Here is a 55970-nt window from a genome sequence, read left to right on the forward strand (position 1 = left end):
AAGCCATAATGGGTGGTGGGTGTGGGTTGACTCGCCAGTGGGGATTGACAAGGAAGTTCTGCTGGCGAGAGGGTACACCCGGCCGGATGCAGCACCAGTCGTTGCCACCAGAATTTCAGCTTCCTCATAACTCCCTGCACCCGATTCGCGGCCCGTAATCTCATTTACTCCCGATCGGTCCTAAATTTTGAGTTCCGTGATTTGTACGTTCGACTTACGCCTCATCTCGTGGAAAAATTGAGCAGCTCCGATGGTGCCGGGTCGGTCGAAGGCGAACGTTTGGTTTAATTTAGATGATGCTAGAGTTGGATTAAGGTGTCTCTTGCTTGATGTAAGCTCAAGGGTTGAGCCGGCTATCTATGGATGAAACCTCGAGTCGTGTAGATGGATAAGGCGATTTTCATGTGTCTAAATGGATTAGTGAAATTTTTGAAATTTTTTTTGAAATTTTCTTTTCAGCTTCGAGGAAAGAAAGTTATAGGTAAGATGTATAGGGGAAAAGAAAGAAAAAGTAGTGCACTAGTAAGTTGGCAATGTTTGCCGAGCCTCTGGCTAGCTAGTAAATAAACTGATATATATTTGTAGTGAGCAAGATACAGATTCGATTCTCTTTGTCATCGAATACAAAAAAGCAATTTCGCATTTAAAATATTCATGAAATTTCAACTCATCCCGTCGCTTAATTTATGAAACTATCGAGCGTATTTAGTCGTTCAATATTGGCTTGTTTAAGTGAGCTTCCCCATGACGAAAGACATGAGGTCAAAGGTCAAATTTAAGAAGTTTTGGATGGTCAATTTAAGCTTGTAAATTGTAAATAGTTTCTGATGCGTCGAAGTCTTCTTTCTTTCTTTCTTTCCTTGATTTTTCCAAATGCATATTGATTTTTTCGTGAGTCAAAGGGTGGAAAGGCCAAGGCATAAATTGGTTAGAGATTCTTCCAAGACGTAATTGGAATTTGAAATTTTATAGAAGATAATTTGACCTACGAAACGAATCTATTTATTTTTAATTTTGTATCTTTATGAGCAAAGTGGCTTTTTTTTTTTTTAACTCTGATGCGAATATAATCTCCAATTCCTTTTCTGGACTTACTTTGCTTTTTCCTCGAAAAGCCTCGTTAAAGAATCAAAGCCTAATATAGGCGACTCCTCTACAATGTGAATAAACAAAATTTATTTGGTGAATTTAGTGGGGGCTTCAAGATATCCAAACACGTAGAAGAAAGAAAATCTTTAGAGGAAAGACGCGTAGATTATTCTTAATAAATTTCATGCCTTTTTTCCAATACTGTCAAGGGATTCTTTAAAAAAAGTGCAATGAAAAAGAGAAATAATCCTAAACTTTGATCTAATATATAATGTAATCAATTTTTAATTTATTCAATATAGTCCATAACCTTTTTGATATATATTCAATTTGGTCTTTAAATTATATGAGCTTGAATTAATAAAAGAACGATGGTGGGTATTTTCATTTAATTTAAAGATTAAATTGAATATGTATCAAAAATCTAAAAGATCATTTTGAGTATATTAAAAATTTAGAGATAATATTGCACGTTGAGTTATAGTTCATGAACTATGTTACATATTTAATCAGATTTCACAAACAATTTGTGTCATCATCCCATAATTTCATGTTGATAGAACTTGAGGCATCTTGCCAAAAAGAGAATGGGAGAAATCATCGAGCTCATGACTCTCTAATACCAACCGTAAGATGAGATGTTTGGTATTCTTAAGTAAGAACTTAAACTATAGGGTGAGGAAGACAATTTGAATTTGATACGAAACATAATGAGAAATTATTCAAAAAGTTTTAAATCTATTACACTTTTATTAATTTAATCATGAATATTTTAATTACGTCAATCGAGTTCTAAATATTTTCATGTTTTACCAATTGAGTTTATTTGGTCAATTTTGATCATAAATCACTGAAGTGAACACTGGTGTCAAAGCTAACCTTAATGTGGAAAAAAATTAAAAAATTGATTCTTTTTATTTTCTCTATCATTTTCTCATTCTTTTATTTTTCTTTTCTTCTTCTTTTAGCCAATTGTTAGGCATCAATGATGGCTGATGACTAGTTAGAAAGGAGATCCAACAAGGTCGATCTCGCCGTCACTAGTGACCGGGCAAGTGATGAAGAGCTGGCAATCTCTTTGACCATTTCTTATCCATTTGTGACCTATCTTTAAAAAAATAGCACATCATCTTTAATACTTGGTAAAAAAGAGCAAACCCAAGATTTGCCAACAACTTGCACCTCCTCCTTGTCACTAGTGGCCGAGCGAGGCTCCCACAAGGTCATCAAGGTCGACTCTAGTCGATTGTTGATCATTGTCAAGACTGAGCGATTGGACGGAGGAAGAAGAAACAAAAAGGGAAAAGAAATGAAAAAACAATTTTCTAGCTCGCATTATATGCATCACGTGTTATAGAGTTTATCGGGCATTAATAGAACAAATTTACACATAAAAACCATCTTATCCAAGTTTTTTACGGTGTCGGTCGTGTCACTTAACGATACTTTCTCTATTCATATGTAATTCAATTCATTATTGAACTGATTATTAGGGCGGGTTATATATATCAATTATTTAAGGATCTCTTCTATTTGGTACGAGACTTTTACGATGCACAATGTCCGTAATCATGTTAAGATCCGATTGTTTTTGAATGTTGTGTCTGTGTGCTTCCATGGAGCTTGATGGGAAATTTCCTATCTCTGTTGTTTTTTAAGGAAAAGTAGGTCCATTGGGTGGGAAAAGGTTTCATTTTTCTAAAATAAATTATTTCGAAGGACAAAAGGAACTCGGTCGGGAACAATTTTCCGGGATGCGTGATTTGACAGTACCCGCTGCATGGGCCATGACATTTCCCTGCGATTTCTACACACCCACACCCGCACACAAAAATTAAAAAAAAAAAGAAAGAAATTCCACCAGAACCGCCACGTATTATCCACATCTAAACATGGATAAATTTGTATTCCATTTTAATAAACTCGATCCACTTGCGTCTACTGTTCACGCATCGCATTGGGATCGGAGAGGATGCCACGAAAGAAAAGCCCGTGGCACTTACGCCGATGCGGAGGAATATAGGCTCTCGATTTTCAAAAAGGGGAATTAGAAACTGAACTAATTGATTTTAAGACCGGATAAGACTAGGATCTAGATCACGGTTCAATCCAATGAAATTGATCACTATACATTTTCATGTTTCTATTCAAATATCTTAGGACTAGATAATACTGGGATCTAGATCATGATTCAATCAAATGAAATTAATATATATTTTTGTGATTCTATTAAGATATTTTATTGTCTAAAGTATGACCCGAAATAACGCTCAGGACAAATCTCATACTTCCATTCTAATATCTTATTGTTCAATTATAGTTCCTATTTCTCGAAAACAATAAACTAAACTTATTTATTTAAAAATAAAAATAAAAGTATATGTAATCAATTCCATCTAATTCTTCTTAAAATCGAGAACCAAATGGCCTAAACGCTAATTCCAATTTTAGGAATTAGAAATCGAATCGATACTTCTGGACACCGGACCAAACTGGCTAGTTCAGTCTGGTATGAGTGATTCTCGATTCAATCAATTCCCTAATATAGATCTTTGAGTACTCGTTGAAACTAATTATATAGCACTCTTTTCAATATGTTGCGAGTGCATAAGAAAGCCCATGGCACTTCCAAGCCTAGATCCCTGACTAAGTTGCGTCTTAAGAACCCATTGTTTCGTGAAGCAAATCGGGTGGTCGATTGGATAGCTAAGAAGCCCATGGCCCTAGCCCTAGATTGCCGACTAAAAGTCTTAGCAACCCATGGCATCTTCGATTGGATAGCCTAGCACTTCCAACCCGACTAAGCTTCGTCTTAGAACCCATTATCTTCGTGAAGCAAATCAAGTGGTCAATTGGATAGTTAAGGCACATTTTGCAAGGGCTCTCTCGTTTATTTGGTTATTTAAAACCCTCGATCTCAGATTCTCCATCAATCAATTATTCTACGTTCAGAAACCAGTCAACTATGCTCGAAACACGTGGGTTAACGAAATGAGCAAAAGACTCTCTTTCGACGCCCAAAAGAAAAAAAGGGGTTGCTTTATACGTGATTGAAGTACGAGGACTTGACCCAAAAACAAAAAAGAAAAGAAGTATGTGTGGATTTGATTTGGGTTTAGTTTTCTTCATTTTGGGTTTTTCTTTAAATCCAAAATTAAGTCCAAACTTTGCCGAAAATTACGACACTACCCAAAATACAGCAGGCCTCGAAAAGGTGGAAAGAAAAGCCGAATACGCCGGTCAACAGTCGTCGGGTCACGCCCGTAAATTTACCATCTTTTTCACTGGGGCCCGCCCAGCGGAAGAGGCCCTTTAACTTTTTTAACCTCTTCTACCAGAAAATCAGGGCCGTTGGATTTGGGCCCCTCGGCTCCCCGATCTTCGCTACTCCCCGCTCCAACCGGGGAAATCCCCATCCGGCCCCGTCGATTCCGCGCGTCGCCCGCCCGAGCGCCGAGGGCAATTCCGTCTTTTCACCGGAGGTGGTGGGGAGAGAGAGATTCAAGGAGAGAAAAAATATCCATCGGGTGTCTTCCTTTCCAAGAGCGGAAGCGCCCTTCCCTTCCCTTCCTGTCCACAGGGGCTTTTGGACTGTTTCCCAGGAACCCTAGTCCATCAGGGCCGTTGCTCCCCAGATCCAACGGCCTGGATCAGTCGGCGACTCTGCCGCGCTGCTTCGATCGCAGTTCCTCCTCCATAAACCTAGCCCGTAGATAGAGACACCTATACACATCATTCTCTCTCTCTCCACATCCCCACCCCTCTCTCTCTCTCTCTCGATCGATCGATCCCTCGACGAGATTTGGGTGAATCGTGCTCTGTTTCTGCCGATCTCCAACCCCCCTCTCTCTCTCTCTCTCTCTCTCTCTCCTTCTCTGTTTTCTGCGTCTGCGGTTGTTCATGTGGGTAGAGGAAGGGTGGGGGAAAAAGAGGAAAAAGATTGGATTTTTATTTGTCCGTTTCTCGGCGATCGTCGTGTTAATTCGTGGGTCGGGGTCGATCGGCTCGATTGGCGGTTCGGTCGATTGGTCGCACGTGTCCCCTTTCCTTGGAAACCGACCGGGGAGGGCAGAGTGAAGTCTTCAGTCTCGTCGCGCGGATCGACTCAGTGAGCTCCCCTCCCATGGCGTGTTCGGAGGACGCTCCTCGTACTCGACCGTAGTCGTTTTTTTTTCTCTTGGGGAAGGAAAGGGAAGGGGGGGGAGGTCTTTCTTTTTTGTCCGTACATGGTCCGGACCCGGTGTTGGTCAGAAGGGGGCACCGAGCGTCGCGTCCCGTGAAGTGGGTCGTCGCGGGAGGGATCGGCTGAGTGGGCGGCCGGGTGATTTGGCGAGCCGAGGGGGGCGGCGGGGTAGGAGATCGAGCGGTCGGGCGGCGTCCGGTTGTGGAGCGCGGCGGCGATGCCATCGGTCGGCATGCGACGGACGACGAGGGTTTCGGAGTGGTGAAGGGCGTCGACGGGGCGCGCGTGTTGCGCTCCGGCCGGCGCCTGTGGCCGGAGTCGGGCGAGGGCAAGCTCAGGAAGGGAGGCGGCGGCGAGAGGGATGAGTGGTTTAGCATCATGGATAGCAGAGGTGGGGGTGGTGGGAATGGAGTTGTTGGTGTTGGTCTCAAGTCCAAGCAAGTTGGGTTGGCTAAGAATGTGAGTCCGAAGCGTGAGGTTGCTGTAATTGAAATGGGGGACGATGAATTCGAGAATCCTGATGTCAAAACTGAGTCTTTGATCGGAAGGGACAATGAGGATAGGATGACTGGGATTGTCTATAGCAGGAAAAGGAAGAGAGAGGCGGTGCCTGGCTTCGAGATTGGTGATGGTAAGAAGTATGGGATTCACTTCTCTAGGAGGCAGAAGAGGAAGAGTGGTGATGCTCAGGGAGAGGATTTGCAGGGTCCTCGGGCACTGTCTGTGGTTTTGGAGCTGCCACATCGAGAAAATTCTGCAGTTGTTGGCCTTTTGCGTTCTATTCTGCAGTACATGAAGAGGGTCTGCATTAGATTGTCTGCACTGTCAAAGCTTGTCATGTCAGAGCCGCTTCGGGGTGTCTATGCATTGCATGGAATTCATTTTTCACGGGTAGGCTTGATTTTCTTTAGTCTGCTGAGCTCTTTCCTGAATTCTATCTTCCATTATGTATAGCAAATCGGGTAGATTGGATGTAAGCAGATAACTTCTTATTTAGATTGGTGTAGTTCCAATTATTATCTGGTGGAATTTTTCCATATAGTGGCCCTGTACACCTATTTTTATTTTATGATAAAATTAAGTTGTCAAGCTGTCGGTGTGTTTTGCAATTAGTGCAAAGGATTGGGTTGATGGTTTCTGCAAAGCATTCCTTTTTAACAAGTACAAGGTCATTTGCAATTTAGGTCGCACCTGCATGTTATCTATTTTGATTGGTGAGTTTTCCGGATGGATGGTTATTGTGTAACAGTATCTGCCCGGGTAGTTTCTTCTCTGCTAGTTATGTATCATCTAGTGTCGTGTGGGTGTGTTTTCACTGGATCCTCTTATCAACGGGCTTGCTTCATCCTAGTAGTGTTGCTTTTGTTGCTGTATTTGAATGGTTGTTCTTCCTTTTTCTCCTTTCAGGATTGTGCTTCCATTATCAGCTCGGGGACATGCAAGTTCTTTGGATCCAGGCAGTTTACACCTATTTTTTGTGTGGATTTTTCTGCAGTTCCCTTTTGTTTCATGTACATGCATCATCGTATGCTTCTCCGACATCAGCTTGTGCCATTGGCTCCTGTAAATAATTCAGCGTTGGTGCAAACAAATGATGGTTTGGTGACTGTGGAAGAGGAGGAACTCTCGGACGAAGATTATTCTTTTTTTGCCTTCAGAAAGCAAATCAGCCAGTAATGTTGAAGTTACAGGGAGTGAGTTGCGGCTGCACGTGTCTTCTAGAGGTGCTAAGGTTGACAATCGATCTCGCAACATAGATATGGATCGAATTCTCGTGGCATAAGAAAAAGGAGGAGTCAACTGAGGTCAAGGAGGAGAGTTAGAAATCCTTCACTAGCATGTGTGAGGAAATGTAATGGAGCATTAGCCTCAGACTTAGTCAGTGCTAAGAAGAATGGATTCCCATTTTCTTCAATAATTTCTGGTGACAAGAGAAGATCTGTTCGGACTAGGTCTGCTGGAAGTATTGATGAGATGAGCGCTACTGTGACCAGAGTTCAACAGGATACAGATATATTATCCTGTAATGCAAATTTATTAATTAGCGATTCAGACAAGTGTTCCAGGGAAGAAAGTGGAAATGTCATGTTGGAACTTTTGGGCTCTGGCGAGTGGTCTCTTGTTTTCAAAAGTGGGGGGGTGGTGAGATATGCTCACAAGGCACAAGAAGCTATGAAACCCTCTTTCTCCAACCGTTTCACCCATGCAATGGTCTGGACAGGGGATAATGGTTGGAAATTGGAATTTCCTGACCGAGATGATTGGTCGAAATTTAAGGATCTTTACAAAGAGTGTTTTGAACAGAAATAAGCATGTTGTATCTCCTAAGGCTCCTCCTGTTAAGATAATACCTGTTCCAGGGTATGTGAAGTAGTAGGCTATGGAGAAGAAAATTCTGTACCCTTTACAAGACCAGAAAATTATATTACCTTGAGTGCTGATGAGGTGTCAAGAGCTATGGCCAGTAAGACCGCAAGTTATGACATGGACTGTGAAGATGAGGACTGGCTTCATAAATTCAATGATGAGTTCTTTGCTGAAAATGATCTGGCTGAGCGTGTTTCAGAGGACACCTTTGAGCTTATGATTGATGCATTTGAGAAGGCTTTCTATTGCAATCCTCATGATTTCTTGAATGATAAACCAGACCCTAATCTTAGACTGGACATAGAGAGAAAGGATGTTGTGGAAGCTGTGTACCGTTATTGGATGAAGAAGCGGAAGCAGAGACGATTGGCATTGGTTAGATTATTTCAGGTAAATTAATGCTTGAAGAACTTTGTGCTGCCATATTTTCTTTGGAGTGATAACCAACGCACTGTTAACATGCTGGATGGGGTGGATTCGTATTTTCTGTTTTCTTTTCTTGAAAGGATATGCTTTCAATGAAAGTAAAATGTGTATTCTTTCTTTGCAGCAGAGCAGTTCTATTAGTCCCTTTTATTTGAGAGGTGGTCTTACAAAAAATATTACCAGATGACTGCTTTTCTTGCCATTAGTCTTTTTCTTCTTTATACTTCTTTTCAGAAAATGGTTACTATCATCTAATTTTATATTAGTACTCTCTTGTGTCTCTTAAGTGTTTTCTTTGAGATAAACAGCTTCCTATTCCTAGTGATTTTTGCTCTCTGGGTTTGGAATTCTTTTGAAGTATCATTTGGATGCAGAAGAGCTTTGCATCTTACGTTTAGCACCTTACTTGTGTTGTCATTTAAGAAAATTGTCTAGTGTGTATTTATGGGTAAATGAAAAGAGTGAAATCATATTATGTGCCGTGAGTGCAAGTTTGGTTTGGTTCGGTTCATTTCTTCTGCTTCAAACGTTTCTCCTAAACATAAACAAATGTTTTTACAGGGTCATCAATCGAGGAAAGCTCCCTTGGTTCCAAAGCCTGCCCTGCGTAAGCGGAGGTCATTTAAAAGGCAGGGAAGCCAGCATGGACGAGGCAAGCAACCGGGTCTCTTGCAAGGTGAATGTCACCCTCTTAACTGGATAATTGAATGATACATGTACAGTTGTAGGTAGATTATAGGTGTGAATACATGTTCCATCTGTGCAATGTGGAGTTTTTTGAAAATCGACTCTCGGTTTTGAAGTTCGGCTTATTATCCATATCTTTTCAGCAATGGCAGCGGAAAGAGATGCTATAGAGGAACAGAGCGCCTTGCGGAAAGTCGAGGAAGCTCGAGCATCAGCTAACAGGTCCATGGAACTCGCAATCGTGAAACGCCAGAGGGCTCAGTCCCTCATGGGAAACGCGGACTTGGCCGCCTACAGAGCCACCGTGGCTCTCAGGATTGCCGAAGCAGCTCAAGTCATGGAGTCCCCCGATGCAGCAGCCGCCCATTTTCTCGACTAACAGTGACAGGAGAAGCGGGTACAGTCGGTGTGCGAATCGGAACTGCCCATGTTCTTTTCTCCTCTAATTCAAGAAGGGTTTTGATCTTCTGGAGCTGTCGGAGGCAATTGTGAGCCGCGGTTTTTTCAAGAGGCTTTCGGGGAAATTGTAATTTTTGTACAGAATTGGTTGAATGTACATGCTGTATCACTATGACCTCACATCTGCAGCAGCAGATGGGTTACGCAGGAAATTTCTTTCGAGTTCGTTGGACGAACAAAAAGAGAGGAAAAAAAAAAAAAGAGGTGGAAAATACAAGAAATATTTAAGTCAATAATATATGGACTGCCATGTTTTTGTACAGTAGTCATACACCCGTGCATATAATCATTTCATCTACACCTTTTTAAAGATTAACAGTGATAATAGAAGCTATCTCTATACTAAACATTTGGAAAGGATAAAATTGTTGATGTATGATGCATTCCTATTACATTGTTTTTGTATGGAAAGTGCTCAATATTGCATCATTTACACGTGCTTTTTGTGTGTTGAGCTGTCTTATCTGATAACCTTGAAAATACAAGAAATATTCAAGTCAATAATATATGGATAGATTAGTTTGAAGGTTTTTGGCGGTTCTCTCGCTGTATGAGACTTTCGTTTATTTGCATCATGTTGGTGGCGATTTCTACACCAGGTGTTCCATCCCATGACTGCAAAACTTTGCAGTTTGCAGTTCTTTTTTTGAGTTTAATAACTGCAAAGTGAAACTGAGAGAGGTCGCGGTAGTCCTCGTCTCTTGGGCTTAAGCTCACGAGATGATACATTCAATTTGATGGTACTGGTATTCGATCAGATCAACAAGCCACATGATCTGTGCATCCCTTGCATACTCCCCTAGCAACTAGTAGCATTGTGACAAGTCGGATCGCGAGCTGAGGACGGCGATCGATGAGTCGGGTCGTTTTTTTGAATAGCTTCTTGTTCGGGTCTCGTGTTTTTGTCGGCGTAGTTAATCATATCTTTAAACTTGGCCAGACCTCAAGTTCCACATGGAGACTTGACTCAATTTGGGATGTCACAATTGGATGAAGAACTCCTCTGGATTATCAACAACTTGAATATGCCTTTTGGAATTCAATCTGCTAATGGAAAAACGGACGATTTTGGAAGTGTTTATCCGATGATTTAAAATGAATTCGTGTAATTCACCATCTTTTTAATCTGGGTTCTTCCTAGCAATGCCTCTGCTTTATTACTTTTTTTCTGTCGGTTAAGCCTGCAAAGTTTAGACGAGTACTGGAGTCTGAATTCAATCATTACAGCTTTTCAATCTGCTGTGGCTACTTGAGAAAGATTCGGTCAAGCTGAATCCGGTTCATGATCAGACGACGAGTTTCGAATTAATTCAACTCTTTTTTTTTGGCTGCAGTTTCTTTACGACGCACTGGCACTCCAATATTTGAGGACTCTGAACTAAACTTCCTATCGATTCAAAAGTCCAAGAGTCCGAATAAACATGTAATTTCATTTTACAGTTACAAGGCAAACGGTATTGTGATTGCCGATGGATGTCTGATGATGCTGATCTTTGTTTCTTGTGCTGTCTGACCATCCTTTATTTAGTACCTCGTAAAGAACGATCCCTCCTTGAATACTATTATTCTCCAACATGATCATGTAGTTGACAAAAATCAGAATCATCTGTTTTGTCCTTGCTACGACACCACCTCTGCAATTCTCATTCCTGTCTCTGCTCCCACACACTCTTCCTCAGTCACAAACCTTATTTATAAATAGCCAGCGATGCCACAATACATTCCACAAACATCTCACCAGAGAAGAAAATCTCTTCAGAAGTCTCTTAACGGTATGCACTAACATTAACCCTTCAAGACCACCGTTTTTTACTGAAGGAAGCAAAACGAGTACGTGTTAAGTGACAAGAGTTCACGTGGAAAATGGCGGCATCAGCCGGGACGACCTTGCCCGGTCGATAAGCCAGAGGTCATTCAGCAGCAGCCGTTCGATGAGCCAGAGGATGAGCCTCTCGGCGAGCGGCAAGAACTGGGCCTCGGCGAGCATTCGCGAGGTGTGGAGCACGCAGGGTGATGCGTTCCAGAAGAGCAGGAGGGAGGATGACGAGGAAGAGCTGAAGTGGGCGGCGATCGAGCGGCTCCCAACGTACGACCGGCTGAGGAAGGGGATGCTGAAGCAGGCGTTGGATGATGGGAGAGTCGGCTATGCAGAGGTCGATGTCACGAACCTCGGAACACATGACAAGCAGCATCTCATAGAGAGCATATTGAAGGTGGTTGAAGAGGACAATGAGAGGTTCCTGCTCAGGCTGAGGGAGAGAACTGACAGGTCAGTGGGCACAGCAACCTTACAATCTCTCCCTTTAATATCCTGATCTATATAAGCACAAAGCAAAGAACAGAATATTAGTAGACTCATCCTATGACTAACGTAGTAAAAAAAATGGTTCGCTGTGAAGGCATTTTCGGTATCATGGAACTGTGCCGAGCTGAATATTTTGAGTTGATATTCTTAGGTTGAATTTGATGTTTATAACAGGGTCGGGATTGAAACCCCCAAAATCGAAGTCCGCTTCGAGCATTTATCAGTGGAAGGAGACGCCTATGTCGGCACTCGGGCACTTCCTACTCTGCTGAATTCTTCCTTGAATGCTATAGAGGTATGCTCATATCATTTCTTTTTCCCATACCTTCACTTTTTAACTGATTGGGTAAGGATTAAGTCAGTCGTTTCTTTGTGTCACTCGATTCATGAATAAAATCCATTTATCCATCCTCTTTGCCTCCTCTTATTATTTTTTCCACATAATTCTCTGCAACTTTGGCCCCGCATTCTAAATTTATAGCAGTTATCGAACATGCAACAGCCACATTTTAGTGGAAACCTTGTGCTGATATGAAGCTGCACCTTGATGTGATGAACAGGGAGTTCTTAGCGTGGTTAAGCTATTCCCATCCAAGAAGAGAGTAGTTAAGATACTGCACGACGTGAGTGGGATTGTAAAACCATCAAGGTATATTTTCTCGCAATTTAGAAAACTTCTTTTAGGGTGGATGCCTTCTTTGCCTAAAGTAGAAAGTAGTATATATGTTTCTACATTCAATCTCCAGACGTGAAATTATGAATTTATTTTCTTATGCTCATTTAAAGGCACTTGACAATCGATGATTTTCATAATGTAAGTCAGGGCTTTTCTCTCAGTTTTTGACCTCTGAGAGTGCTTTCATTATTCAGGATGACATTGCTTCTGGGACCACCTGGATCGGGGAAAACCACCTTGCTGCAAGCACTTTCGGCGAAGCCCGACAAGGACCTAAGGGTGTGTTTATAATAGATTATCACTTTGGTTTTGTTAAATACCTAGCTCAAGAGAAGTAGAAACTCCAATTGAACTGATATCTGACAAATAACAAGCAGAATTTATACCCCTTTGGCTGTCATTTAACATTTACATTAGTCTAAGTTCTGTTAAGGGTACAGATTATGTCCAATCTCAATTTAACCTACAATTGCTTCCCCTCATGGAGTTTGTTCTTGTATTTGCAACCGTTCGAGAATGTTCCTGAATTCACTGTTGGAGATTTGGTTACATTTGTAGTCAAGCTCAGAGTCGAAAGTTACTTCATCATACTAACATGTTCAGATATCTGGAAAAGTCACGTACTGTGGTCATGAACTGTCGGAATTCGTTCCCCAAAGAACATGTGCTTACATTAGCCAACATGATCTTCACCATGGAGAGATGACGGTGAGAGAGACACTGGATTTCTCGGGCCGTTGCTTAGGAGTCGGAATGAGATACGAAATGCTTGCTGAGCTGTCGAGAAGAGAGAAGGAATCGGGAATTAAACCGGATCCCGAGATAGATGCCTTCATGAAAGCCAGTGCAGTGGCAGGCCAAGAAATGAATATCGTGACGGATTACATTCTCAAGGTTTGCACTTGATCTCCATAGCCGCTTTCTGACCTTTTTCGTTATTTAACGAATTCATACTCATATGTCAATAATATTAACAGATTCTGGGATTGGATATCTGCGCTGATATTATGGTGGGTGATGAAATGAGAAGAGGCATATCTGGGGGCCAGAAGAAGCGCGTCACCACCGGTATGTGAAACAGAAACCTAAGTGACTAAATCTTCTTTTGGGAAAACTTGGCTCTGGTTTGTTCTTGCCATTCTTAACTTAGCTGGGAATAATACATAAGCTTGTAATTGGCAGGGGAAATGCTTGTTGGACCAGCCAAAGCTCTCTTCATGGACGAAATATCAACCGGGCTGGACAGTTCTACTACCTTCCAAATTGTTAGATTCATGAGGCAGATGGTTCACATCATGGATGTCACCATGATAATCTCCCTTCTGCAACCGGCTCCTGAAACATTTGAACTTTTCGACGATATCATCTTACTGTCAGAAGGACAGATTGTTTACGAGGGCCCAAGAGAAAACGTGCTCGAGTTTTTCGAAAGCGTGGGCTTCAGATGCCCGGAGAGGAAAGGCGTAGCCGATTTCTTGCAAGAAGTGACTTCCAAGAAAGACCAAGGACAGTACTGGTGCAAAAAGAACGAGCCTTACAGATTCGTCAGCGTACCCGATTTCGTCAACCACTTCAGTAACTTCCACATTGGTCAGAAACTCCATCAAGAGCTTGCGGTTCCTTTTGATAGGACTAAGGCCCATCCGGCTGCCCTAGTGAAGGAGAAGTACGGACTCTCCAGTTGGGAACTCTTTAAGGCATGCTTTGCGAGAGAGTGGCTGCTAATGAAGCGCAGCGCTTTCTTGTATATATTCAAGACGGTCCAAATCACCATCATGTCGATAATTGCCATGACAGTGTTCATAAGATCGGAAATGAAGCCCGGTACGATTGAAGGTGGAGGGAAGTTCTACGGCGCACTATTCTTCAGTCTCATTAACGTTATGTTCAATGGGATGGCGGAGCTCGCAATGACCATCTTTAGGCTTCCGGTATTTTTCAAGCAAAGGGATTTCTTGTTTTATCCTGCATGGGCCTTCGGCTTACCGATTTGGCTTCTTCGGATCCCGATTTCATTGATGGAGTCCGCAATATGGATAATTCTGACGTACTACCCCATCGGTTTTGCCCCATCCCCCAGTAGGTGAGTTGAGTACTCTCTCCTAGTTTTTATAGGCAACGAGATGCTTGATTTCTGAAGTTTCTTGCATGAAGTTGGTTCAGATGAACTAATCATTTTACTACTAAACTCTTGATTCAAACCTGTTCACATCTTTTCAGGTTTTTCCGTCAACTGCTGGCATTCTTTGGTGTGCACCAGATGGCTCTTGCACTTTTTCGGTTTATTGCCGTGCTTGGAAGGACACAGGTGGTGGCAAATACACTTGGTACCTTCACATTGTTTCTTGTTTTTGTCCTTGGTGGATTCATCGTCGCCAAAGGTAAGAGATCCGATTTTACCGAAGACTTTATCATCAATAGCTCTATCACTTTATTTTTCTCCCTCGCAAGGAACATATTATGAGCTCTACCTGCTAAAAATGTAATAAAATTTCCCTCGTCCTGCAGATGACATACAGCCATTTATGATATGGGGCTATTATGTTTCTCCAATGATGTACGGACAGAATGCCATATGCATAAATGAATTCCTTGACAAGAGATGGAGCATCGTAAGATATTACTCGAATTTATCTATGTTGATCTTCTCATATATTACACAATAATGCTTCAATCCACTTCTCATATCACTTAAATTTGTTCTTTTTAGCCCAATAACGACTCGAGAGTTTCTGAACCAACGATCGGGAGAATTCTTCTGAAGTACAGAGGAATGTTTGTCGAGGACTACTGGTATTGGATTTGCATTGGGGCACTCCTTGGCTTTGCTCTTCTTTTCAACATTTGCTTCATCCTGGCTCTCACTTACTTGAATCGTAAGCTCCACTGCATCCCTAACATCGACTTCAACCATGCTACATGATTGTGAAACTACGAATTTTACTGTCAAACTGCAATCATGCAGCTCTGGGAGATTCCAAATCAATTACTTTGGATAAAGATGACAAGAGTGAGGATAAGAAGCAGTCCACTTCAAATGGAAAGAATAAGATTGTGTCTTCAGATATGGGTTCAGCATCTACAGCCCCCTTCTTTGAAGGTATGAGAACTCACCATACCGTGTCCTTACTAACAAGCTTAGACTTTTCCTCACTTAGCATCTATTTTATGCGAGTGTAGAATTGGCATGAAGTTATATATTAACGCAAGTGCGTGTTTTCTTGTGATGCGTAAACTGTATGTGCTCAAACTGTCAGTAAGCAGCACGAGATAAAGAGATCACTTTTTCTGCGCTGACCTCTTTAGCAATTTGCAGGCATAGATATGGCCGTGATGAACACTTCGGACAATGCTAAGTCTAGCGTTATTGCTCCAGTGCAACTGAATGCTAAAAGAGGAATGGTTTTGCCGTTTCAGCCCTTGTCACTGGCATTTAGTCATGTGAACTACTATGTGGATATGCCCACCGTAAGTCTCTTTCATGCGCAACTGTGATAATTTTTTTTGGCTTTTCTTCATGCAGAAGGATTATTGAAAGTTCAATATTTGTCCATAATCATGCATAGTTGCTAATTATTATTTGGACTAATCAGGAAATGAAGAGCCAAGGAATCGAAGAGAGCCGTCTTCAATTGTTAAGGGATGTGAGTGGTGCATTTAGGCCGGGCATTTTGACAGCACTAGTTGGTGTTAGCGGTGCAGGGAAGACCACTTTGATGGATGTTTTAGCAGGAAGGAAGACCGGCGGCTACATTGAAGGAAGTGTAAGTATTTCTGGCTACCCAAAGAATCAAGAAACTTTTGCTAGGGTCAGCGGCTACTGCGAGCAAAACGACATCCATTCACCGAATGTCACTGTTTATGAATCACTGGTGTGCTCAGCATGGTTACGTCTCTCTAAGGATGTGAAGATGGAAACTCAGCAGGCACGTTTTTCAGTCTTGCTTTCTGAATTCTTATTGCCTCCCTAAGTTCAGTCTATGCCCACATATTGTGAATCCTGTGAACCGCAACACTCCTGAAAGAATTTACATATATATCTATATCTATGTAGTATTCCAAAACCGTAATTTTCTCTTGTTAGAGTTGCATCAATTATTTTTCTTACTCCACGGATAAATTTCTTTCAACACGTACGCTAACATCCTGTAGTGCCTTTTTTTCACCCTTTCAGCAATTTGTTGAAGAAATCATGGAATTGGTTGAGCTACATACTCTTAGGAACTCGCTAGTTGGACTGCCAGGAGTAGATGGCCTCTCAACCGAGCAACGAAAGAGAGTCACAATCGCCGTGGAACTTGTGGCCAATCCCTCCATCATCTTCATGGATGAGCCAACATCTGGCCTTGATGCTAGAGCTGCTGCTATCGTCATGCGTACTGTCAGAAACACGGTCGATACAGGGAGAACTGTCGTTTGCACCATTCACCAACCAAGCATAGACATTTTTGAAGCTTTTGATGAGGTACCTCTTATATAACTTCAACAAGATTAATATGTTGACCTTTTTCTCCCTTTCCTTAGTGATCTAAGCTGGCTCGTGTTTTTCCTATTTGCAGTTGTTCTTGATGAAAAGAGGAGGACAAGTTATTTATGCCGGGCCCCTTGGTCAACATTCACACAAGCTCGTGGAGTACTTCGAGGTGGGTCTTGATCATACTTCAAGGATTGGATCGGAAGCTTCTGATCATTTTGATCTTGATGTACCATTGGTCTCAAAGTTGTACACTAATTGCTCAAATCTGAACATGGCTAAGATTTATATGATTTTTACAGGCTATCCCAGGGGTTCCCAGGATAAAAAATGGTTATAATCCAGCAACATGGATGCTCGACGTCTCTTCTACAGCTGCTGAAGCCCAACTTGGAGTAGATTTTGCAGAGATCTATGCCAACTCTGAACTTTACAAGTACGTCACTTCAAAGCAACTGCATAGTTCTTTCACGTGCCATTTTTTATTTCCTTAATAACTTTAAGACTGATATATTGGGACTATTCAGTAGGAATAATCAGCAACTCATCAAACAGTTGAGCACTCCGGAACCTGGATCCACAGACCTTTACTTCCCGACTAAGTATTCTCAAACCTTTGTGACGCAATGCAAGGCTTGCTTCTGGAAGCAGCACTGGTCCTACTGGAGGAACCCTCAGTATAATGCAATCCGATACTTCATGACGACAGTTGTCGGGGTCATGTTCGGACTAATCTTTTGGAATAAGGGCGGCCAAATGTAAGCTTGCGCCTTTCTCCTCTCCTTTTCTCTAACGCATTGTGCTATGATATGTTCAACACTCTTCCTGAAGCCAAGGGAATATGATTCATGAGCCAGTTTGAATTATTCAGATCACGAATTAAAGAAACTTTTTTTTCCTTTTGTCTCCTTTCCATTTACCTATGTTTTTCCTTTCGGTTAACAGACATAAAGAGCAAGACTTATTAAATCTTTTGGGAGCTATGTACTCGGCTGTTCTTTTCCTGGGTGCCACCAACACTTCATCAGTTCAGCCAGTCGTTGCCATAGAGAGAACAGTTTTTTACCGAGAAAGAGCAGCAGGAATGTACTCAGCTTTGCCTTATGCATTTGCACAGGTATAAGAACTACACATTTTTTTAACCGATGGATTGTTAACAAATAAACTATCGCTTAATTTATTTTCATTTGTGTAATATTGCTTGATTTTTCCAATGCATTGCAGGTAGCCATAGAGGCAATATACGTGGCAATCCAAACTTTGGTCTACAGTCTCCTCCTTTATTCCATGATCGGATTTCACTGGAGAGTCGACAAGTTCCTGTGGTTCTACTACTACATTCTAATGTGCTTCATCTATTTCACGTTGTATGGTATGATGACTGTTGCCCTCACCCCAAGTCACCAAATTGCGGCAATCGTCATGTCCTTCTTCCTCAGCTTCTGGAACCTGTTTTCTGGCTTCCTCATTCCCAGGATGGTATGTATACTCACAGATCGCAGAGGAATTACTCCTCATTTATATAATCTATATCTGAATATCAACCAAAAAAATTTACTAGTGTGAGATTTTGTGGGACTGTTCTAAAAGCTTAAGCTGCTAGATGAATGCGTGGTTTAGTAACTAAATTATACTAACACTTCCCTCACACTTAGTTTGGTCTTTTTTTTGCCTAGTACTAAGCGTGGACATATTTAATTAGCGAGATAAATAGGAGCCTATAAAAATTCAAACTTAAAACCTCTTACTATGATACCACGTGAGATTTTATGGGACCATTACCAACTGTTCTAAAAGATTAAACCATTAGATGAATGTGTGATTTAATATTTAAATTATTCTAACAACTAGCATGAGGAAATCAAGAAAAATTGTGGGTGTATAGCATGAGAAAATCAGCAGGAACGACTTAGAAATATGAATCTGAACAAAAACAAGAGTGAACATTTTCATCATTCTAAGATCACTCAAAAGGGTACATAATGTAGAATTTGACTTCACGCCAACCAAGTTCTTACTCAAAATACATTGAAGTACTTGAGTTTGCTCATTACTTTTGATAGTTGATGCCTGCTTCTTACTTGATTATTGCAGCTAATTCCAGTGTGGTGGAGGTGGTACTATTGGGCATCGCCAGTGGCCTGGACAATCTATGGACTCGTGACATCTCAAATAGGCGACAAAGAAAATGAAGTCTTTGTTCCTGAAGAAGGTTTTATAAAGGTGAAGGACTACCTCAAGCAGAAGAAAGGTTTTGACTATGATTTCCTCGGAGTTGTTGCGGTGGCTCACATTGGTTGGGTTCTGCTCTTCTTCTTTGTCTTCGCCTATGGCATCAGATACCTCAACTTCCAAAGGAGATGATGAGAACCTTACTGAAAACGAGACTGTGTCCTCTGCAAAGAAGAGACATCACAATAACTGTGAACTTGTGCGTTAAAAGTTTCTTTCATTCTTATTGAGATTATTGTATTAAAAACATGTATGCCTTTTTCTTAATTATGCAAAAGAAGTGAAATTTCCCAGCTGTGTAGAGTATACTCTACTTTCTTTTGGCAAACATGTTCTTGCAACTTCTTTGAAAAAAAGTGGTCTTAGCACCAAAATGAAATGCTTGAATTTGTTTCATTTGCTCAGAATTTTCACTAAGACATTTGAGGAGGGAAAGAAACAGTGTATGGTCGGAAAAAAGGAAAAAAAACATGGTCAGGTTAAAAGGCGTCTTCAATTTGCTTTAGTTTGATGGACGTTATTTAACTCCATGAGAAAAGTTTCAGACAATTAAGGAGAGATACGGGGAAAGCTGATGTATAGCCGTACATCATCCTTTCCAAGCTTGTCATAAAAAATTGGATACTGATTGCGAACGGATGAAAATTAAACCATGCTCAAAGGAACTTAGGTTGGATTGGTGGCCATAGATCGTTAAATATGGATCACATTGCTTATCCTTGGGGCCTCAAGCATTAAGCATCGGATTGCAGTTTTCCTTGAGAAGCTTACCATTGAGCATTGCATTGCTCGTGTGGTCGGAGAACCAAATGAGAGGCGAATCCAGGGAAAGGACATCAGAAGCAGCATGTGCACATTGAAGCATAGACCAAAAAACCCTTCTGGTTCCTCGACATGTCTACGTGCTTATGTTTTAGACTTCTAGTGTCTACTGCGCTGACCACTTTGGAATGACTACATGATTTCAAGTCTTTATTTCATGATATTACTGGCCATTTTATCACGTTTTATATGCTTAAGTTGCTTTGCTGGACAATTCTTGGTAAGCTCTTATTACTCCCTTCAGTTCTGCATCAACTATCAAAACTCACCATTGACAAAATGAATTAGCTTTTTTTTTCCTGGCCGCAAATCACTCCCTCGCTCAGTTACCTGCTCCTGTTTAAAACTGACCACTAACGCACTGAGCACTATCCTGCAGTATCTGGACAGGCATGCTTTGCATTACATTCAGCTGGTGGCATGCTGCAATGCTTTTAACTCCTCTTCAGTATCAGAGGTAACCAAAGCACATTAGAAAAAGTCTCTCAGTGCCAACCGCTTCTGCAAATTCCAACGTCAACATCTGATGAAGCCATTGCCGAGCACAATTTTGTTTTCGTCATCATCAACATAGTCCATCATTAGTAATCACACAGCAACCAATTCCAGTAGATTCCACCATATCGACCTCCTTTGCTTGACAATATGCAACCACTCGCCTCATCCACCGACCTATCCAAAAACCACTGCCTCAACTGGCACTGACACTTGATCAGTGCGTCGGAATGGTGCCTGCGATCGGATGATCTGGAGAAAGCTAAGCCAGAGGCTTCACCATCACCCCATATCTCTCCATTGCTCGAAGGAGAAGGCGAGAAGTCTCAAGTTACTTCATAGTCAGTGAAAAGGAAAGAAGAAATGAAACAGGTATTCCCAAAGCATTATTAAGGAACTGTAAGATAAGAAGATTTACTGAGCCAAATTCTGAGGCACTACAAGCATGCTCGACATAAAAAGGGATAGAAGAAGACTAAGACCAAAAAGTTGAATCTTACTTAAGCAGCCAGTATTTTTGGCTTTTTTCGGCCAGAAGTGGCTAGTGTTGGAAAATGTCGTCTGTACACAACTAATGAATTCATCTATAGGCAAGTTGTAGATCAGTATCAATCCCCTGTAGCTCACACATATTGACTATGCTAACTTTTTTCTTCACGATATGAAGATGGACAAACTCTTCGAAGAGCATGCTATTGAGAAATTTTGTCTCACGAAATCTGCAGATCATGTTCAGCCAGGTAGGAGTTTCCGGTACTCTGCCAGCAATTTTGGAATATCATCCATACGCAACTGAAGGCAACACAAACCATCAAAAAGAGAAATGTAATATGACAACATGGATGCTGAAAAGACTAATACTAAAAAATTATGTGACTTCTCAGAAATAAACAGTTCCACAAGTAAAAGCCCTATAGTAGACAGCTATGTACACAACAAAATCAGGAAACTAAGCCATATATAGCAACTGAAAATAGAACATGCATACATGGAACAAATCAAAAACTATTTCAAGTACATTTGAGGATACAAGTTTATACATCACCAACAGATGCTGAATGTAATTGCTATATACAAACCATGACCTTATTTATTGAATCTGAGAATTGATTGGCTAATGCTGACCTTTCATTGTCTATAAAAATCCATAAGAGTCGAAACTAGGCACTACTTGCTAACCTCTCGCATAAACCAGACCAACACTCCAACAAAAGAACATATCAAGTCTTTGAAACCTTCATGATTTGATTGGAAGAATAGAAAAATCAGAGCTGGAAGGCAAAGCCATGCATCATTAGTACCTGAGTTGCATTCCTCAAATGGTAAAATTGATATGCCTCCTTCCCCAGCAGTCCAGTCTCAATCGATTGAATATCAGATCCACCTTTTTCTCTGCAACAGAGAGCCAATTGCCAACAAGAAGACCATTAGATGGCAAATAAAGAGAACATGAGAAGATAACAAGAATAATTTGAGAACCCAAATGAAAAACACAATATCTTCACCATTTGGCCAGTAGTCCATTAACCACAATAATACTCAATCCGAAAACAACATGATATGCCAATCAGCAGTGGACAGATAATGGATTTCTCATCATTTCTGTGATTGTCTATTGGGATGATGGTACTGTGAATGACAAAATCTATTACATCGGTGCAAAACCAGTATACTTCATTGGAAACATAGTCTTAAGTAATTTTGAGTTGCAAAACTGAAAAAAATTCAAATCCTCTTATTGGATACACTCATTCTATCAGGGAAACCATCATTCATTTATTTGTAGAACAAAGTATAAATTAACTTATAAGTCTTGCCATATTGAAATTAAAAAGGGAATCAAAGACTTACATAAAGGCAAAACCAAATATTTGGAGCAAGAAAAATGCTTCTACAAGGTCCAATCGGTTCACAAATTTGTTCATCATATAAGATTCAACTCCTATGTATGCATTGAGCACATGTATAGGTTTTTGCAAACAAAACTTGTTGATTAAACCTATAGGAACTGTGTACAACATTTCACGTGTAGTTGATAATTGAGATAAAGGGCTAGTCTTACATATGGTGTGTGATCAAGCGCTGGTAATCACGAAGTAATGGACCAAGCTCCTTGAGTGGCATGGCCTTGGGGTCCACTGCCTTCCAGTGGTCACGAAGAACTCCAATTGCATCCTTAGCAAATAAGAATAATTTCAATTTTCTATTTCTGCTGGGTGACATGGAATTAAAACGCCACATGAAATGCCGATGAAGTGTATGGTAGCTAATGGATATGGAACAAGTTAAACCTTTCCGTCACTCGAAATCTTATCTCCAGTGATTCTCGACGCCAGTTCACAAAATTCCCTGTCCTCTGACACATCTACAATTTCACACCGTGGATTAGATAGCGAGACAGAAATCTCTAATCTCTTCTCCAGCTCTGAAATTGCAGTTTCTTCCTTCTTCCTTTCCTATAAAGCAAAGCACAACAAACTCTGAACAATATGCATACAATCAAAGAATCAAGATATTGAGAGTGAAAGTAAATAAAGAGATTGAATTTAGGCTGCCAATCGCAAAACTACAAAATTTTCATCATGCACCATCACACAAATCATTTTTGGATAAATTCATAACAACAGAACAGAACCAACAATGTGAAGCAGCAGGCCTCAGGATGGAGAGGCAAGCATCAAGAGATAATTTCAGAAGCCATATCAGTCTTGGAGAGGAAGCTATATCAGTTCATGATGCCAATACCTCTACTGCTGAAAGGACGCCATCATTTGACGCTGTGGAACCTTGATCTTCATGAAAATTTCTAGGAGGAGAGGCCGTCAGTCGCTTTGCAATGGGATCCCCTGCAAGTAGAACAAAAAGGAATTGAACCTTAGCAGTTTGTGTCACTTACAATTAATGTCTCCACCATGTGATTCCTCAAGTATTAGCAAAAAGGTGAAAGCAGCTTGAGCCAGTTCTACATCATGAGTGCAAGTGAAAGTTTTACAAAATATAAGATGTACTAAATGATATATTCTACATTAGGAGATCTCCAAATTACATTGAAGTCTCTCAACAAATATGATGCCGTGATGCCAAGGTTCAAATATCCTAGACATTTATGCGAAATAATAATTACTCAAAAGATCAATGATGCACAAGGCTACAGAAGGGAAGTAAAAAAAGAAAAACTGAAACAGTGCATCAATTCACATCATCTCCATAAAGGTTCATAAGGCTTTGCTGCTATCAGATATGCTATGCCAAGGCTACATCCCTGGGGGGATAAACAGAGGACCGACCATCCAATATGCGAAGCACCAAACCTATTACGGCAAGCTGTTTCCATAAGATGACCTTGTGGCTTCGACAGCACAATGGAACAACCATCTTACACCAAGGCTCACCCCATTTGATGAGTGTAAATAGTTCATAGCAATCATATGGCACATTAGATGGTATGACGATCAAGATTGCTGGGCACATGGCTTGCCATAACATGTGGAATGCCTTATTAAAATTAAAACTGACTTGATGAATTAGTTTATCACCTTCTGGAACTAACCACCAGAAATCGCCAAAAGTCACCTTTCCATCGTAACCACCAAATAACAGATGACGTGAACCAATAGATGTCATAGAATGGTAAGCACGAGCTGGAGGTGGTTCATTGGTAGTAGCCAAGCGCTTCCACTGCGCTGAAACTTCAGTTATGCAAAAGAGAAGTAAAGGAAATTGGTACACATGAACAAGACATAAAGAGCCAGTGTCGAAAGAGATAATTTGATTTGATGAACAACTGTAAAAAAATTACTCAAATTTCTGCCATCATCATATAAAAAGGTAGAGTTATTAACTTAGTGTATCATGTTCATATTTACAATCTCATCTCAACACTTGCATTCCATCTTGAAGATGAAAATCTGTTTTCCGCTTGGGCATTGGCAATATTGAGAATAATTTTACTTGGACCACACATGGATAGGTAAAAAAAAAAAAAAAAAAAAACAAAAAGAGCCTGAAGCCATCAAAAGCAACAATCTCTATTTCTTGGAATAACTGTGTTAGGTTCCTATAGTTAAAGCATATTTATACCCTTTCTTGAAATTCAGGATTTAAGTTACAAAAAACCAAGCATTCACTAGACTCATCTTATTTTAATAATACCAGGTATCTCCATCAATCTGACAATTAAATGTCAAGACAACAGAGGAAAGGCCATGTACTTCATTTACACCACAATAACATATTGGATGGGCCTCTGCTTATAGTCTGCAAAGAAAACTCAGAAGCCCATACCTCTGTCTAAAATAATACAGTCATTGTAGTAAATATCATAGCGACTCAGCCAGCCACCAGTTCCATGCCCTCCAAACAACAAGAGCTGCAGAAACATAAGATGCACCATCAGAAGGAAAGAAATCCAGTAAATTTAAGATGATTACTTTCTGGACCCTAGCCTGAACAAAAATAATGAAATGTATGTATCTTGGACATATGAAAGAGCACTCATTTGCTTGCGATATGTGCAGGTGGGTGGGAGGGGAGAGAGAGATTATCATCTAAACAGCATGAGCAGCTGACTTTTCATGCCGTCTGGACAAAATTTTATTAGCAATCCAATAAAATGAACAATGGACTGCATGAACTTTTTTCTGGTGTCGAAAAACTAATACAAAGAATCTGATGAAATAACAAGCAACATATTCCAAGGGATGTAGTAAAAAGGAATGGGATTCAGAAAGACATGATTACATAGAGCCCTCCAGAAGTAACAGTGTGACCACAGCGAGGTGAAGGAGCTTGCCCGGGGAGCTTTAATTGGGTCCATCCAGGTGCTTCATTCTCTTCCTCCCATCAAGATGTGGTTACAAGTTAGTACCCTTTCACGTACAAGCAATCACTTTCAACATAAGAAAACGATTTAAGGATAGAAACCACTCACTAAAAAAGAGGGGAAAAAAATCTCTTTAAGGGAGATATAAGATTTTACGGGTAGTTTGCCCTTATTCCCGGCATTAAAAAAGTCAGCCCAAAAGTTTCAGTCATTACAAATCACATGGGGTACCTTGTATATAAGTCACAACTAAACCTTGAAACAAACACCTTCTTTCACTTGCAAACTGGACATGTAGAATTGACGCAAGGGGAAGAAGTGACACAATAACCACTTGCTGAATGCAATATTAAACAGCGTATGAAGATCCAACACATGGCTCCAGTACCATGTAGGAGACTCTCAACCGAAAATCTGAGCTTTTAGGTGAAGGAAGATAACAACAATATAAAGCCACACAAAATGCCACTAATAAGTGAGGTGGGATCCTTTAACACCATGAGATCTACTTAAACTAAACTGCTTTTGCTTTCTTATTTCTTACTATAACAAAAGTTTGCATAATAGAAGAGTCAATACTTTAAAACAACCAAGTAACTTCTGATGGGTTTTGGATAGTAATCCTGTGACTTTTTTGCAAGTCTTTCAAATTATTACAGCTCCTTGAAAAATAAACAAAGCTTGAATACAATAAATGATTGACTTTCCATTTCAATTTCAAATGGACAGAGACTGTAAGTATCAAGAGTGAATCTAAGATATAGTTAGTTGACCTTAAGAACTTGCAAGTCTGAGTAGGCCATATAATATTTCAAGAACACAGAATAGATGCACCACTGTACATTACTTCTGCCAAAATTAGATGCAAGAGCTTCATTACTGTTAACTTTTCAGATAGCATTCTGAACCTTAACAATTGGCCCAACCCTGGCTCGAAAAAGAAAAAAGAACAAAAAGATACCTCCTCCATACTTTTGTGATTTTGATTATTTTCTTGGGGGAGGGGATCTCCTTTTCTACAAGGAACTGTGATATACACCAGTATACCAAAGATGGAGATTCCAGTGATAAACAACTAATGCATTATCTAAGTATGTCACAACGACTACAGGAGTAAAACAAAAAGGATGTGTATACAGAATTATGTTACAAAACAGTAGTTAACAGCATAGCTTGTTCAATTGCAAAAATAAACTAAGAGTGCATTCATGAAACTGCAAACACAGGAAGTAAACTAACCTCCTTCAATAAGTCCCTTCAGAGCCCACAAGTCACCCATGATTGGCCCACCACCTCCTATCAAAGCCACAAAGAACTCAAGTCAGCTAGGATTACCTGAAAAGGTAGAGATATTCACAACTACTACAGACTATAGGACAATCACCATCATTTTTTAAGGAACGTCCCCAAAGCCATCTCTAGAGACAGAGTCCAAAACTTTCCCTTCCCACTGAGATGACACTACTAAGACAATGGGCTCCCGCCACTGGGAATTTGGGCGTTGAATTTTGACATGGCATGACTATAGATAAGGTCAACATGGTGTTTTTATTGGATAAGTTATTATCCTTTTGGCTGTTAATAATTTTCATCATATTGTGATGGAAAAAGCCACTGATCATAATGTGATGGAAAAGATACAAATTAAACAGAGATGTTAGTAACCACCAGGGGCTACCCTAGTGGTCATCTTTCCCACATGGGAAGGGGGAGGTGGGGACGTCAATTCCCCCACCTTCTTAGGGGATCTAAGCCTGGGGACCTTTAGTTTCTGTTGTGGGTTCGACTCCCACAGCAAAGAGGCAGGGCAAAAGTCTGAGAGTGAGTTGAGAGTTAGAATAGAATAGACCAAAAAAAAAAAAAAACAGAGACTATTGTGCAGCAGACGTCAAATAATTAACTTCCACTTCTACAGAATCCCAGACTTTAATGAAGCTCAAACAACTCTTTCAATTTCTTATATAGAAGAAGAAAGAGGGAAAATGCATCATTTTCTAATGGTTGATATCACAGATTACCAGACCATGAATACTGCTACATAGACTGGTCATATGTTATTCACCTCTGCCACCATAGACAAGTAAGCGCTTCTCAACCATGGTAGCTGTATGGCCACATCGAGGAGGCGGTACGGATCCAGAAACTGATAGCTCCAGCCACTCAAGTGATACTGTTCAGGAACAACACCTAATGTGACTATTTAGCTCCATTGAAAATTAGTTGAATACACAGATTTAATCATTCAGAAATTCACAAAGCCCGCTAAGAGATTACTTGTGTCCAATAAATACACATCTGATAACCACTTTTTACCATCCCAGCCACCAAACCTGCAAATAATAAAAGAACATTTGATCTTTAGACACAATAATGGATGAAACATCTCCACTTTTGGAGAGATTTTTTTTTTCCCCTGAAACTCACATGACTATTTTCTGGTTTCCAATAGCTGAAGCTGCAGCAAAATCCCGCGTAGAAGGCAAGTCACCGAAGCCAGTGAGCTCCGACCATTGCCATATATCTGCAGAAGGTAGAAGCTCAAATTAATGAATACATCCTGCAATGATTAATCATGACCATTAATCAACGCACATTGCACTCTTACAAAAAGATGCCTACCGGTATCAAGGACCCAAAAGTCGTTCAATCTGAAAATTCAATGTCATCCATCATCAACGACATAAGTGTAGGGATACTGCATTTGATCAAACTTAAAGCAACTGTATGATCAACAAGTGTCAAGGAACACACACCTGTCGCTACTGGTACGACCGCCGAAGACAAACATATGACAATCAATCGCAACAGCAACATGAAACGCTCTGGGGCAGGGACCCACCTGCCCATCAGACTCACTTCCAGTGCACTCCGGCTGAAACCACAATTTGTTCTCTACGACAAAGCACCGCCACCCCCAACATCACGACGAAAACATTATTCGAGGCATTCTCGATTCGAATGGCCGACGCCGCAAATTCATCATTTTTTCTAATTTCGAATTGAACATGGACACGAAAATTACCAATGTCGTAAACATATAAGTCGTTGAGGAATTTCTTGTCTTTGAAACCGCCGAAAAAGATCACCTTTGACTTGCCGATGTTGACCGCGGTGTGCCCGCTGCGCAAGAGGAAAGAAGGGGAATCACCAACTGACCCAAGAAACGTAAACACACAAGGTCGCAGCAGGAGATCCACGCGTCGCAGGTGACACCGCGTTGTTCGTCTAGAAAGAGAGAGAGAGAGAGAGAGAGATACCTGCGCGGTTGAGGAAGAGAACCGGCGAAATCGGCGGAAGAAGCTCGAACCCAGTAATGCATTCTGGAGAATGATGATGGGTATGGCGGTTCTTGATCATCCACCAGCTCGCGAGCGATCGGTTCTTGCTCGAATCGAGGTCGAATACGCTTCTTCTTCTTCTTCTTCTTGCAAAGAACACCTGCAGTGAACAGTCCGGCAAATGTAAATTTCTTTTTCTCCTCTTATTTTTCTTTATAATTCGTTTTTTTTTTCAAGAATACTCGAGCACAATTTCTTAATTGGAACGAATTCTACATTAGAGTTGACAAATGAGTTTGCCAAAAATTATAGATTAGTCGGATGAAATTTTCGGTCTGGGAACCGGAAAAAAAAATATTGTTAACAAATATAGTAAATTACCTGGTCCAATTGAATTTCAAATCGAGATCATAGAATTTGTAAAATTTATAGTGAATACTTAAATGAGAGTTTAAGGTGATTTTAGGTGTTACCGATAGAAATTAGAGTATGGAATTTTAGGTAAAGGTGTATGATCGGAGGCTTAAAGTGGAGAAAAAGTCCATAAAAGCCACTCTTTATGTAATTTTCCTCTCTTTTCTAATTTCTGAACACGTTAAGTTTATCTTATTTTGTCAATATATTTCCTTTGGATATTTTATTATGTTAATTGAGAGTTCGGAATAGAAAAGCACAATTAGACATAAATATGACACTTTTTTTTTGTCCTTGCTTGCACACAAGAGCTGCCAATGATGCTATGTTGTCATGACAAGATAATCATTCATGCTAAATGGTCCTGTTTAAGTTATCTAATCATCTCAAGGCCATAATCATAACTTAGTAAAATTCCTGTGTAACATAAAAAGGAGAGTCTTAGAAGGGCCCATCTTTAATCATTTTGCTTGTCCTATAGGAAATGAAACGTTTATATCGTTGCATTTAATTATAAACAATGAAATGCGGAAATAAAAATGCATTTTATATTATATTTGTTTCGTAAAAATAAATTATTTGGAAAATATTATTTTTCTTTTAAAAATGACCCTATGTATTGTTTAAATTAATTAATCAATAAAAAATATTTTTGTTGTTAACAACAATTTATGCAAGAACAACCAACCTGAATCTAAACACTTTTATTTATAATGAGGCCAGCCTTGCCTATGACAAAGTGAGGCCAGCCTTGCCTATGGCACTATGGCCACGATATGATATGACCAAGAGGCTATAGGGAGGGGCAAAAGTCTATGACAAAGAATAAGATGATATGAATGACAAAGATCTCAGCCGCTATGACAAAGAATAAGATGATAGGGAAGAAAAGAAAGAAAAAGTATACATCTTTGGATAAAAATACATTTGACCTAGTCGATATTTGATCTTTTTTCTGAAAATAACATGCATACTTTAAGATATTATTCGAGATAAGATTCACTTTAAATCCTATTTGGAGAATGTAACACACTTCCGAGTCTTTTCCATCAAAGTAAAGAAAAAAGAAACTTCCTAGAGGTAAGGATTATCCTCATCGAAAAGGAAAGATCAGGAAGAAAGGGAAAGGAAAACGAGGATGACTTGGACTCAGCGGCATCATCATCGCTGCCTCTGGCCCATCTCCGCTGGTCTGAACACAGCAAGAGAAGAAGCTTCCTGTCGTGTTCTTCCGTTCCCACCGGACCAATCAATCGTTTCCCCACCCCACACTTTAATAAATAAATAAAAAAACCCAGAAACCCCAAAAAAACAGTGTTGCAAAGTGCAGTGAAATTCTTTCTCCTCAAGCCTCCATTGATTTCCGTGAAGGCCCTCCATTTTTATTATTCCCACCTCCCTTTCCACCTCTCTCTCCCCTCCGCCCCCCCATTGCTTTTCGTGCGAATCGATCTTGTGATGATAATTAAGCCCCCCGTTGCCTCAGAGCCGTTCTTGGGTCGTCGTCGCTGAAGGTGAATGAGCTTGTCCCTTGATGCTTTGAGCGAGATTTTTCCTTCATTTCTTGATGCTGCTGGGACTGACCTTGTCGGGTAGTTCTTGAAAGCGTGTCAGAGAGCTTAAAGGACTGTAATTTGAAGCGATTTCGGTTGTCTTGATGGTACAGGAGCTGAAGTCCAGGTCGAACTGTTCGTGGGGTTGGGTTCTTTTTTGCAGCTGTCGATGCAGAATCTTGATCAAGATAAGCAAGATCAGAGGTAAAGGGCCATCTGGGTCTTGCTGGTTCTTGCTGTTTCAGTTATAGTCTCCGATGTCTCCTCAAGTTTGTAGTACTGTCTTGTGCTAGCTCGCGGTCATAAGTGTTGCTCTAGTGATCTCGTGGTTTCCTCTTATATATTTAGAAAGTGGATCTCTGTCGATATGTAAGGACCCTTTACGAATAGTGTGTCCTGGAATTCCTCAAGAAATCGGTTCTTTACAACAAATTTTGAACAATAGGAGTCTGCCTGATCGAGATGAAATTCTCGTATTTGTTATCACTCACTCCAGTGCACCCTGAACAATGTGATTGTATCGATTAAGATGTGTTTCCTTCCAATTGAGTAAAGTTGACTGATGGCTAGATATTGAGTACCATTTTCTGTCTTAAAAATGAAGTGATAGTTGGGAGTTCTTCCACTTCTCATTTTAGACTAGGCTCTAGGCAGTGTGATTTGGAAACAGAAGGCTTTTTTTGGGCTGAACTGTTTACTTGATTAGACTCGGAGTATAAAAAATATTACTATTTAAGTTCATTCATGGTCTAATTGGTGGCATAAATGGTTTATTGCTTTGCCTTGCTTTACAAATTGGGAATGTCCTAATTGCTTCGTGACTCAAACTGTTCATTAATCTTTTTTTTTTCTTTTTTGGGGGGGACGGGGAAAAGGAAGGAAGAGGAGGATTATCCGCTAGAATAATCAATAGCGTGAAATGGGAAGATTTGGGGAAAATGAGGACATCCATCTAGAGGCATATGTCTTAGAGTTTGAGAGGATGATTGGTACATTTGTACAGTTTTAATCTTTCAAATTCTATGCTCTCTAGAGAAAAAGGTACCCAGACGACTGAATATGTTGATCCTGTTCACTTGCAAACTCGTGTTTCATGACATTAAAACGAAGAAAGAAGCTTTCCTTCCTGTGAAGGACTATACAACATCTAGCATTAAGTGTGACTGTGGCAACTTGATACTTCTTATCTTGATTGAATGTGTAAATTTTTGCTCTGATTATCGGTTACAATTTCTTTTTTAATTCAGGATAAGTTCTGGCATGGAAGATTCAAATCCGATGACTGTTGAGGAACTTCGAGCTCGATTACTGTCGGAGAGATCAGTCTCTAAAACTGCAAGGCAAAGAGCTGACGAATTGGAAAAACGGGTATTTTTATTCTCCCCGGTGCAGTCTGCCAAGTTTTTTATTTTCCTACAACCTCTCTCTCTCTCTCTTACCTGTATCTCTTCCAATGGAATTAGGTAGCGGAGCTGGAGGAGCAGTTGAGGATTGTGGCTTTGCAAAGGAAGAAGGCTGAGAAGGCTACAGCTGATGTTCTTGCTCTATTGGAGAATAATGGCATTAGTGATGTTTCTGAGTCATATTACTCAAGTTCGGATCAGGAAGTGACACCACGTAAGCTGAAAGTCTGTAATGATTCAAACAAAGGAGGAGAGAGCTCTGTTAGTTCAAAACAACTAGGGCCCGAATCAGAGGAATTTTCAGGTACCGAGTTTGATTCTGCATCTGGTAGAAACTTGTCCTGGAAAGGCCGAAAGGATTCCTCACGATCTCATGGGAAATATAAGGATACTTCTATAAGAAGGCAAACCAGTCTTGCAACAATGTCCTCATCTTCAAAACAACGCCCAGGAAAATCATGCCGTCAAGTAAGACATAAAGATCAAAGGTTTGTGAGCTTCCTTTTTCCTTTTTTGATAAATATGAGTTGGCAGTGAGGCCTTGTGCATGTGCGCGTGCGTGTTGTACTTCATGAGTCATTCATTGACATCCTCATGCGAGCATAGTATTCTATTGTCTAAGCTGGAGAGCAAGACAGGTCATAGGTTCAGAGCTTTCTATCCAAGAGGAAGAATAAATGTATAGGCCATCAGTCTAGTCCTGCAAAGTTCATTTCATTATACTCAGCACCTGCAAGACTGGAGTGGGCAAGCGAGATATTCCCAGCATGTTTTGGCAGATTCTGCTCTACCTCACTCTGATCTCTGAGTCACTTAAATGCTCTGCAAATCAGCATTGGCATGATATGAACCATGCACTGTTGCTTGAAAGAATTAAATAAAAAGGTCTTCATGGAAAATTGATGTCTCATCTTTCTTTTGTTGCAGACTAGAATCCACTGAGGTCACGAATGGGTCTGCTAAAGTTGATTCTCAAGAAAATGAAGATGTCAAATCTTCCGAGACTTGCCAAGATTCATCTGAAATAGGGTGTGATGTCTTTAGAGACGATCCTGAATTGCACTTAGGAAAGGCAGTGAGCCACAGTCCAGTTTCAGGACAGGTAGAAAATGAAGGAAATGTAGTCAATAGTATCCTTAAGAGCAATGAAGATGGAGCAGAGAGAGACATGGAAAGGGCACTAGAACATCAAGCACAACTCATTGGCCAATATGAAGCAATGGAAAAGGCACAACAAGATTGGGAAGAGAAGTTCAGAGAAAGTAATAGCGCTACTCCGGTATGCTTCCTCTGGAACCTGCTTGTTAGAACATGCACTTATCTCCTCTCCAATTTACATGAAGTTATAACAATTGAAAAAACAAGTGTCCTCATTGCTGTGCAAAAAAAAAGAAAGCAAGAAGTAACTATTGCGGTCTGAATTGCCACCTTTTGAAGGTTCTATAGCATGAGGTCATGCACATAGGTTTTCCCAGGCTCATAAATAATGTCGTACTGTTTATTTTATAATTAGCCTATGCAGTTGACATACTTCTCTGTTGGTCATCATCTTTAGGATTCATGTGATCCTGGTAACTACTCGGATGTTACTGAGGATAGGGATGAAATAAAGCACCAAGCTCCATATACTCCACAGACAAGGGCAATGCAAACCGTCAAATGTAAACTTGGCACTGAGGATGCTTCTACTGATAACAAATTGTTGGGAACTCAATCAGAAAGCTTCCACCGAGGTCCGCAGCCCGGAGTGGAATCCGCACAAGGTCAGAAATATTCTATAGCAGTTGATAATTCCCCCAGTCAAGAACATATACATTCAATGTCAAGTAGAAAAGGTAAACAAGAGAGCCTGGCAAGCAACTATTCACCGGCACAAGACCCCCATAATATGGGTTATGGTGATCCTCAAGGGAAGCAGTCAGCACATGGTTTTTCACCTTCTGTGAGTGACTCGTCTCATAAAGTCGAAGCTTTCGGAAACCAAGCAGGACACAATGCCCTAGTTCCACATGCAACAGCCGGAGCGCATGGTGTCCTTGATTCGCTCAAAAAGGCTAAATTACTGCTGCAAAACAAAATGATGAGAATGCCAGTTTCAGATCACGGACCTCTTCAAAAAGCAATTGAACCGTCTTTCCACAATATTGATATTGGGGGCAAGATGGATATTCCCGGTGGATCTCCCGGCCTTTTCAGAGTCCCAACAGATTTTTCACTTGATGCAGCAAAAGCCAATTTGCTGGGTTCCAGTTCTCGGTTGGGGTTAGCGGGTACTTACCCAGAAACTAGAGCTGCGCTGTCTTCCAATGACCGATCTTTAAGCAGTCACTACTCAGAAAGCAGGGCAAGTTTTTTCAGAGATGATAGATATATCTCCAGCCCACTCACAGAGGATGCAAGAATGATTTTCCCTAGACCATCATCATTCAACCCTTACTTGGACCACCGTGTTCCCAGTTCTTACACAACATATCCTCCTTACAGTTTTCATACAGAAACAATGTTGGGAATGCCCACGAGTGAAGGGTTTCCACAAACTCTTTCAGGTTCAGCTGGTGCATCTTCTCACACAGATCCATTTTTGCTTCACGGTGGTCTTAGCAGACCTTATATGTATAGATAGCCTGTCATGTGTAGCAGAAAAAAGGAATTCCTCTAGGTTATTCTAGTTTAGCTTGTTAACTGAGGTTCCTGAAGGCCCATATATTCTATGCTTGTTTCCTGCGAATGCGTATGACACCGAAACGAGAAACAGTCTCCGAGAACAGGTATAGGCACAAGTGCATCCGACCATTTGATGATGTTATCTATCTGTTACGGTTCTTTTGGAACCCATCTGGCAGTCGTATTGATACTCTGCACGGCTCGTTTCATGCTTATGAACCATTGGCAGATCGTATGGGTTGCACATGCAGGCATTTAGGTTTCGGCTTTGGTGTTGGCCAAACATTATATCCGTGGTATCCTCGTCGAACGATCTTCTTTCGTTCTGTTAGTCATGTCAGCAGTTTCGTATGTCATGTTTCTATGCGGTCCGCGATTACAAAGTCAGCCGCAAATCACCCTGTCACGATCCTATGTAGTTTAAGATTGCTTGATGTATGAAGAGAAACCGAAAGTATACATTTATAAAGAGATGGAAGCAATAGGAACTGAGTCAAAAAGAATTGGTCTGGGCTGAGGAGGGTTGGTGTTTGTTTTGATGGAAGACTGGATCAATGACTCCACCACCAAAGACTCAGAAAGAAGCCCAACATCTCAGAAAACTGTCTCTCCATCGCGCGCAGACATTGGAGCGGCCACAACACGCTCAAAACCATCAGTCGTTCATTAAAGGAACACACTCAACCATCGGTCAACGCCACAGCCATCCTAGAAAAAGTCAACGCAGCTTGCCCTTTCAAGCTTCCCTCCTAACCATAATCTTACAAATTCTTAGATTAAGTCCTTTCAACAGTCCGTGTCAGCCAAACCCGGAAAATAGTCGCGTTTTGGGGCACGACCCATTGATTTCATCGCGCTTAAAATTACTAAGCAAGATCGCACATAATGCCAGAAGAAAGGATCATCTTCCGCGAACGGTAGCCACCATGATCTGGCGGATGATGGATGCTGTATCGGACACAGCACGTGTTTGAACTGTTTCAAAACTTTGAACTTGATTATTCCTTAACCAAACAGTCAATCTCGTTATCTTATCATTCTCGAATCCGACCGTAACTATACAGCAACCAGGAAAGTTCGAGGTCCGCGACGCGGCGTAGATTGATCCGCAAGAATGACCCGGTCGTGCCTTTTGAAAAGTCCCGCCCCCTCTCTCTTGTCACCTATAAATGCTCGAGCTTGAACGATTCTTATCCTCAATTCCAAAACCCACATTCCACATCCACCAGGACATTCGATTCTTCACACCCAAATCTCCAAGTTTCAAATTTTCAATCGCCCGGCTCCGCATCGTCTTCGATTCCTTCAGCGATCGCGGTTTCCCGTTTAGCTCAAATGGATCAGCACAGTTCGGTGCTGTGGCCGGAGTCCCTCGGACCCAGGCCGTACGGAATCGGATATGCGCGCGGCGAGCCGATGCCCAGCGCCGCCGGAGCTCGTCCCTTCCGGAGCTCCGATCACGCCCCCAACACCTTGGGGAGCGGGAGTCCGTACGGGGAGAACTACAGCTTCGGGGACGCGGAGGACCAGTTCTACTACTACGGACACCGCCCCTGCGACGGGACCCCCCGCGACGGGAGGGATCAGTCGATGGACCCGTGGCTGCTGGCGCTGATGGAGGACCTGAAGGAGCTCTACGTGCGGCGCCAGCACACGTTTCGCAAGCTGTTCCCGAAGCTGCACCACGAGATCGATCAGAAGCTGGAGGATGCTCTGCGGTCGAACAGGACGAGCGAGGTGAGGGCGTTCCAGAGGAGCTTGAGCGTGGGATCGCCCCGGCTGCCCGGCAGGGACGGAGGTGTAGGGGACGAGCCGGAGTTGAGGCTCAACAGGTTCAAGGTGCGGACGGTTGACTTGGAAGACGACGTTGTTGAGAGCGGCGGTCAACAGGGCGGTCAAGGCGGTAAGGGCGGCACGGCCTCCGGCAGCGGCGGCGGCGGCGGCGGCACAAAGAATGGAGGCACATGACGGAGGTGAAGAACGAAAAAGGAAGCATCAGAATCGGTGAATGTCTTAGAATAGTTCGCTAAGCAGTAAGCAAGAATTATTCGAGAAACCCTTGTAATAATCTTTTCCATTAATTCATTTATTCGTTAATCTTTTTTTCTTTCCAAGGGCTTTGCTATTTTCATTAAAGTCTTTGACGAGATGAGTCTTTCCGATCTTCATAATAACTCACTCAATAATGAATAAACGAGAAAGAAAATTATCATCATAAAAAATATTTAGATATGGATTATTCTCAATCATTTCAAACAAATACTAATCTTCATTTTTTAGTAAATATTTTGCAAATAATTCATTACTCGTGAAAAAAAATGAAACCTAAAATCAACAGAGTAATAATCATTCAAAAAATGAATAATGAACTTGGAGAATGCGAAAATGCATATATGCGTGCACAATATTCTAAATTAATCGAGTACATTCCTATCCAATGTGACTTTTGAAACAATCAAGTGTTTCTATCCTTTTTAAGCCCTTCAATAATGGTGTACAAAATGGATTGTCCAAGTCGAAAACTGCGTGGACCAAACTAAGCCAATTGATTTGGTCTGGTTTCCAAAAATGTTAGTCTAGTTCTCAGTTTCTAAAAATAAAATCGATGTTTGGGTGAGATCAAAACTTGTTACACGGATGGATTGAATTTGAGTTGGGTCAATAATCGTTTGGCTCAAATTAGCCCATTAAAATCGTTTTAACCTATTTTCATGCAATGCAAATTTAATTACTTATATCATTGGCCATGGTGGCTTTGCTGGCAAGTCTTCCCCATCGTGGGGGGACCCATTGACCCCTTATTGGAGGGTGAGGGTTTGACTCGCCGCGGAGACGCTTGGCGTCTTACCTATTCCATAGGGGTGGTGGGTCCTCCCATGAGGCCCCAGGGTTTATTTCAGCCGCCTGCAACATATGGGTTTTCCTGGGTCATCAAAAAAATAATAATATAATAATAATAATAATAATTACTTATACTCAACCCATATTGCTAATACACTTAATGATTTTATCCAATTTAGGAAAACTTATGCCCAAACTAAGGTAAGAGTGAGAAGCCAGTGAACGTGAGATTGAGTGAGGGCGACAAAGAATAAAAAAAGAGTTATTGAGGTGAATTAGATAGTTCAATCTAAACAACGCTAGGCGTGACCATCGGGGATTGCTTTGAGTGGGGCAATGCTCTCAACCAATTCCTCGAGAGTTTAAGAAGGAAAAACGAGAAAAATGATTTGAGCATTAATAGACTCGAATTTCGAGTATGAAAATCCTGCTCGACACAATCTCTCAACAAACTACAGTACAAGACTATGAATTTTTATCCTTGCGCTACACTAAAAAGGACATGGGAGAGATAAACTTAATATTATACACTTAAGTTCTCACAATATCCCATAAAATCACAACAGTGCAAACATCCCTTTAACCCAATTTCTTTAATTTCGGGATCTTAGCAGTGCCATACAGTCAAATGCAAACTATGCACAACTTTTAAACCTTCTAGCCTACGACATTAAAAATAAAAATAGCTCAGTGCATTAATCTGGAATGCCAATAACATTTTCGGCAATTATCGTGAAATTAAGACTCCATTTATTTCACAGAAAATGAACGATTTGGAAAAACATTTCCCTAAAAATAATCGCTTATATTGCTTGAAATAATTAATCAATGAAAAATATTTTAATTATCAATTACAACTTATGTGCCAACATTTTGCTGAATAATGAAATATTTTTCGATCATTTATATTAAAAAGCAACGTAGGCGATCATTTTGGGTGAGGTGGGGACTGGGGAGGCGTTTGTTTTGATGGAATACCGGTCAATAATGACTGGACCACCAAAGAACTCAAAACTACCAGTCGTTCATCAAAGAAACACACTCAACCATCAACCATCAGTCAACACGACAGGGATCCCAGGAAAAGTCAACGAGCTTCCCTCCCACTCTTATTCTTACAAATTCTCAATTCAGTCTTTTCAATAGTTCGTGTTGGCCAAACCCAACAGATAGTCGCATTTCGGGTCATGACCTATTGATTAGTATGTCAAGATACATGCACGGATTGGATAAAGAAAAGTCTCATGCTTGATGATTTGTATAGAGTAAAACAGTTTATATATCTCATATAAATCATTAGTTTAAACTTTTTTTAGTGAAGTTGAATCCAAACAAAGCATACCCAATGAAGATTGTTGAGATGTGAAGTATGCATGGATGAGTCGACTTATCAAGCCTCTATTGTGCGCTCGCATTGAGAAATAATACAAATAGAACATGGCGATACAATCAAAATGTAACTCTCTTTCTAAGACTCCATCTGTGTCAAATGATGTCAAACAAGTTCTTCTAATATCTTCAAGAAGACTATTTTGACCTAATCTTTTAGGTTTTAATTGTTTTGAAGCCAAACTCAACGCTATTCTATAGATAGTCAACAAGATAATAAAATAATCATATTGCAATAATCATCTCGTAATTCATACTTCCAAACATTGAAATTCAACATTTAATCAACAACCAAATCCTAATATTTATTATCATTATTACTATTATAATAAAGCAACTAAGAAAGAGCTCGAGGAATGCGACGCGCCTATATCGATGCGCAAGAATGACCAAGCCGTACCGTTTGAAAGTCTCCCTCCCTCTCTGGAATTTCTCAATTGCTCCACCCTCTCTCATCGCCTACATATACATATACATATACATTTACATTACATATACATATATATACACACACTCTCTCGAGCTTTCACGATCCCCAAATTTCCAACGTCGGATTTTCCGTCACCTTGGTTCTGCATCATCTTCGGTTTCTTCAGGCGATCGGCGATTTCCTGTTTTATTCAGATGGATTCTCAGGGTGCGCCGCTATGGCCGGAGTCTCTCGGACCCCGGCCGGACGAAATCGGATACATGCATGGTGAGCCAATGCCCAGCGCCGCCGGAGCTCCTCCCTTCCCAGGCTCCGACCACGCCCCCTACAGCTTCAGAAGCGGGAGCCCGTGCGGGGAGCGCTACAGCTTCGAGGACGCGGAGGGCCAGTTCTACTACTACGGACACCGCCCATGCGACGGGAGGGACCAATCGATGGACCCGTGGCTGCTCGCGCTGTTAGAGGACCTTAGGGATCTCTATGAGCGGCGCCGGCAGACGTTCCGGCAGCTGTTCCCGAAGCTGCACGACGAGATCGATCAGAAGCTGGAGGAGGCTCTGCGGTCGAAGAGGACGAGGGAGGTGAGGGCATTTCCGAGGAGCTTGAGCGTGGGATCGCCCCGGCTGCCCGGCAGGGACGGAGGGGTAGGGGACGAGCCCGAGTTGAGGCTTGACAGGTTCAAGGTGCGGACGGTTGATTTGGAAGACGACATTGCCGAGAGTGGCGGTCAGCAGGGCGGTCAAGGCAGTAAGGGCAGTGCAGCCTCCAGCGGGGGCGGCGGTAGGAATGGAGGCAAATGACGGAGATGAACAACGAGAAAGGAAGCATTTGAATCTAGTGAATATCTAAAAATAATTTGCTAAATAGGAATCGTTTGAGAACTTCGTGTAATAATTCTTTCCGTTCCATTCGTTTATTCATTCATTTTTTGTAATCCAAAAGCTTTGCTATCGTCTCGAGTTTATTTAAATCTTCGATAAGAGATTTTTTAAATGCACCTAATAGCTATCTAATAAGCAACTAGTTATCAAACTCGGCATAAAACAATTCAAATTAGGTTATTTTTAGATTGCTCACCAATGACAAGTACGGCAAATCACTACTCCAAATGAGCATATTTGAGATATAATAACATTCACTCTTGTACAATTAAAGAGGAAACGTATATCTATATCTTATACAGATCATGTGTTGTAATTATTGTTAATCACAGACAGTAAAATTGGCCGGTACGTTCTTGCCCTGCGTAATGTGACATCCATAACAATTTAGCGATCGTATGTTTGTAAATCAGCGGATGTCCGAGTCTCTTTCGATCCTATAATGCGTGGGATCTTTTGGGAAATTCCTTTAAGCCTAGAAACATCACTGCTTCCAAGCGGACGCTGGGATCTTGATCCTTCATTTGGGTTCGCGGGTTACATGTGGGCCTGCAGGTGATTGTCAATGGGCTGATGTGTCTCAAATTGGGCCAAAGATATCTATTAGCTAGGTTGATGTGGCCCGACTTAGGAAAGCCTAGCTTCTGCTTCCAAGGTGCCAAATTTAGTAGAATGATAATATTGACCATTTTCACATAGTCTAAAATCTAACTAAATATGCCCCAAAATTTTTGAAATTATATCGAATAAATTAAAAGTTCAAGGACCACATTGCACCTTAAACTAAAATTCATAAACCACATTAAACAGGATTAAGAATTTAGAGATTCCATTACATACTAGGTCAAATTCAAGGACTATTCGTGTCAATGTTTTATAATATATTTTCTTTAAAATGATTACTTATATTACTTGCGATTTATTAAATAATGAATAATCTTTTTATTATCGATAACAATTTATATCTAAATATTTTTCATGGACGATAAAAATATTTATCGTTCATTCATCTTTAAAACCGATACGAGCAATTATATTTAGTAAACATTTTCCGAATCTTCTACAAAATAAACTTGCCCTAAGGTTTTACTAGTTTCATGGGAAATATGGTATTTCTAGAAAATATTTTTCAATAAGCTATTTTTCAGGAAAATAGCCATATTTTTTGCTGAAACATTTTTCGTTTGGTGAGGAAAATATTTTCCTCCATGCACTCCTTTTAATAATTTATTATTATTATTATTTTAAAAAATCAATTTTTTAATTATTTGTTATTCTTTTTTCCCCTTTTCTTTACTTATCTTCTTCTTCTTCATTGGTCGGTTGCTAGCCACAACAACAGTCGATGACCAGCCATAGGTGAGCTAGAGCCTCGCTAGCCTATGGTAAGGCGGTCATGGATCTATGGCGAGGCTAAGCTTGCCCAACGCTGGTGAGCTTGAGTCCCACCAGATTACCCACTTGGGTGAGGCTTGAACCTCGCTAGAAGACACCAAGCAACCTCAGGTGAGGCTCAAGCCCCGCCCAAGAGCCCAAATCTGGCGAGGCCTAAGCTCACTTAGGGTCAGTTGGCGAGCTAGGGCCTCGCCGACATCCGGCAACCTCCAGCGAGGCTCGAGGCCCACCTAGGTGATTGGATCTAGCAGGGCTTAAGCTCACATGCGTCGAGCGAGCTCAACCTCGCCACAAGTTGACAAGGCTTGACCTTGCTGGAATCTGGTGAACTCGAGCCTTGCCTAATTGTGATGAGGCTCCAGCTTGTTTGTGGCCGACAATCGGCCAAAGTCAAGGAGGAAGAAGAAAGAAAAAAAAATTAACTTTTGCTTTTAAAAAGAAAAAGAAGATAAAGATAATATAAAAATAAATTGAGAATTAGTGTGGTGAAAGAAAGTGAGATGGAATTTCTTTACTTTTGAAGGTGTTTTTTCCAATAGCATAAAACATTTTCCTTGATTAATTCATTTTCGTGAAAGGAATGTCGAGAAATTCAAAAAACGTTTTTCATGAAGCTATTTTCCGTAAAACAAACAGAGTCTAAGTAATTTTTCAAGTTGGTATGGGCTTAGAGATATAAATTCCTATGTATAGTCTCACAAAATGATTATATACTTCCAACCACAAAAAAATGTGATTATATGCTAATCTTGAGGTGGTGATCGTGGATGGATTATGTTTAAAGGGAATTGGACTGATTCTTTATCTGGGTGCATGTAGCGGGCATTTATTAACATTTATGGATCGGATGTCTGTTTTATCAAGAGAAAGTAGTGGACAATTTTATATAAATTTATTCAAGGATAATGATGGAACACCTAAAAAAAAGAGTTGAAAGTCAGCTTTAACTTTAGGCTCCGTTTGTTTCGCGGAAAATAACTTCCGGAAAATATTTTCCGGATTTTCCGGTGTTCGGGTGAGCGGAAAATCACGGTCAACGGAAAACATTTTCCGTTGACCGGAAAATTCCTTCTTTGCAGCTTGGAAAATGTTTTCCTCTTTTCAAAGAGGAAAACATTTTCCAAGCCTCGCCTCTTCTCTTCCTTCGGTCCTTGTTCTCTCTCTCTTGCTCTCCTTGCTGCGAAGAAGTCGGCCGACGACGTCCTTCTCGAGACCGAGCCTCCGCCCTCCCGGCCGCTCCCGCCCGCCCGCTCCGGCCGGGGCGCCACCTCCACCGCCGCCACCGCCGCGCTCGCTTCCCCGACGGCTCGAAGCCGCTCGGGAGGATCCGGCTCAAGAGGGAGCTCCGCGGCGGCGCCGGAGGCTCGCGGGGAGATCGTCACCGAGATTCGGCGAGCTCGGGTGAGATCGGCCGAGCCTCGAGCTCGCCGGATCGGCGGCGGAGCTCGCGGCTCGCCGAATCTGGCGGTGGAGCTCGCGGCTTGCCGGATCCGGGCGAGCTCGAGCTCGTCGCGAGATCCGGCGAGCTCGGGTGAGATCGGCCGAGCCTCGAGCTCGCCGGAGTGGCCACCGGGTCTTGGTCGGCGGCGGGCGGCCGGCCATCGTCGGCGGGAAAGGAGGCGGCGGCGGAACGAGGAGGAAGAAGGAGGAGGAAGGAGGAAGGAAAAATAAAAATAAAAATTTCTATTTTAAAAATATAAATAATTAAAAAATCATTTTAAAAAATATAAATAAATAAAATAAATTTTTTGGTCAATTAAAAATATTAAAATTCAATTTTTGATAATTTTTTTCAGGAAAATGTTTGAGCTAATGAACAGTGGAAACTCAAATTTTAGATTTTGACCGAACATCGGAAAATAGAGTCATTTTCTGGAAAATAACTTCCGGGAAAATGTTTTCCGGAAACATGATATTTTTCGTGAAACGAACGAGCCTTAATATACAGACAGGTAAATATGTTAAGGCCAATCTATCAAATTGGAATATTGAGGAGGTGTTTCTTTTGTGAAAAAATAACGATTTGGAAAATATTGAGGAGCTCTACGTGCGGCGCCGGCACACGTTCTGGCAGCTATTCCCGAAGCTGCACCACGAGATCAATCGGAAGCTGGAGGATGCTCTGCGGTCGAACAAGACGAGGGAGGTGAGGGAGTTCCAAAGGAGCTTGAGCGTGGGATCATCCCGGCTGCCCGACAGGGACGGAGGGGTAGGGGACGAGCCGGCGTTGAGGCTCAATAGGTTCAAGGTGCGAACGGTTGACTTGGAAGACGACGTTGTTGAGAGCGGCGGCAGTGGCGGTCAACAGGGCGGTCAAGGTGGTAAGGGCGGCACAGCCTCCGCCAACAGCGGCAGTAATGGTGGCGGCCAACAGGGCGGTCAAGGCGGTAAGGGCAGCACAGCCTCCGCCAACAGCGGCGGTGGCGGCACAAAGAATGGAGGCACATGACGGAGGTGAAGAACGAAAAAGGAAGCATCAGAATCGGTGAACGTCTTAGAATAGTTCGCTAAGCACTAAGCGGGAATTATTTGAGAAACCCGTGTAATAATCTTTTCCATTAATTCATTTATTCGTTATTTTTTTTTCTTACCAAGGGCTTTGCTATTTTCATTAAAGTCTTTGACGAGACGAGAGTCTTTCTGATCTTCATAATAACTCACTCAATAATGAATGAACGAGAAAGAAAATTATCATCAACAAAAATATTTAGATATGGATTATTGTCAATAATGAAACATTTTTCATTGACTAATCATTTCAAACAAATACTAACCTTCATTTTTTAGTAAAATATTCTGCAAATCATTTATTATTCGTGAAATAAACTAAACCTAAAATCAACAGAGTAATAATCGTTCAAAAAATGAATAATGAAATTGGAGAAAGCGAGAATGCAATCTACATGCACAATATTCTAAATCAATTGAGTACATTCCTATCCAATGTGACGTTCGAAACAACGAAGTGTTTCTATCCTTTTTAAGCCTTTCAATAATGGTGTACAAAATAGATCGTCCAAACCTAAAGTTGCTTGGACCAGACTAAGCCGATTGATTTGATCTAATTTCCAAAAATGTCAGTTTAGTTCCTAGTTCCTAAAAGTGAAATCAATGTCTGGGCGATTTGATTTTCATTTCCAACAAGGAACCAAATTGGATCAAATTGGACCGAAAACCAATCACACCTACCTTCCTACAGGTAGCAACTAGGATCTTGATCCTCCATTTGGGTTCATGGGTTACATGTGGGCCTGTAGGCAATTGTCAATGGGCTTGATGCAACATGAAATTGGGCCGAACATATTCATTCACTAGGTCAAGGTGGCCCAACTTAGGAAAGCCTACCTTGTACTCCCTAGATGCCAAGCCCACTTCATACATTTAACTATTTACAATATGAATCTTTCGACTCGACTAATCTTATGAATATATACTAAATCACGCTTGTCCACGTGCATTAGGTGAGATCAAGACCTATTATACGGATGGATCGAGGTGGATCTGAGTCAGGTCAATAATTGTTTGGCTCAAATTAGCCCATTAAAATCGTTTTGACCTATTTTCATGCAATGCACATTTAATGACATATACTCAACCCATATTGCTAATACACTTAAATATTTAATCCGATTTAGGAAAACTTATGCCCAAACTTTGGTAAGAGTGAGAAGCCAGTGAACGTGAGATTGAGTGCATGCGACAAAGAATAAAAAAAGAGTTATTGAGGTGAATTAGATAGCTCAATCTAAACAATGCTGGGCGTGACCATCAGGGATTGCTTTGAGTGGGGCAACACTCTCAACCAATTCCTCGAGAGTTTAAGAAGGAGAAAGGAGAAAAATGATTTAAGCATTAATAGACTCGAATTTCAAGTATGAAAATCCTGCTTGACACAATCTCTCAACAAACTACTGTACAAGACTATGAATCTTTATCCTAGCGCTACACTATATAGGACATAGGAGAGATAAACTTAATATTACACACTTAAGTTCTCACAATATCCCATAAAATCACAACGGTGCAAACACCTTCTTTAACCCGATTTCTTTAATTTCGGGATCTTAGATACAATCAAATGCAAACCATGCACAACTTTTAAACCTTCCAGCCTTCGACATTAAAAATAAAAATAGCTCAGTGCATTAATCTGGAATGCCAATAACATTTGCAGCAATTATTGTGAAATTGAGACTTTATTTATTTCGCAGAAAATGAACGATTTGGAAAAACATTTCCCTAAAAATAATCGCTTATATTGCTTGAAATAATTAAGCAATGAAAAATATTTTAATTATCAATTACAGCTTATGTGCCACCATTTATATTAAAAAGCAACGTAGGCGATCATGTTGGGTGAGGTGGGGAGGCGTTTGTTTTGATGGAAGACCGGTCAATAATGACTGGACCACCAAAGAACTCAAAACTACCAGTCGTTCATCAAAGAAACACACTCAACCATCAGTCAACACGACTGGGATCCCAGGAAAAGTCAACGAGCTTCCCCTCCCACTCATGTTCTTACAAATTCTCAATTCAGTCCTTTCAATAGTTCGTGTCGACCAAACCCGAAAAATAGTCGCATTTCGGGTCATGACCTGTTGATTAGTATGTCAAAGATACATGCACGGATTGGATAAGAAAAGTCTCATGTTTGATGATTTGTATAGAGTAAAACAGTTTATATATCTCATATAAATCATTCGTTTAAGTTTTTTTAAGTGAAGTTGAATCCAAACAAAGCATACCTAATGAAGATTGTTGAGATGTGAAGTATGCACGGGTGAGTCGACTTATCAAGCTTCTATTGTGTGCTCGGATTGAGGAATAATACGAATGGAACATGGTGATAAAATCAAAAGGCAACTCTCTTTCCAAGACACCATATGTGTCAAACAATGTCAAACAAGTTCTTCCAATATCTTCAAGAAGACTATTTTGACCTAATCTTTTAGGCTTCAATTGTTTTGAAGCCAAACTCAATGCTATTCTAAAGAGTAAAGATGGTCAACAAGATAATAAAATAATCATATCGCAAGAATCATTTTATAACTACACGTAACGCGTGATCTGATATCGCGAACCCTTGCCGATACATTTGAAGCTAAAATGTACAGCCCGTTCATACAGTTCATAATGCATACTTCAATGTCTTTACTCGAGCGAAGGTCGGCTACCATCTTAGGATTTAATTTGGTATTTTACCTCTTCCTCTGATGCTATCAAGGTTAAGTCGGTGAATATAAGGAATTCAAGATCATGTAAGAAAACCTTCCACAATCAGCAGCCGTCGAAGCGCACGTTCGCACTGTTCCAAACATTGAAGTTCAACATTTTATCAACAACCAAATCCTAATATTTATTATCATTATTACTATTATTATAAAGCAACTAGGAAGGAACTCGAGGAATGCGACGCGCCTATATCGATGCGCAAGAATGACCGAGCCGTACCGTTTGAAAAGTCTCCCTCCCTCTCTGGAATTTCTCAATTGCTCCACCCTCTCTCATCGCCTATATATACATGTACGTATACATTTGCATTTACACACATATCTATATACACACACTCTCTCGAGCTTTCACGATCCTCAAATTTCCAACGTCGAATTTTCCGTCACCTTGGTTCTGCACCATCTTCGGTTTCTTCGGGCAATCGGCGATTTCCTATTTTATTCATATGGATTCTCAGGGTGCGCGGCTGTGGCCGGAGTCTCTCGGACCCTGGCCGGACAGAATCAGATACACGCATGGCGAGCCAATGCCTAGCGCCACCGGAGGTCCTCCCTTCCCGAGCTCCGACCACGCCCACTGCGGCTTCGGAAGCGGGAGCCCGTGCGGGGAGAGCTATAGCTTCGGGGACGCGGAGGGCCAGTTCTACTACTACGGACACCTCCCATGCGACGGGAGGGACCAGTCGATGGACCCGTGGCTGCTCGCACTGATGGAGGACCTTAGGGACCTCTATGAGCGGCGCCGGCAGACGTTCCAGCAGCTGTTCCCGAAGCTGCACGACGAGATCGATCAGAAGCTCGAGGAGGCTCTGCGATCGAATAGGACGAGGGAGGTGAGGGCGTTTCCAAGGAGCTTGAGCGTGGGATCGCCTCGGCTGCCCGGTAGGGACGGAGGGGTAGGGGACGAGCCCGTGTTGAGGCTCGACAGGTTCAAGGTGCGGACAGTTGATTTGGAAGACGACATTGCCGAGAGCGGCGGTCAGCAGGGTGGTCAAGGCGGTCAAGGCGGTAAGGGCGGTGCAGCCTCCAGCAGCGGCAGCGGTAGGAATGGAGGCAAATGACAGAGATGAACAACGATAAAGGAAGCATCTGAATCTAGTGAATATCTAAAAATAATTCGCTAAACAGGAATCGTTTGAGAACTTCGTGTAATAATTCTTTCCAATTGATTCGTTTTATTCATTCATTTTTTGTAATCCAAAAGCTTTGTTATTGTCTCGAGCTTATTTAAATCTTCGATAAGAGATTTTTTGAATGCACCTAATAGCTATCTAATAAGCGATGAGTTATCGAACCGAGCATATAACAATTCAAATTAGATTATTCTTTGATTGCTAACCAATGACAAGTATGGCGAATCACTACTCGAAATGAGCATACTTGAGATATAATAACATTCGCTCGTGTACAGCTAAGGAGGGAATGTATATCTAAATCTTATCCAGACCGTGTGTTCTAATTACTATTAATCACGGATAGTAAAATTGGCCGGTACGTTCTTATTTGGCGTAATGTGACATTCATAACAATTTAGCAATCGTATGTTTGGACATCAACGGGATGTCCCGAGTCTCTTGCGATCATATATTGCGTGGGATCTTTTGGGAAATTCCTTTAAGCCTAGAAACATCACCGCTTCCAGGCGGACGCTGAGATCTTGATCCTTCATGTGGGTCCGCGTGTTACTTGTGGGCCTGCGGGCGATTGTCAATGGGCTGATGTGTCTCAAATTGGGCCGAACATATCCATTAGCTAGGTTGATGTGGCCCAACTTAGGAAAGCCTAGCTTCTGCTTCCAAGGTGCCAAGCCTATTTTTGTATATTTAGCTGCTTACAACACAAGTCATCTGAACCTTTTGACTCGATGGATCCCAACGGACACGTAAATCACGCCTGTCCACATGTATCGGGTAAGACCCTGCTTAGGAGACGGGGGGCATGGCCCCTCGGGATTAATCTAAGCAAGGTGACGCTCTTGACCGATCCCTCGAGAGCTTGAGGAGGCATTTTGAGGGGAAAAAGAGAAAAAAGAAGAAGAGACTTTCACATTTATAGGCATGACGCTATATAATTAGGGGCTAACTAAGTTCTCGCGGCAATTGGAATTCCATATTTCAAAGGCTCGAATTTTGAGCATGAATCATGCTTGGCATGATCTCTCAACAAATCACCTTACGAGATTATCCTTATCATAGCGCATAGTCGTTACATCAATTGAAACTACAGTAAAAAGGACATAGAAGAGATAAACTTAGAATAATATACTAAAGTTCTCATGATTTTTCGCATCGCTATCGCAAACACCCTTTAATCATGTTTCTTTAACCTCTTAGTGGTGCCATATAGTCAAATGCAAACTATGCACAACTTTTAGACCTTCTAATCTGCAACATTAACAATAGAAATAGTTTAGAGCATTACTCTAAAAAACCAATAACATTAGAGGCAATTATCGTTAAATTGAATTCTCAGTTCCAAAGATGTCTACACAAAAAGTGCTCATGGACACTCTATTTTGTCTTTCACTAGAAAAGTTTGAACCAACGGTGAACATGAAGTTAATGAAATCAAATGCAAAGTGGAACACGAAACCAATGTTACGAATTTTTCAATAAAGAGGTGATTTTGCAAATACTTTCATTGGATCTGAATCGAGTGGAGAAGGGAAAAAGCAAAAGTAGCTTTGTTATAAGCACCATGGACGGCATACAATATCTAATAATCATTTAGATTGTGACAGAATGATAATTAAGATAAGTATTATAAGTCGTAATCAATCATCTTTTTAATAAGGGTGATCATAGATTTGTCAGTTGTAAATAAGCCATAGATATAATCTGCAACGCTAATATGCAAGAAGCCTAGAATAAACAAAATTAAGTGATTCGCTTTTAAGTCATTTAATTGAATTCGGTGGATCTATAAGATAGAACATGTAGAATCCTCCTAAGAAAACGGTAGAAGCGGGCGAATTGAATATATCTACGACCCTCGATCCTGACTCCTTAAAAGATATCAAGATAAAGGGTCTACAGAGGCAGTACCTAGCAATCTCCTGTTTTAGATGGAACGCATCAGGGGAAAAGCGCCTAATGTTGCCGCCTTAGATTCCAATAGGCCGAGTGGTACAGACAAGATTGACAGGAGAGAAAAAAAGTACCAGAAGTGCAGGTGGGGAGAGAGAGAGACGCTCAAAATTCAACCAGTCTGACGACATATCATTGCTCCCATGATGACCCTTTCTCGAATGTGACAAGTGATTTTATCCCGACTTGGGAGATATTTGTAGAGATGGTGAAGCTACCAGCTTTTGCTTTTGTCGATTCAACAAATATCTCATGCCCTAAGATGATCATGCCTCGAGGTAGCCATGGATGGGATCTTAGCTTTCGCCTTTTTTTCTCTTCCGTGTTGCAATTTTTTGGAGCATTCTCGGGCCAAGATTCTAAAAAGGGGAGGAAAGAATCGATTGCTTACTCGAGGATACTAATTAGCTTTTATCACATGCCCTTTCTTGTAAGGATTGAGTCGGATTTACAAGATGAAGCTCTCGAAAGAAATGAATCGACGTAACCATGAATCATTTTAGACATCCCCATTGATGTCTACTCATTTGGCATAATGATGCTCTCTCGACTCGAAGTGTTATAAGACTTATTCTCTCCTCTCCCCCGAAAAAAGAAGCCTCTTAGGAGTCCTAAATCATTCAACCATCTTGCTTCACCCATCAAATCACCACCCTCATCAAATTAAAGCTTGGGTCCTCATCGATCCTAGAGCTGTTTACCCACTAGAAAAGGGTCAATATGTTGTCGTCTATAGATCTACGTGGGTCAAACCTACCCTCAAAATAAGTTTTTGGTTTGATTCGATATGCTGACCATTTTGAGGTAGGTTTTACTTATGAATCACTTTACAAAACTTCTCATGTCCAATAACTTTTAGAGGTGTTAGTAACTCGTTTTCTCTACCACCTCATAATTCTGTGGTGAGAAATGTCGTGTTTGATTTCAATTTAGTGAAATATATCCGGCAAATCGCTTCAACAATAAGGAAATTAGTGGCCAGTCTAACATTGCATGCACAAGAGGTATCTACTGCCGAAATGTTCGGTCAAAAGACGAGATCAAATCTAATGGATTAGATATAGACATTCGGATTGACATACTGCGCTCTTCAAACATAAGATTCTAACAAAAACAGCTAATCGACTTCCTGTCAATGTTTGACCTAAAAACTTAGTGCGTTTTCCAATTCCACTTGCTTCCGAAAAGCAATTTCATCTCTTCGAAAACCGTGGGTAAATGCTCAGTCCCATTGTTTTGACTTGACTTCTAGACGGTCCATATAAAAAATTCCTAAGGGCCAACCTCATAATTACGTTTCTTTATTTTAGCCATTCAGGTGCATCTTCCATGGAAACCAAACCCACCGTTTGTTTTGCGAAAAAGTCAATGACAAATGACGTGAATAGATTATGAACTTTTCCCCAATATATAATATATCCTATAAATTTTTAATTTATTCAATATTATTAATAAATTTTAAACTAATGTACAAAATCATTCATAAACTCTCAATTTGTGTAGTGTATTTTTTGAACTTTTAATACATATTCAATCTAGTCCTTTTACTATATGAAAATATTCAATATTATCCATAAACTTAAATTAATAGAATGATAACATCGAACATTTTCACATAATTCAAAGACTAATTGAATATGCGCCAAAAGGTTGGACATTATATTAAATAAATTAAAAATTCAAATACCACATTGCACCTTAAACTAAAATTCAAGTACCACATTAAACAAGATTAAGAATTCCAGGATTCCATTGCATACTAGGTCAAAATTCAAAGACTATTCATGTTAATGTTTTATAATATATTTTCTTAAAAATGATTACTTGTATCACTTGCGATTTATTAGTCAATCAATAATCTCTTCATTATCGATAATGATTTATATCCAAATATATTTTCATGGACGATAAAAATGTTTATCATTCATTCATCTTTGTAACTAATATAAGCAATTATATTTAGTAAATATTTTCTGAATCTACCACAAAATAAACTCGCCCTAAGGTTTCGCTTATTTCATGGAAAATGTGGCATTTCTAGAAAATATCTTCCTAGAAGCTATTTTTCAAGAAAATAGCCATATTTTTCGCTATTCAACTGAAACTATAAGATATTTTTTGTTGTTTGGTAAGGAAAATCCTTTCCTCCATGCACTCATTTTAATAATTTTTTATCATTATATTTTAAAAAAATAAATTTTCTAATTAGTTTTTTTTTTTTTTCCTTCCCTTTTCCTTTTCTTCTTCTTCTTCTTCTTCATTGGTTGGTTGCTAGCCATGGCAGCGGTCAATGATCGGTCATAGGTGAGATAGAGCCTCGCCAGCCTATGGCAAGGCCGAGCTTGCCCAACGCTGACGAGCTTGAGCCTCGCTAGATCCAACCACCCGGGTGAGGCTTGAGCCTCGCCGAGGGTCCCAAGAGCTTCATCACCATCTAACAACCTTAGGTGAGGCTCAAGCCTCGCTCAGGAGGTTGAATCTAGCTAGGCTTTGTTGGAGAAATCTTCTTGAAGTGTTTTGAAGTTGACAAATCGTTTCTATCGTCTAGTCTCGAAAGCTTGAGACTCGCTATTTAAAGTCTCGAAGACCTTGGGACAGCCAAACTCAAGACTCAAAGTCTATCCTCATTGATCACTAATCCGTTGAAGAAAGGTTATCCGAGCTGGATGTTTCGTTGAGGATTTAACCTTATCAACTGGAGAAGATCTCATGGCTGGAGAAGACATAAATGGAGTCCTTTGATTGATCGAAGATTGATTCGATAATTGAAGATCCGGTGATTGCCTAAATATTATTGGAAGGTTAACTTATGGAAACCGAGATCCGATTGTATGGGCGAACATGATTGATGGGCTATCAACACGTTCCTTTCATAGCTTGAACAATCTTCCTAATTGATTCCGTTCAACGGGTAGATTGGAGGAATTCCTTTGGTAAGTGCCAACGGGTATGATGGCATAAATGAGTATATAAGGAAGAGTTTGTCTTAGTTGTTCAAGGTGTGCGCGATAGAAGAATTCCAAAGTCGAAGCTCTTTTTTTTTTTTTTTGTTTAGACAAATCCTTTAGCGAATACTTGTATACGAAAGAGAGAGTCTATATTTGTGAGAAATCTTGAGGAGGTGTGGTAGAACATCTACACTTTGTGGAATCAAGGCAAAGCTGTCTTGTAACCTCTCTTTTGTTCATAGTGGAATCCAGCCAATAGGCTGCATCGGTGAAGAAGAGTGGATGTAGGCTTGATATAAGCCGAACCACTATAAATCGCGTGTTAAATTTTCTCTTTTCTCAAGTCTTACTTTGATTATCGTTTCCTTCAACTGTCTAGTATTGTGCAATTGCTTGAGAAAAATTCTTTATATACCTATTCACCCCCTCTAGGTACTCATACTAGCAATATCAATTGGTATCGAGCACATGTGTACTTACTTTATTTGAAGTGTTTTACTTCGTAGTAAAAGATCCATGGCTAGTATGCTAGCACCAAGGCGATGGAAGGGCAAAGCAATACCGAGACCACCCTACTTTGATGGAAAGGATTACAACATCCGGAAGAACAAGATGAAAGCTTTCCTTCGATCAAAGGATCCTCTGGAATGGGATGTTGTAGAAAAAGGAATTACTCCTACCACTTTGCATCGAGTCCGAAAGAGGAAAAGAAACTGATGAAACCGGCGGAATGTCTCAGGAAGAAATAATCAAGAGACAAGCACTCGATGCAAAAGCAATTTACTCCTTATATTGTGCTTTATCACCAATTGAATATAATAGAATATCTTCTTGTGGTACAGCAAAAGAAGTTTGGGACAGATTGCATATCACCTATGAAGGAATAGATCGAGTGAAGGAAACAAGAATCAACATTCTTCTCGGTCAATACGAAGCCTTCGAGAATGAAACCGGGAGAATCTATATCGACATGTTTAGTCGTTTTACGGATATTGTGAATGGTCTTGAAAATCAAGGTCAACCAACTTCCGATCCCATGAAGATAAACAAGCTACTGCGTGGACTCTCCAGGATTGGAATCACATAAAGACTTCGATAAGAGAGACGCAAAGAATTATGCCACTATCGTCGACGAGCTAATTGGAACTCTTGATCTTATGAAGTGGAACGGATCAATGAAGATGAAGATCCTAAAGGTCATTAAAATCAAATGATGATTCGATGATACTGATTCTGAAGAAGATATGGACGATGAGGAGCTTGCTCTCATGATAAGAAGATTGAAAACTGAATAGAAAAGGAAGAAGGTTCACTCAAAGAAACAAAGCTTTCAAAGACAAAGACCAAGTCGGTTGATGATGAGGAACCAAACAAAGACATAGTCTGCTTTGAATGTAAGAAAAAGGGACACATCGGACCCAACCTGTCCTCTTACGAAGAAGAAGAAGAAAGGAAAAGCTGAAAGATTTCGAAAAGCTCTCAAAACCGAAACACAGGTGACACGAGTGTGAAAAAGTGATAATGAATATGCCAATCTATGTCCGATGGCACAATCGGACTCAGACTATCGGATCGAGACTCGAACAGTGAATTTGAGGCAAGTAATATTAAAATTCTGTCAAAGTTTCTAAATATATTGATGAATTATGTTTTAGTTTTAAGACTTCTCTCAAAAGAATTTCCGAACTGAAAAAGGAAAACTCAGCTTTAAAACAAAAGGAAAATGTTTTAGTAGAAAGAGTTAAAAGTCTAGACTTGTTTCCACTCTTAAAGAAAATGAAGATAATCTTTTAAAAGAAAATGCTTTTTAAAAACAGACTTATCAAATATCTCAAAGAAATTTTCAATAGGGTCCGAAAAACTTGAGAAAATTCTTTCGGCTCAAAGACCTTACTTCAATAAGTCCGGTCTAGGTATGACAGAAGAAACAATTCCCCGATTGATTTTCCTAAAGTAAAAGAAAGAATTAAGAAAAGACTCTCGAGAGAGGTTTACAAAAATCACTTCAAGAAAGTTTTGTAAAATTTGTAGGTAGAAATGCTCTAAAATGTTCAAAATGCAACAGTCCAGGATCACTTTGAAAAAGAGTGTCCTATGGTTTGGAAACCTGTTAAGAGAATATGGGCTAATACTACTTATGTTACTAACACAAAAGGACCCAAGAAAGTTTTGGTACCAAAGAAAGCTTGAGACTCTTTTTTTTTTTTTAAATGCGGAGTCACCGTCAAGAAAAGGTAAAGTGGTATCTTGACGGTGGATGCTCAAGACACATGACAGAAACTCAAATTGTTTTATAAAGATTGCTCAAGTAAATGGTGGAAAAGTTTCATTTGGAGGAAACTGACAAAGGAGTATTGTGGGATTTGGAACTGTGAAAATTGGAAATCTCACAATAAGTAATGTTTCCTTAGTGGAAGGACTTAATTACAATCTTCTCAGCATTAGTCAATTGTGTGATCTTGGTTTCAAGATCTTTTTCAAGAAGGAATATGTTCGAAATCGGTAAAGACTCTACTCGAGTCTTTCATGGGTCGTAGACATGGAAACATTTATCTTCCGGATGTGAAACCAAATGAATCGCAATGTTTTATCTCAATTCAAGACGAAGCAAGCTTATGGCACGAAAGCTTGGTCATGTCAACATGAAGCAATTAGCCAAAATCTCATCAAAGCGGCTTGTTCGAGGACTACCCAAATTACCTTATCAAAAGACTGATCCATGCACTCCATGTATTTTGGGAAAGGTGTAAGAAATTCATTCAAGCCAATAAATCATGTCTCTACTAATCATGTACTACGGTTGCTGCATATGGATCTCTTCGGACCAACGAACACGTGAGTATTGGAGGTAAGAAATATTGTCTAGTAATTGTGGACGATTACTCCCGTTTTACTTGGGTATATTTCATTGCAAGTAAGTCTGAAACCTTCTCGTATTTTGAAAAGTTTGCTAAAAAGGTTCAAAATGAAAAATGATGTGTTATCTCAAGTATAAGAATAGATCATGGAGGTGAATTTGAAAATCAAGATTTTACAAAATTTTGTGATGAATCAGCTTTAATCATGTGTTCTCCTCTCCATATACTCCTCAAGCAAAATGGAGTTGTGGAAAGAAAGAACAGATCTCTTCAGGAAATGGCTAGAACTCTTTTAATTGAAAGCAAGATTTCTTCACGATTTTTGAAGAAAATTTGTTTCAACAGCATGTTATATCATCAATAAAGTCTTCTTAAGACCTATTCTAGAGAAAACCCCTTACGAATTGTTCAAAGATAAGAAGCCTATTGTTTCATACTTTCATGTATTCGGTTGCAAATGTTTTATATTGAAAAATGCAAAAGATCGAGTTGGTAAGTTTGAAGAAAGATCGGATGAAGGTATCTTCCTTGGATATTCTACATCAAGCAAAGCCTTCAA

At 40.6% G+C, this 55970-nt stretch overlaps 6 protein-coding genes across 7 annotated transcripts; 5 read left to right on the forward strand and 1 right to left on the reverse strand.

The window, feature by feature from the left end:
• Positions 1-4638: 4638 nt before the first annotated feature.
• LOC104454111 lies at positions 4639-9473 on the forward strand. Of its 2 annotated transcripts, XR_005553039.1 has the most exons (4): positions 4639-6163; positions 6680-8029; positions 8627-8741; positions 8896-9473. XR_005553039.1 is itself a non-coding variant. In XM_039317168.1 (3 exons), the coding sequence occupies exons 1-3, from the start codon at positions 7730-7732 to the stop codon at positions 9129-9131; spliced, it is 651 nt and encodes a 216-aa protein (XP_039173102.1). In that variant the 5' UTR covers positions 7607-7729; the 3' UTR covers positions 9132-9473. The 2 variants fall into 2 exon arrangements, 1 of the variants encoding a protein (XP_039173102.1); XM_039317168.1 differs by lacking the exon at positions 4639-6163 and having other exon boundaries at positions 7607-8029.
• Positions 9474-11142: 1669 nt separating this feature from the next.
• Positions 11143-19096, forward strand: LOC104454112 (pleiotropic drug resistance protein 2). Its single transcript, XM_039317926.1, has 20 exons — positions 11143-11480; positions 11691-11811; positions 12077-12165; positions 12387-12471; positions 12796-13086; positions 13170-13260; positions 13375-14275; positions 14413-14573; positions 14701-14804; positions 14903-15068; positions 15158-15292; positions 15509-15660; positions 15786-16118; positions 16367-16657; positions 16752-16835; positions 16969-17102; positions 17194-17424; positions 17612-17783; positions 17891-18145; positions 18761-19096. The coding sequence occupies exons 1-20, from the start codon at positions 11143-11145 to the stop codon at positions 19028-19030; spliced, it is 4404 nt and encodes a 1467-aa protein (XP_039173860.1). The 3' UTR covers positions 19031-19096.
• Positions 19097-20590: 1494 nt separating this feature from the next.
• Positions 20591-28502, reverse strand: LOC104455803 (protein GLUTELIN PRECURSOR ACCUMULATION 3). Its single transcript, XM_018859789.2, has 16 exons — positions 28295-28502; positions 28060-28157; positions 27791-27929; positions 27657-27685; positions 27462-27558; positions 27312-27367; positions 27100-27207; positions 26277-26333; positions 24956-25047; positions 24500-24584; positions 23752-23904; positions 22961-23061; positions 22507-22671; positions 22278-22390; positions 21517-21607; positions 20591-21007 (listed from the first exon to the last, which is right to left on the reverse strand). The coding sequence occupies exons 1-16, from the start codon at positions 28354-28356 to the stop codon at positions 20948-20950; spliced, it is 1506 nt and encodes a 501-aa protein (XP_018715334.2). The 5' UTR covers positions 28357-28502; the 3' UTR covers positions 20591-20947.
• Positions 28503-29984: 1482 nt separating this feature from the next.
• On the forward strand, positions 29985-34564 carry LOC104454113. The gene is made up of 6 exons (XM_010068855.3): positions 29985-30243; positions 30396-30486; positions 31530-31650; positions 31746-32173; positions 32613-32964; positions 33241-34564. Exons 2-6 carry the CDS (start codon positions 30452-30454, stop codon positions 34306-34308), a joined length of 2004 nt encoding a protein of 667 aa, XP_010067157.2. The 5' UTR covers positions 29985-30243; positions 30396-30451; the 3' UTR covers positions 34309-34564.
• Positions 34565-35426: 862 nt separating this feature from the next.
• LOC120295734 lies at positions 35427-43775 on the forward strand. The gene is made up of 2 exons (XM_039317204.1): positions 35427-36338; positions 43756-43775. The coding sequence occupies exon 1, from the start codon at positions 35685-35687 to the stop codon at positions 36315-36317; it is 633 nt and encodes a 210-aa protein (XP_039173138.1). The 5' UTR covers positions 35427-35684; the 3' UTR covers positions 36318-36338; positions 43756-43775.
• On the forward strand, positions 40988-43734 carry LOC120296216 (glycine, alanine and asparagine-rich protein-like). The gene is made up of 3 exons (XM_039317927.1): positions 40988-40999; positions 42471-42686; positions 43327-43734. The coding sequence occupies exons 1-3, from the start codon at positions 40988-40990 to the stop codon at positions 43732-43734; spliced, it is 636 nt and encodes a 211-aa protein (XP_039173861.1).
• Positions 43776-55970: the final 12195 nt, after the last annotated feature.

The sequence above is a fragment of the Eucalyptus grandis genome, chromosome 7 (assembly GCF_016545825.1).
Source record: "Eucalyptus grandis isolate ANBG69807.140 chromosome 7, ASM1654582v1, whole genome shotgun sequence".
Lineage (NCBI taxonomy): Eukaryota > Viridiplantae > Streptophyta > Magnoliopsida > Myrtales > Myrtaceae > Eucalyptus > Eucalyptus grandis.

Bases quoted from the DNA above. Each gene is read 5' to 3' on its own strand.
- LOC104454111 (XM_039317168.1), top strand. From the start codon at position 7,730: ATGGCCAGTAAGACCGCAAGTTATGACATGGACTGTGAAGATGAGGAC. The intron at 8,030-8,626 runs GTAAATTAATGC...ATGTTTTTACAG, and splicing joins CATTGGTTAGATTATTTCAG to GGTCATCAATCGAGGAAAGC. The intron at 8,742-8,895 runs GTGAATGTCACC...ATATCTTTTCAG, and splicing joins GCAACCGGGTCTCTTGCAAG to CAATGGCAGCGGAAAGAGAT.
- LOC104454112 (XM_039317926.1), top strand. From the start codon at position 11,143: ATGAGCCAGAGGATGAGCCTCTCGGCGAGCGGCAAGAACTGGGCCTCG. The intron at 14,276-14,412 runs GTGAGTTGAGTA...ACATCTTTTCAG, and splicing joins TTTGCCCCATCCCCCAGTAG to GTTTTTCCGTCAACTGCTGG. The intron at 15,293-15,508 runs GTATGAGAACTC...AGCAATTTGCAG, and splicing joins TACAGCCCCCTTCTTTGAAG to GCATAGATATGGCCGTGATG.
- LOC104455803 (XM_018859789.2), bottom strand. From the start codon at position 28,356: ATGCATTACTGGGTTCGAGCTTCTTCCGCCGATTTCGCCGGTTCTCTT. The intron at 26,334-27,099 runs GTGAATAACATA...TGGCTTTGATAG, and splicing joins ACTTGTCTATGGTGGCAGAG to GAGGTGGTGGGCCAATCATG. The intron at 22,672-22,960 runs GTATTGGCATCA...TTTGCTTTATAG, and splicing joins GCGTCCTTTCAGCAGTAGAG to GAAAGGAAGAAGGAAGAAAC.
- LOC104454113 (XM_010068855.3), top strand. From the start codon at position 30,452: ATGCAGAATCTTGATCAAGATAAGCAAGATCAGAG. The intron at 31,651-31,745 runs GTATTTTTATTC...CAATGGAATTAG, and splicing joins CTGACGAATTGGAAAAACGG to GTAGCGGAGCTGGAGGAGCA. The intron at 32,965-33,240 runs GTATGCTTCCTC...CATCATCTTTAG, and splicing joins AAAGTAATAGCGCTACTCCG to GATTCATGTGATCCTGGTAA.
- LOC120295734 (XM_039317204.1), top strand. From the start codon at position 35,685: ATGGATCAGCACAGTTCGGTGCTGTGGCCGGAGTCCCTCGGACCCAGG.
- LOC120296216 (XM_039317927.1), top strand. The intron at 42,687-43,326 runs GTGAGATCGGCC...AATATTGAGGAG, and splicing joins CCGAGATTCGGCGAGCTCGG to CTCTACGTGCGGCGCCGGCA.